We start from the raw sequence: 60,948 nt of genomic DNA on the forward strand, positions 1-60,948 counted from the left end.
TGCCCTCCAAGAGTCTGTGTCCCCAGTCCTGTGGAAGTTCTGTAATCAAATACCACTGGCCTCCAAAATCATATTCCCTGGGGGTTCTCAGCCCCTTTGCCAGATCCCCAGGTTGGGAAATCTGTTGTTGGTCCTAGAATTTTCTCAACAGTGTGAGAACTTATTTGGTATAATTGTTCTGCAGTTTGTGGGTCGTCTGCTCGGTGGCTCTATGTTGGAGCTAATGGTGACCTCCTCTAAGAGGGCTGATGCCACACACTGTATGACCCAAGTCTGCTGCAGCCAGAGCCCCTGTCTCCACAGCAGGCCACTGCTGACCCATGTCTCTGCAGGGACAAACACACAAAGGCAGATTGAGACAAACACTCAAAGGCAGGTCTGGCTCAGTCTCTGTGGGATCCCTGGGTCCTGGTGTGCACAAGATTTTGTTTGAGCCCCCTGAGCATCTTTGGTAGGTATGGGGTTTGATTCTAAATGTGATTTCATCCCTTCTACCCTCTTGGTGTGCATCTCCTTTATCCTTGGACATGGGGTATCTCTTTTTAGTGGGATCCAACATTTTCCTGTCGATGCTTGCTCAGCAGCGAGTTGCAACTTTGGAGTTCTCTCAGGAGAAGATGAGTGCATGTCCTTCTTTTCTTCAATATGACTACATTTTTATCCATTAAGATAGAATTTAACTTCAAGTCAAACCCAAGTCTCCTGCATTACAGGTGGATTCTTTGCCAGCTGAGCCACCAGGGAAGCCCAAGAATACTGGAGTGGGTAGACCTATCCTTCTCCAGCAGATCTTGCTGACCCAGGAATCGAACTGAGGTCTCCTTCATTGCAGGGAGATTCTTTACCAGCTGAGCTACCAGGGAAGCCTGTTCAATACTTAACACTCAATAAACGCTGGCAGAGCAGAAAATGGGCATTCAGTAAATGCTGATTGGGATTTCCCTGGTGGTATAGTGGATAAGAATCTGCCTGCCAGAGCAGGGAACTGTTCAGTCCCTGGTCTGGGACGATCCCACGTGCCTCAGAGCAACAGAGTCAGTGGGCCACGGCTACTGAGGCCTCCATGCCTAGAGTCTGTGCTTTGCCACAGGACAAGCCACTGCCATGAGAAGCCCAACACCCCAACAAAAGAGTGGCCCCCGCTCACCACAACTAGAGAAAGTCTGCATGCAGCAACAAAGACCCAGTGCAGCCAAAAATAAATAAATAAATGTATTTTAAAATGCTGACTGAATTAATGGTGAGGTATAAATAGCCATCTGGTAAGGATGGATGAACTGAAGATTGCTGAAAATGAGTAAGAGGGCCAGAACTGTGAGACAGAGGTAATAATGGAAATTATAAGAAAATGGACACTTGGAGAGAAGAGCAAAATAAGAATGATCCAGTCACCTTATTCACATGTAAATGAGTGGAGCCAATCACACATGTATACCTCCTGCTTATATCTTTTGTTTAATGAGGATTTTCTGTTTAGTATGTATGTTGGTGTTTCCATGTCTAAGCATGATTTCCAGAGTTTTCTCTATCTCAGAAAATTTAAAAACTCACCATTTATTGAATTGTTCATTAAGATTAGAGTATACATTTTTGAATCCCCCTTTGTTCTGGACGGAGGTTCTTGACATTGTACAGGAGACAGGAGTAAAGACCATCCCCATGGAAAAAAAATGCAAAAAAGCAAAATGGCTGTCTGAGGAGGCCTTACAAATAGCTATGAAAAGAAGAGAAGCGAAAAGCAAAAGAGAAAAGGAAAGATATAAGCATCTGAATGCAGAGTTCCAAAGAATAGCGAGGAAAGATAAGAAAGCCTTCCTCAGCAATCAATGCAAAGATATAGAGGAAAACAACAGAATGGGAAAGACTAGAGATCTCTTTAAGAAAATTAGAGATACCAAGGGAGTATTTCATGCAAAGATGGGCTCGATAAAGGACAGAAATGGTATGGACCTAACAGAAGCAGAAGATACTAAGAAGAGGTGGCAAGAATACACAGAAGAACTGTACAAAAAAGATCTTCATGACCAAGATAATCACGATGGTGTGATCACTGACCTAGAGCCAGACATCCTGGAATGTGAAGTCAAGTGGGCCTTAGAAAGCATCACTATGAACAAAGCTAGTTGAGGTGATGGAATTCCAGTTGAGCTATTCCAAATCCTGAAAGATGATGCTGTGAAAGTGCTGCAGTCAATATGCCACCAAATTGGGAAAACTCAGCAGTGGCCACAGGACTAGAAAAGGTCAGTTTTCATTCCAATCCCAAAAGAAAGGCAATGCCAAAGAAGGCTCAAACTACCGCACAATGGTACTCATCTCACATGCTAGTAAAGTAATGCTCAAAATTCTCCAAGCCAGGCTTCAGCAATACGTGAACCGTGAACTTCCAGATGTTCAAGGTGGTTTTAGAAAAGGCAGAGGAACCAGAGATCAAATTGCCAACATCCACTGGATCATGGAAAAAGCAAGAGAGTTCCAGAAAAACATCTATTTCTGCTTTATTGACTATGCCAAAGCCTTTGACTGTGTGGATCACAGGAAACTGTGGAAGATTCTGAAAGAGATGGAAATACCAGATCACCTGACCTGCCTTTTGAGAAACCTATATGCAGGTGAGGAATCAACAGTTAGAACTGGACATGGAACAACAGACTGGTTCCAAATAGGAAAAGGAGTACGTCAAGGCTGTATATTGTCACCCTGCTTATTTAACTTCTATGCAGAGTACATCATGAGAAACTCTGGGCTGGAAGAAGCACAAGCTGGAATCAAGATTGCCGGGAGAAATATCAATAACCTCAGATATGCAGATGATACCACCCTTATGGCAGAAAGTGAAGAGGAACTAAAAAGCCTCCTGATGAAAGTGAAAGAGGAGAGTGAAAAAGTTGGCTTAAAGCTCAACATTCAGAAAACAAAGATCATGGCACCTGGTCCCATCACCTCATGGGAAATAGATGGGGAAACAGTGGACACAGTGTTAGACTTGATTTTTGGGGGCTCCAAAATCACTGCAGATGGTGACTGCAGCCATGAAATTAAAAGACGCTTACTCCTTGGAAGGAAAGTTATGACCAACCTAGATAACATATTGAAAAGCAGAGATATTACTTTGCCAACAAAGGTTCGTCTAGTCAAGGCTATGGTTTTTCCTGTGGTCATGTATGGATGTGAGAGTTGGACTGTGAAGAAAGCTGAGCATGGAAGAATTGATGCTTTTGAACTGTGGTGTTGGAGAAAACTCTTGAGAGTCCCTTGGTCTGCAGGGAGATCCAATCAGTCCATTCTGAAGGAGATCAGTCCTGGGATTTCTTTGGAAGGAGTGATGCTAAAGCTGAAACTCCAGTACTTTAACCACCTCATGTGAAGAGTTGACTCATTGGAAAAGTCTCTGATGCTGGGAGGGATTGGGGGCAGAAGGAGAAGGGGACGACAGGATGAGATGGCTGGATGGCATCACTGACTCGATGGACGTGAGTCTGAGTAAACTCCGGGAGTTGGTGATTGACAGGGAGGCCTGGTGTGCTGCGATTCATGGGGTCGCAAAGAGTCGGACATGACTGAGTGACTGAACTGAACTGAACTGAACTTGTCCTGTCTATATATATTTAAATTTTTTTCTAGGTCTTAAAGGTTATAACTTTTGTGACTATGGTGACTCCTTTACAAAAAGAAGATTTTTAAACAGAATTCTGTGTATCAGAATGGGTATTCAGCAAGATACTCAGGTGTTGCAGGAATTACAAAAATGAGTATGCCACAGTCTCTACTTTGAGGAAATCAGGGTCCATGGGGAAGCAGAGTAGAAGAAGCCATAATACAAAGCTCAGATTTGTTCATTTGGCTTTTATTCATCAGTTATGACATAAAGGATGGGCAGAAAATTTGACTGATGAGCCTTCATTCTTTCATTTTTTTAAATTGAGGTAAAATTCACATAACATAAATTAACCACCAACCATTCTTAAATGTACAATTCAGTGGCATGCAGTACAGTTCTTCCTATTTTAAAAGAGCTCTGAAGGAAATAAAACTATCATTAGCAAAGACTCCAGAGAACTGAAGTGCCCCAGTCTTCAAATGCTCGACATCACATGGTACCCAAATTCTTTCTGTTCTAAGGATGCCCAATTTCTGCTTGGTTTGCTAACAATGCTGAGCAAGCAAGCCATCTATACACTACTGCTGCTACTGCTAAGTCACTTCAGTCGTGTCCGACTCTGTGCGACCCCAAAGACGGCAGCCCACCAGGCTCCCCCGTCCCTGGGATTCTCCAGGCAAGAACACTGGAGTGGGTTGCCATTTCCTTCTCCAATGCATGAAAGTGAAAAGTGAAAGTGAAGTCGCTCAGTCGTGTCCGACTTTTAGCGACCCCATGGACTGCAGCCTACCCGGCTGCTCCGCCCATGGGATTTTCCAGGCAAGAGTACTGGAGTGGGGTGCCATCGCCTTCTTCGATCTATACACTATGTGGCCTATATTTCTTGAGTAGAACGTGTATTCGGTGCTAGTATCAAGTTTGGAGTTCTCCCAGCCGAGTGTTTTCTTCAGGGTCTTCTATGTAAATTCCTTGTGGGCCAGTAACCAAAGTAGGTGGCTCATTACTGTATCCCTAGAGGAAAACCCAGCACATAGATTATTTTAAAAGCATTTGTGAATGATTGATTACTTACTCCGGAGATTTTTATGTTCAATTATTCCCTATCTATTGCCTCATGGTCAGTATTAACTGGGGCACTCAGTAAAGGTTTGGGGTTGCGATTGTCCCTGTGCCCAAGGTCAAATCCTGGCCATTTTGAGCACCGAAGAAGGCAACTGTTACTGAGTCGCACAGAAGGTGGCGCTGTTGCGCCTCATCGTGATTGCATTATCACCTGGACAGGCAGGTCTCTTTATACCTGACTGTCTAGCAATCGCTTGAGAAGGAAATGAATAAGTTGATCAGCAACAAGTCCAGCTTTTACAATTTCGGCAGAGGTTTCCTTCTGGTTCCGGTGTGGTGAGGCCCGGAAACCTCAGTGCCCGCAGACTTTTCCTTTTGTGGGGAGCCCGCCCAAACTCCATCCTTTGCCCGCGGCCACGCCCCACAGTGGGAAGGAGGGACTGAAAAGCATTTCCTTGAGGCCGGCACAACTTGCCCTACGCAAAACGAGTTTTTTTTTTTTTTTTTTCCCCCCTTCCCTGGCTGAGCCAGTTTCATCTGAAATACAGAGTGACCGGAGGAGGAACCGGAGGAGGGACAAGGTACTGGAAATGGTTTGGGGGTATGAAGGATGAGAGGAGGATGGTAGTGATGCGGCCGAAAGGGGGATGGCTGTGGGTGGCTGTCTGTATTTATGTGAACAAACAGCAATCACCAGGTGAATGAATCTGTATTTCTTCCGAACAGGCATCTTGCGAGTTTGGGCTTCTGTCTTTTTTTAAGACAGAATTTTGGCAATTTTCAGCCATTTGGGCAAGGAGAGAGGCAGCCAGAAAGCGAAGGGATGAGGGGTCTCTGTGTATTCCTGGAGAGGAGGCCATCGTGAGAGGGGAGATAGAAACAGTCTAGTACAGGAATTACTTGTCACAGGACAGTAAGGTCGTTCAGTCCGCCTTTGGGCTCAGCTCAGCTTCTCATCTGCTAAGCATAATTAAGAATGGTAATTATCTCTTGTAGTTGTTGTGATATTTAAGTGAGATAATATCTGTAATCACGCTTAAAAATTGTAGTGTGATATGCTATTCTTTGTTTACCGGAATTTCAGTTTTCTTCTTGTTTTCTCTTTTTCTTTGTATTGAAGTGTAGTTGATTTAAAATACTATATTAGTATCAGATGTGCAGCATAGTGATTGATTTTTTATAGTATTATTATAGGTTTCATTCACTCCATTAAAAGTTAGTACAAAATAATGGCTATAATTCCCTGTGCTGTACAATATGCTTATCTATTTTATATTGAGTAGTTTGTGTCTCTTAATCCTCTACTCCTGTCTTGCCCTTTCTCCCTTCTCTTTCCCCACTAGTAACTACTAGTTTGTTTTCATATCTGTGGGTCTGTTTTGTTTTGCTATGTACATTCATTTGCTTTATTTTTTATATTCCACAAGTAAGTGTGAATACAGTATTTGTCTTTGACTTATTTCACTAAGCATAATATTCTCTAGGTTCATCTATGTTGCTGCAAATAGCAGAATTTCATTCTTTTTTATGGCTGAGTAATGCTGAGTAAAATTACTCAGCTATATATATATATATATATATATATATATATTTATACCATGTCTTTTTTTATCCACTTATCTGTTGATTGCCACTTGGGTAGCTTCTATTGCAATATACTTTGTATATCGTATATAATGTTGCCTTGAACATTGGGTCACATGAATCTTTTCAAATTAGTGTTTTTGTGTTTCCAGATAGACACCCAGGAGTGGACTTGCTGGGTATTATGGTGGGTTTGGGCTTGCCAGTTCGCTCAGTGGTAAAGAATCCACCTGCATATGGAGAGGCAGGTTTGATCCCTGGATTGGGAAGATCCCCTGGAGAAAGAAATGAAAATCCACTTCAGTATTCTTGCCTGGGAAATCCCATGGACAGAGGAGCCTGGCGGGCTGCAGTCCATGGAGTCACAAGATAGTCAGACACGACTCAGTGACTAAACAAGAGGGTCGTTCTGTGTTTAGTTTTTTGAGGAACATCCATATTGTTTCCATAGCAGCTACACCAATTTTTGTTTCCACCAAGAGTGTACAAGAGTTCCCTTTTTTCTACCTCTTTTCCAACATTTGTTATTTACAGCCATTCTGACAGGTGTGAGGTGACAGTGATTTTGATTTGCATTGTCCTGCTGATTAGTGTTGTTGGGCATCTTTTCATGTGCCTCTTAGCAATCTGTATGTCTTTGGGAAAATGTCTATGTAGGTCTTCTGACCATTTTTTGATTGGGTTATTTTTTAATATTGAATTGTGTGAACTGTTTGTATATTTTGGATATTAAGCCTTTGTTAGTTGTATCATTTTTAGACATTTTCTTCCATTCCATACATTGTCTTTTTGTTTTTTGGTGCTTCCTTTGCTGTGCAAAAGCCTCTAAGTTCAATTAGATTCCATTTGGGCTTTTTGCTTTTATTTCTTTATTTCTTTTTCTTTTTTTGCTTTTATTTCTTTTGTCTTAGGAGAATGATCCAAGAGAATATCGATATAATTTATGTCAAAGAGTGTTCTACCTATGTTTTCTTTTAGAAATTTTATGATTTCAGGTCTTACATTTTGGTCTTTAAACCACTTTGAATTTCTTGTGTAAAGAAATGTTCTGATCTCACTGCTTTATGTTGTTATTGTTATTCAGTCACTTTATGTTGTTGTTGTTGTTGTTCAGTGTCTGATTCTTTCTGACCCCCATGGACTGCAGCAGGCCAGGCCTCCTTGTCCCTCACTATCTCCCAAAGTTTGCCCAAGTTCATGTCCACTGAGTCAATGATACCATACTATTTTGATTACTATAGATTTGTTGTCTAGTCTAAAGTCAGGGAGAGTGATTTCTCCACGTCTCTTCTTTCTCAAGATTGGTTATTTGGCTCTTTTGTGTTTCTATAACAATTTCTTAACTATTTGTTCTACTTCTATGAAAAATGGTTTGATGCCATCACCGATCAATGGACATGAACCTGGGCAAACTCCAGGAGATGGTGAGGGACAAGGAGGCCTGGTGTGCTGCAGTCCATGGGGTCACAAAGAGTTGGACATGACTTGGTGAACAACAACTATAAAAAATGCCATTGATATTTTGGCAGAGATTGCATTGAATCTGTAAATTGCCTTAGTTAGTATGGTAATTTTAACAACATAGATTCTTCCAATTCAGGAACATGATATAGCTTTTCATCTGTTTGTGTTATCTCCAGTTTCCTTCATCAGCATCTTATAGTTTTTGGAGTATATTTCTTTTGTCTCCTTAGGCAGGTTTATTCCTCGGTGTTTTATTCTTTTTGAAATGATTATAAATGAGTTTTGATCCCCTTCCCTCTCTCTTCTCTCCCTGGAAACCCTTTAATGAAAATATTGGTGCATTTAATCTTATCCAAGAGATCTCTTAGGTTGACTTTATTTTTTAAAATTTGCTTCTCGTTTTGCTTTTATGATCAAGTGATTTCCATTACTCTATCTTACAGATCACTTATGCATTCTACCATATCACTTAATCTGCTATTTATTCTTTCTAGTGTGCTTTTTGTTATTGAATTCTCCATTTTTTAGAGTTTTTAGAAATATTTTCTAGTTAAAATTCTCACTGTGTTCATTTATTCTCTTCTCTAATTTAGTTAACATTCTTATTACTAATGCTTTGAATTCTTTCTCTGGTAATTGTTTATTTCTGTTTTATTATATTTTTTTCAGGATATTTTTCTTGCTGTTTCAATTGAGAGCAGTTCCTCTGCCTTTTTTGTTTGTTTGTTTGTTTGTTTTGTTTTGTTTAACTTTCTCTGACCTAAATTCAGGTGAAATAGTTACCTCTTGCAGTCTTAAAGGGGTGTTCTTGGGCGGGAGCATCTCTGTGTAGACTCGGTGTGCCCTGTGCCTTTGGTGGGAGAGCTGGATTTAATGTGGATGTAATCACATCTTTCCTCAGGGTGTGCTGGAAGCTTGGAGAAGGCAATGGCACCCCACTCCAGTACTCTTGCCTGGAAAATCCCATGGATGGAGGAGCCTGGTGGGCTACAGTCCATGGGGTCTCTAAGAGTCGGGCATGACTGAGCGACTTCACTTTCACTTTTCACTTTCATGCATTGGAGAAAGAAATGGCAACCCACTCCAGGGTTCTTGCCTGGAGAATCCCAGGGACAGGGGAGCCTGGTGGGCTGCCGTCTATGGGGTCGCACAGAGTCGGACACGACTGAAGTGACTTAGCAGCAGTGCTGGAAGCTGCCATCTTAATAGGAGGTCAGGCTGGACATGTAGGGGCAAGAGCCGAAGCTGGTGTGAGCAGGAACTTCCCCTCTTCCCAGTGGCCATGACTGCTCTATTGTGGATAAGGGCTAATTCCAAGTTGTTGAAGCAGAATTCCTGAGGGCTGGGCCAAGCTGGCTTGGTTTCCTTGTGTTTATTTTTTAAAGGTTATTTATTTATGTATTTTGGCTGTGCTGTCTCTCTGTTGCCACTGGCTTTTCTCTGGTTGCAGCGAGCAGGACTAGTCTTCGCTGTGGTGCTTGGGCTTCTCATTTGCGGTGCTTCTCTCATTACACAGCAAGGGCTCTAGGGAGCATGGGCTTCAGTAGTTGCTGCATGGGAGCTCAGTCACTGGGGCTCCTGGGTTCTAATCACAGGCTCCGTAGAGGTGGCACATGGGCTTAATTGCTCCACAACATGTGGGATCTTCCTGGACCAGGGATTGAACTTGTGTCTCCTGCATTGGTAGGTGGATTCTTTATCGCTGAGCCACTAGGGAAGCCCCTCTGTTTCCTCTAAGTGTGTTTTCCCCTCTCTTTTTTCTGGGACCCTTGTCCTACAGGGAGTAGTGTTGAAGCAACGGGGTCCACGGGGTCTGTCCACTCATTCCAGTCACAGAGATCCGAATTGTCTCTGATGGGCTACCTGTGCCAATGCCTACGGTCATTTCTCTCACTCTGCTCAGATGTAGCTTTGGGTTCAAGTCCCTTTGTCCCTCATGGCTGATCACTGTCCATCCCTATTGTGGAGCATCACCTCAGAGCAGGCTGAGTGAGCTGGGGTAGGGGCTTCCCTGGTGGCTCAGTGGTAAAGAATCCGCCTGCAGTGCAGGAGCCTCAGGCTCCATCCCTAAGTTGGAAAGATCCACTGGAGGAGGGCATAGCAACCCACTCCAGTATTCTTGCCTGAAGAATCCCATGGACAGAGGAACCTGGTGGGCTCAGTCCCTGGGGTCACGAAGAGTTGGACATGACTGAAATGACTTGGTGGGCAGGCAGGAGCTATGGTGGGTCGGCCACCTCAAAGATCTGGGCTGCTTCTGAGGTACTGTTGAATAAGCTCTGACAATGGCTCCTGCTGCCTCACCCAGGCTCTGCCCCACCCAGATCACCCCTGCGTTTCCCACAGCTGAGCTTTCTTCCTGGTCATGGCCACCCTGATCCAGTGTCACGCTGTGACCCAGGGTAAATGGGGGCTGGCTCGTTCCCCCTGCGTCAGCTGGGGCGTGCGCCCAGGCTGTCTCGGGAAAATTGGGGCCACAGCACCTCCACTCCACCTGTGGGGGCAGGCCAGTGCATGTGCGCTCCTCCTGAGTAAGTCCAGGTTCCCCACAGCTCTCCTGTTAGTCCTGGTGGTCTTCCCACCTGCCAAGGGGACCCATCTCCCCAACAGAGGACCCCAGGACTGGGGTGCCCGATATGTGGCTTGAATTGCCCACTCCCCAGCATGGCTCTCTACCCGTGTGATCTTCCTTTTCCTCTCAAGTCCTGACCTGATCACTTTAATTCTCTTCTTACTGGATTAAGTGTTCATCTTTCTTACAGCCTTGGTTGTGCAGGAACTTGGTTTCTGTCAGTCTCTAGTTTTCAGTGAGAATTGTTCCATATGTAGATGAATTTTAGACGTGTTCATGGGGGGAGGTGCTCTCCACCTCCTCCTATCCCACCATCTTGATGCCATCTTTGTCTTTCCTTTGTCTTTTTTTTTTTTTAAAGATTTTTTAAAATGTGGGCCATATGTTTAAGTCTTTATTGAATTTGTGATAATATTGCTTCTGCTTTATGTTTTGACTTTTTGGCCTCAAGGCATGTGGGAGCTTAGTTCCCTGACCAGGGATTGAACACACACCCCGTGCATTGGAAGGTGGATTCTTAACCACTGGACCATCAGGGAAGTTCCTCTTTTTCTTAATTTGTTGGTCCTTTTCATCAGTCTCTCAGCCTCATTCCCATTTTGTCTCCTTTCTTACCCTTTTATTTCTGTGTTTGTGGATTCCTGTTATGAATCCTCTCCTCATCTGAGCTGTTCACACATTTGAGACAAAGCTTTCTTCCCCCTAGTTACTGACAGCTATTGGTAGTTGTGGTGATAAAGGCATTAAGCTACTGTAATGTGTAACACACCCACACTGAAATTCACCTGGAAAAAGCCCTGTTTCCAAGTGTTAGGGATACAGCTAGGAGGAAAATAGCCAAAGTCCCCAAATTCTTGTTCTCAAGAAGACTTTCATGCTTCTCTTCTAGCTCCCCACCAGGCTACTGCTCTATGTCTGCTTCTGGGCTGTGCTAATAAACGTGCATGGGCTTCTCTGGTGGCTCAGTGGTAAAGAATCTGCCTGCAATGCAGGAGCCACAGGAGATGTGGGTCTGATCCCTGGGTCAGGAGGGCATGGCAACCCCCTCCAGTATTCTTGCCTGGAGAATCCCCATGGACAGAAAAGCCTGGCAGGCTACAGTCCATAGGGTCGAAAAGAGTCAGACACGACTGAAGCGACTTAGCATGCATGCACGCATGCAATAAAAGGGCATAAAGAAGCTGAGTATGCCATCAGGGAAATTACTGTCTGGTTGGAAAGAAACTGATGACTGTAGGCAAACTGATTAAGTACTGAATAAGTAGGTGAGGTATTCAGTCTTTATATTAGCCTATCATCTGCGGAAAATAAAAGTAGAAGGGAATAAGTGTACACAAAGGAAAAGGAGATATGACACAGATACCTGTGTAGTGTGGAAAGAGTCTTGTGTAGAATGGAAGGAGTCCAGGGGCCTGAAATCTGGTTTAAGTACTGGCACTCTTTTTGTTAGCCAAGAACAAGGTACTTACGTCAATGTACTTTATTGTTTTATTGTTATTATTATCTTTCTGTCTTAGAAAATGAAGAGTTGAGATAGACTGGCAAATCTTGGGAGATTCTTTGATTAAAAATGAGTCTTTTATTTTTGAATTTCTTGTAAATTCTCTGAGTTTCCTAACCAGAATGATCATGAGGAGAATAGGTTAGAATTTAGCTGCAGAGACTGTCAGCTCTGGATAAGGAAAAGGAAGTGGGGATAAAGTGAAGGGGTTCCTATCCATGCCTTGACTTCAGCTCAATTTCCTAAAGTTACTCTTACACTCCTAAGCTCAGGGAGCCTTCTCCACAACTTTCCCCTGCCTACAACTCCAGGTGAACTGGGCAATGTATACTCCAGCTATACCATGCTGTGAAAGTCACTTCTAAAAAGTGAGATTCCAGGGAACAAGGGTTTCCTTGATGCTCATGGTTTATTTAACCCTCATCAGTCTAAGTTCTATCTCAGATTTTAAGCATTAGGTTTGCCCCTTCCACACCTGCTGCTGCTGCTAAGTCTCTTCAGTCGTGTCCGACTCTGTGCGACCCCATAGACAGCAGCCCACCAGGCTCACCAGTCCCTGGGATTCTCCAGGCAAAAACACTGGAGTGGGTTGCCATTTCCTTCTCCAGTGCATGAAAGTGAAAAGTGAAAGTGAAGTCGCTCAGTCGTGTCTGATCCTTATCGACCCCATGGACTGCAGCCCACCAGGCTCCTCCGTCCATGGGATTTTCCAGGCACGCATACTGGAGTGGGTTGCCATTGCCTTCTCGGCTGCCACACCTAATCTGCACTTAATTTGTTTTCTAATTTATACTAATAACCTTTTTTGGCATTGAGGTAGCCAGTTGCCAACATAGCTAATTCTTTTTCTTTTTAATTAAAGTGTAATTGACCTACAACATATGTTAGTTCCAGGTGGACAAAATAGTAATTTGATAATTCTATGCATTTCAAAAGGATCAATACAATAAGTCTAGTTATCATACACAGTTATTACAATTTTATTGACTATATTCCCCATGTTATATATTTCATCCACATGACTCGTTTATTTTATAACTGGAAGTCTCACCTGTTTCACCCATCACCTCACCCTCTTCCCCTTTGGCCACTACCTGTTTTTGTCTGTATCTGTGAGTCTATTTCTGTTTTGCTAGGTTTAGTCATTTGCTTTCTTTTTCAGATTTCACATATAAGTGAAATCATATGGTATTTTTCTGTCTTTCTCTGTATGATTTATTTCACTTACCATACCTTCTATATCCATTAATGTTGTCATAAATGGTAAGATTTCATTCTTTTCATGACAGAGTAATTTTCCATTCTCTATGTCTGTCTGTGTATCTATCTCACATATTCTTTATCCATCCACCTATTTAGGCCTTCCCTGATAGCTCAGTTGGTAAAGAATCCGCCTGCAATGCAAGAGACCCCAGTTTGATTCCTGGATTGAGAAGATCCGCTGGAGAAGGGATAGGCTACCCACTCAAGTATTCTTGGGCTTTCCTTGTAGCTCAGCTGGTAAAGAATCCACTTGCAGTGCGGGAGACCTGGGTTCAATCCCTGGATTGGGAAGATCCCCTGGAGAAACGAAAAGCTACCCACTCCAGTACTCTGGCCTGGAAAAATCCATGAACTGTATAGTCCATGGGGTCACAAAGGGTCAGACATGACTGAATAACTTTCACTTTCACTTCCATACACTATTTATGGACACTTAGGCTATTTCCATACCTTGGCTACTATGAACAATATTGTAATTAATATGGGGTGTGTGTATCTTTTTGAATTAGTATTTTTTTCTTCAGAAAAATACCCTGGAGGGGAATTGCTGGATCATATGGTAATTCTATTTTTATTTTTTGAGGAAACTCCATACTATTCTCCATAGTATTTGTACTAGTTTACATTCCCATCAACCATGTAGAAGGGTTTCCTTTTTTGCACACTCCCTCCTTATTGATTCTCTGCCTAGATGATCTGTCCATTGATGTAAGCAGGGTGTTAAAGTTCTCCTATTATTGTTGATGATCATTACCCTAAACTGTTGGGTATATGTTGCTTATCTCCGTTTAGTTTTGTTCTTTTTCTGGTGTTTTATTTTGTTTCTTTATTTGGAGTGTATTCCTCTGTAACCTCATTTTGTCTAATTCTCTGTGTTTATTTATATAAACTAACACAGCATTTGTGTGTTAGTCACTTAGTCATGTCCAACTCTTTTTGACCCCATGGACTGTAGCCAGCCAGGTTCCTCTGTCCATGGAATTCTACAGGCAAGAATATTACAGTGGGTAGCCCTTCTATTCTCCAGGGGATCTTCGCAACCCAGGAATTGAACCTGGGTCTTCTGCATTGCAGACTGATTCTTTACCATCTGAGCCACCAGGGAAGCCGTGAAAGTGAAGTAAAAGTCGCTCAGTTAGTGTCCTACTCTTTGCGACCCCATGGACTATACAGTCCATGGAATTCTTCAGGCCAGAATATGGAATGGGTAGCCTTTCCCTTCTCCAGGGGATCTTCCCAACGCAGGGACTGAACCCAGGTCTCCCGCATTACAGGCAGATTCTTTACCAGCTGAGATACCAGGGAAGCCCAAGAATACTGAAGTGGGTAGCCTATCCATTCTCCAGTGGATCTTCCCAACCCAGAAATCAAACCAGGGTCTCCTGCCTTGCAGGCCTATTCTTTACCAGCTGAGCTACCAGGGAAGCCCTACTGACCCTCACTCATCTTTCCAGTGGTTCAGGAACCCTACGCTTGGGAGCCTAGTGTGGGACTCGGAACCCCACTACTTGGCAAGAACTTCTGTAATAGTTCCTATCCTCCAGTTTGTGGGGTACCCAGCTGCAGGCGTGGGTCTTGACTTCTCCTACTCTGCTTCTCCTACTCATCGTCCTTCTTATAGGTGTAGTTGTCAAAAACCTTTCCTGCTCTTCCTCAGGTCTTTTATCTATAGTTGCTCTGTAAATAGTTGTAATTTTGGTGTCCTGGTGATAGGAGGTGAGTTCAGGTTCTTTTACTCCACCCTCTGGGCCTCACCACCTCAATAAAAGCAGTTCCTGGTTTGTTTGGTGTTTTTTTGGCCATACCATGCAACATGTGGGATCTTCAGTCCCCAACTAGGAGTCAAACCCATCCCCACGTACACTGTAAGTGTGGGATCTTAGCCACAAAATTGCTACAGAAATCCCTCAATAAAGCCAATTCTTAGCAACTGAGTGATCATAGCAACTTGAAGACAGTGACTGAATGTTTTATACCTACAGTTTTATACTTTTATGGACTAAATTACTGGTAAGAATGATAAATGAGAAGAAATCCTGCTTTAAGTTTTTTCTTATACAGCTGTTAACATCTTACACCTTCAGTCATAGTAAACTACCCTATTTTCACACACATAACAGTGTGTATATGCATAATATGTATTTTGTCAGTTAACAAAATACGTAGAAATACAGTGCTGTTTTCAGAGCATTGATCTAAATTACAGTTATTGTATGTATGTAATTCTGGGTTATGTTAGAATTCTACTAAGAAATTGTAGGGGATGCTAAAGTTTGAGGAAAAAAAGTGCTTCAAAGGTCAATTGTTGTTGTTTAGCTGCTCGTTTGTATCCAACTCTGAGATCCCATGGACTATAGCCCACCAAGCTCCTCTGTCCATGGGGTCTGGTATGAATACTGGAGCAAATTGCCATTTCCTTCTGCAGGGAATCTTCCTGACCCAGGGATCGAATCCATGTCTCCTGCTTGGTAGGTGGATTCTTTACACTGAACCACATACACTGTGGCCATAGAAAAATCTCAATAATACATATATAATACTCATATTTGAAGTCTGTTAGCTTCCTGGAGAAAACTTCAAAATTATTAGGTTTCACCAGAGCATCAGTTTTGAATGATTTAACCAAATGGCCTGTCTTGTTGGGTACACATGGGCTGTTGTGTTGAACAACTCTGGGAGACACCATAGATGTTATATTCATATTATGCTGTCACCTGAATGATGAAAAATATTTGCCAAAGATGATAATTTGGAGTTTAGAGAAGATGACCCTAAGCAATTTCTCTTTTTTTTTTCTGATAGTAATCAGATTTCAAGACCCATTGTAGACCAAACTACCCTGAGTTTGTGTCCTTAGGATCCGCTTCTCCAAAGTCGCTTTTAAGTTGGATGGGGTCGGCTTAGCCCAGACAGAGCAAGTGTCCACTGCCCCTTGCTTAAGTGCTGTGTGATGCCCCATCAGCCAGAGCCCAAAGTCAGTGCTGCCTCAGACTAGTTAAAGGCTACAGCAGCGGGGAAGGGCTTGTTTATCTGAGTAGAAGTGACAGGCTAGGCTTGTGGTTCAAGGAAGGGGGCGGGGAGCTAAGGGAATGCTGAAAATCTGTCTTGACTGCCTTGCTTTCCATCAGATTTATAAGCAAACACCACAGATCCAACCAGTCTGGTTTGAAGCTGCTCTGCTACCTCCGTGGTCTTTCCCCATGGGTCCCAATTCCTGACCCCTTTAGTGTTCTTTGGGGCTCACCTCTTAGTACGAATCAAAATGAGTTTTGGTGGAGGAATAAATAAGCAGAATATTCACTGGAACATTCTTAAAGCCCTGCAGTGCCAGCAATGAAAATACAACTGGAATGTAAAGTCTCTTCAACCTCAGAAATGTATGCGGTAGATTTTCTGAGGTTAATTCAGACACATATACAACCCAAAGGTATGACAGGCAGAAGAAACTATGAAACTGTAGGCACATGGTGAATTCCAACAACTATGCTCATCTTCCTTATCCTCATCCGTACAAAACTGGATAAAAAGAGAACCAATACCCAGTCAGCCTTTTGAAGAGTGGAAAATTATAATGAAAGAGGACCAGATGGACATTCAAGGCACACAAGGCTAGTCTTAGCTCAAGTGCTAATTAGTTACTGGAAAAAACCTGAACCCTGCGCCTGTTTCCTCATCAGCTAGTTACAGAGGCTGCTGCTGCTGCTGCTAAGTCGCTTCAGTCGTGTCCAACTCTGTGCGACCCCATAGACAGCCTCCCACAAGGCTCCTCTGTCCCTGGGGTTCTCCAGGCAAGAACACTGGAGTGGGTGTTACGGAGGCTAGGTTTGCTTAATTGCTTTCAAAAGGCTCTTCTGATTGTACGTGTTTAGAATTCATTTGTGGAATTCATGTTGCATCTCATAAGAATAAGAAATGGAATAAGAAATGGAATGCAGGGTTGCTCTTTTTAGAGTTTCTTTAGCAGGGAGGTGTGTCTGAAGTGGCCCAGGAGACACAGTGCTGGTTTCTTCAATTACAGTGTGGGAACAGAATGATTTTTTGACACTGAGAATTTAACTTGGCATGTTTGCATCCCTTCTTTTATTTTTATTAATTAATTTTTATTGCAGTAGAATTGCTTCACACTTTTGTTAGCTTCTACTGCATAGCAAGATGAATCAGCCGTACATAAACCTATATTCCTTCTTGAGGCCCAAATAGTTCCCTTATCACTAAATGACCTCAAAGTCTCACCCTGTTTTTCTTGTCCTCACCCATGTTCATTAAGAGTAATAATGGATTCATGATCAGAAAGTCCCACATCCGATCAGATCTCTGATTTATTTTCTGACCCTAGATGAGTCACCTTTGTACTTAGACCTTATTTTCCACATGCACTATGAAGTTGTTAAAATGGTCATAGGTTGTCCTGAAGTGGCTTTCTTTCCTAAGACTGAAGATCACTTTGAAGAACACTCCAAGTTTTCAGGATTGGAAAAAAATGCAGATAAATGAAATGTGATTTTATCATTATCTGTAAAGCACCTCCTCTTCACCACCACTACCTTGATCTTTCTAGATCTCATCTTGGGCTGCTATTTTTTTCTTTTTTAAAAAAAAATATTTTTAATTGGAGGATCATTGCTTTACAATGTTTTGTTGGTTTCTGCCGTACAGCAACATGAATCAGCCATAAGTATACATATATCCTCTCATTCTTGAACCCCCTCACATCCATCCCTTTGGGTTGCTATCAAAATTATTTTTAATTGACTGACTTAACATGGGCTGGGAAATAGAGGCAAGCTGATTTAAAGGTATGAGCTTAGATTATCTACAAACAGAAGAGCAGTAAAGCTTTGATAGTATCAGCAGGCCACGGGTTGTGGGTTTATATAAATTCAGATAGTGTGTGAGATAAATCCTTCAGACAAAGTTCACTGAACCCTGGGAGAGGACTCTGAGTTGTGTGGTTTCACAGTGATATTAGGTGCTGCACCTTTGTGATTTTTATTTCAACATTAACTAAATAAATTTTGGGTGTCTGGGGAGCAGTGATTTCTGTAGGTAAGGTATATAAAAACTTGCAGGATCTTAGTTCCCTGACCAGGGATTGAACCTCAGCCCTTGGCAGTGAAAGCACTGAGTCCTAACCACTGAACCTCCAGGGAAGTCCCCAGAATTAATTATTTTAAAATGTACTACAAAGCTGCAGTGATTAAGGCCATGCACTATAGGCATAAGGAGAATCTGGACTTTAGACCCTAGGATCCCTGTTTTCAGGCCTCCAGCCTCAGGTTGAATTATAGTCCCAGATTTCCTGACCTTCCAGCTTGCAGATGGCAGACTGTGGGGCTTCTCAGCCTCCATAGCCTTGCAAGCCAATTCCTATAATAAATTTATATATATATAGATCTCCTATTGGTTGTTTCTCCAGAGAACCCTCATTAATACAATGGATGAAACTTGGAAACTTGCTAAAGCCAAACACAGAAGGTCACAGATTATATGATTCAATTTATATAAGATATTCAAAATAGGCAAATCCATAAAGATGAGAGATAGATTAGTGATTGCTCAGGAGCTTGTGGTGGGGAGGGGGGCACTGGGAAGTGGCTGCTCTTGGTACAGGTTTTTATCTATTTATTTATTTATTTTTGGCTGCACTGGGTCTTCATTGCTACACGGGCTTTTCTCTAGTTGTGGCAATCGGGGGGCTTCGGGCTTCTAACTGCGGTGACTTCTCTTGTGGAGCATCGGCTCTAGGGTGCTCCAGCTTCAGTAGTTAGAGTGCGTAGGCTCAGTAGTTGCGGCTCCCAGGCTCTACAGCACAGGCTCAATAGTTGTAGTGTGTGGGCTTAGTTGTTCCTCGGCACGTGGGATCTTCCTGGAACAGGAATCAAACTGGTGTCTCCTGCATTGGCAGGCAGATTCTTTACCACTGTTCCACCAGGGAAGCCTCTAGGACAGGGTTTTTTTTTTAAAGGATGTGATAAAAATAGTCTAAAACTAGATAGCAGTGATGGTTGTACAACTTTGTGAATATACAAAAAAACCACTAAATTGTACACATTAAAAGGGTGCATTTTATGCTTTCTAAACTTTATTTCCCAAAAAACCCACAAAAGCAATATTAAAGGCAATTTTAATTTTTTTTAAAATTATTTTTGAGAATCTGTTAGGGGAGCAGCGTACCGTGTAATGTAAAAGCACTGATTCTAAAACCACAAAACCTGGGCTGAAGTTCCAAATCCCTGCTTACTAGCTGTGTGATCTAGAGCAAGTTACTGAACTTCTCTGTGACACAGTTCCTTCATCTATATGTAGAGTGTTTAGAACAGTGCCTGACAGGTGGTGAGCAATGTATAAGTGTTTGTCGTTTTAACTATATGCCATAAAACGTACCAGGCAGTGGTGGGAAGCAGAAACCAGTGTCAAGAAAGCTGTGCTGATTTGTATCAGTTAAGGGTGGAGTCCAAAGTGGATTGCTTCACTTGGTTTATTGTCTGAACTCCGCTCTATGCTCACTCAGGGAAAGAGCCTGGGCTTATCCGGAAAGGAGGGAGATAATGTGGAATGCCTAAACTGAATCCTCTTACCTGGGTTCTGGAAAAAGGTCCAAAAATACATTGTGTGCTCAGTCATGTCTGACTCTTTGCTACCCCATGGACTGTAGCCCGCTACAAAATCCCTCTGTCTGTGGAATTTTCCAAGCAAGACTACTGGAGTGGGTTGCCATTTCCTCCTCCAGGGGATCTTCCTGACCCAGGGATCAAACCCAGGTCTCCCACATTGCAGGCAGATTCTTTACCACAGTGCCGCCTGGGAAGCTCAAATGGAGGAAACCAGAGCAAGGGATGGTGAACAGTACTTAATGTATTTTTGTTGTTCAGTTAAATAAATGTTAGGCAAAAATTCTGAGGGTTTTCCTCTTGAGCGTAGACACAAACCTCATGATTTTTGTTCTCTTGTCCTGTCTTTGTTTTAATCTTTTTTGCTCTTTTTAAAAATATTTATTTTTATATATTTATTTTCCTGCATCAGGTTATAGTCGAGGCATGCAGGATTTTTAGTTGTGGCATGTGGGCTCAAACCTGGGCCCCCTACATTCGGAGCTTGGAGTCTTAGCCACTGGACCACCAGGGAAGTCCCATCTTTTGCTCTTTCATTTCAGAAATCAAGATCAAGCAAAATAAGATCAAGTAAAGTTCATGTCACTGCCACATTTTTATTCCCAGGATGCATCAACAACCCAGGAGGGTAGCAGGTGTTTCAAGAAATATTTGCATCACTTTGCTTTAAACTGCTTTCTGCGTCTTTGTGAAGGTACACTTAAATTTCTTGATTTTCCTATGGATCTCAATTTACTTACAGCAAATAGAGATTCTAATAGAAGGACTGGTTTACATAGCCATTTTGAGGGAAAGATGCACGAGTACCTGCTTGGTTGTGTCCAACTCTGCGACTACAAGGACTGTAGCCCACCAGGCCCTTCTGTCCATGGACTCCTCCAGGCAAAATACTGGAATGAGCTTCCTATGCCAGGGGATCTTCCTGACCTAGGGATCAAACCATGGTCTCTTACGGCCCCTGCATTGCCCCAGGCAGAATTTTCACCACCATGCCATCTGAGAAGCCCCAGTGATATATGAAAGGAGAAAAAGTATGACTAGTAAATGATGGGGCAGTGAGCAGAGTTGTCTTGAAGTTCTCTGAAATATATAGACAGGGCTTAACAGATTCCCAGTTCTTACTATAGAAAAGCTTTACCTGTGGGAAGCCAGGATTCTTCAAAAGAGATGGCAGTGGGCATGTGTGTATGTGTGTATATATGTGTATGTGTATGTATGCATGTGTACATGTGTGTATATATGAGTTTGTATATGTATGTGTGTGTATATATGTGTATGTATGTGTATATGTCTGTGCATGTGTGTATATGTATATGTGTGTGTGTGTGTTTGGAGCAGAATAATTCTACCTTGGGTTTCTGAACTCCTTTTATTCTAAAACTTTAAAAGTCCTTTCACATGTTTTATCTCATTTATCAGAATGTCTCTGATTAGATACTGCAAGGATAATGATAATCCATGATGTTATAGATTAGGAATTAAAACACAGGGAAGTGATAAAATTTGGTCAAAGAGAGAGACAGCAAGAGAGAGAGAGAGAGGATAATAAACATAGCAGCCAATCTAGAACTTTATTATTAAATTAGAGCCTGGTGGATTTCCTCTGTATTAAATAAGAAAGGTTTTTGATTATTATTATTAAATAATCAATGCAAAGAAACAGAGGAAAACAACAGAATGGGAAAGACTAGAGATCTCTTCAAGAAAATTAGAGATACCAAGGGAATATTTCATGCAAAGATGGGCTCGATAAAGGACAGAAATGGTATGGACCTAACAGAAGCAGAAGATATTAAGAAGAGGTGGCAAGAATACACAGAAGAACTGTACAAAAAAGATCTTCACGACCAAGATAATCACGATGGTGTGATCACTGACCTAGAGCCAGACATCCTGGAATTTGAAGTCAAGTGGGCCTTAGAAAGCATCACTACGAACAAAGCTAATGGAGGTGATGGAATTCCAGTTGAGCTATTCCAAATCCTGAAAGATGATGCTGTGAAAGTGCTGCACTCAATATGCCAGCAAATTTGGAAAACTCAGCAGTGGACACAGGAAAAAGTCAGTTTTCATTCCAATCGCAAAGAAAGGCAATGCCAAAGAATGCTCCAACTACCACACAATTGCACTCATCTCACACGCTAGTAAAGTAATGCTCAAAATTCTCCAAGCCAGGCTTCAGCAGTACATGAACCATGAACTTCCAGATGTTCAAGCTGGTTTTAGAAAAGGCAGAGGAACCAGAGATCAAATTGCCAACATCCGCTGGATCATGGAAAAATCAAGAGAGTTCCAGAAAAACATCTATTTCTGCTGTATTGACTATGCCAAAGCCTTTGACTGTGTGGCTCACAATAAACTGTGAAAATTCTTCAAGGGATGGGAATACCAGACCACTTGACCTGCCTCCTGAGAAACCTATATGCAGGTCAGGAAGCAAGAGTTAGAACTGGACATGGAACAACAGACTGGTTCCAAATAGGAAAAGGAGTACGTCAAGGCTGTATATTGTCACCCTGTTTATTTAACTTCTATGCAGAGTACATCATGAGAAACACTGGGCTGGAAGAAGCACAAGCTGGAATCAAGATTGCCAGGAGAAATATAAAAAACCTCAGATATGTAGATGACACCACCCTTATGGCAGAAAGTGAAGAGGAACTCAAAAGCCTCTTGATGAAAGTGAAAGTGGAGAGTGAAAAAGTTGGCTTAAAGCTCAACATTCAGAAAAGGAAGATCATGGCATCTTGTCCCATCACTTCATGGGAAATAGATGGGGAAACAGTGTCAGACTTTATTTTTCTGGGCTCCAAAATCACTGCAGATGGTGACTGCAGCCATGAAATTAAAAGACGCTTACTCCTTGGAAGGAAAGTTATGACCAACCTAGATAGCATATTGAAAAGCAGAGACATTACTTTGCCAAACAAGGTCGCTCTAGTCAAGGCTATGGTTTTTCCAGTGGTCATGTATGGATGTGAGAGTTGTACTGTGAAGAAAGCTGAGTGCTGAAGAATTGATGCTTTTGAACTGTGATGTTGGAGAAGACTCTTGAGAGTCTCTTGTACTGCAAGGAGATCCAATCAGTCCATTCTAAAAGAGATCAGTCCTGGGAGGCCTCAGATCAGATCAGTCGCTCAGTCGTGTCCGACTCTTTGCGACCCCATGAATCCCAGCATGCCAGGCCTCCCTGTCCATCACCAACTCCCGCAGTTCACTCAGACTCACGTCCATCAAGTCAGTGATGCCATCCAGCCATTTCGTCCTCTGTCGTCCCCTTCTCCTGCCCCCAGTCCCTCCCAGCATCAGAGTCTTTTCCAATGAGTCAACTCTTCACATGAGGTGGCCAAAGTACTGGAGTTTCAGCTTCAGCATCATTCCTTCCAAAGAAATCCAGGGCTGATCTCCTTCAGAATTGACTGGTTGGATCTCCTTGCAGTCCAAGGGAATCTCAAGAGTCTTCTCCAACACCATAGTTCAAAAGCATCAATTCTTTGGCGCTCAGCCTTCTTCACAGTCCAACTCTCATATCCATACATGACCACAGGAAAAACCATAGCCTTGACTAGACGAACCTTTGTTGGCAAAGTAATGTCTCTGCTTTTGAACGTGCTATCTAGGTTGGTCATAACTTGCCTTCCAAGGAGTAAGCATCTTTTAATTTCATGGCTGCAGTCACCATCTGCAGTGATTTTGGAGCCCCCCAAAATAAAGTCTGACACTCTTTCCACTGTTTCCCCATCTATTTCCCATGAAGTGGTGGGACCGGATGCCATGATCTTCGTTTTCTGAATGTTAAGCTTTAAGCCAACTTTTTCACTCTCCACTTTCACTTTCATCAAGAGGCTTTTGAGTTCCTCTTCACTTTCTGCCATAAGGGTGGTGTCATCTGCATATCTGAGGTTATTGATATTTCTCCCGGCAATCTTGATTCCAGTTTGTGTTTCTTCCAGTCCAGCGTTTCTCATGATGTACTTTGCATAGAAGTTAAATAAACAGGATGACAATATACAGCCTTGACGTACTCCTTTTCCTATTTGGAACCAGTCTGTTGTTCCATGTCCAGTTCTAACTGTTGCTTCCTGACCCGCATACAAATTTCCCAAGAGGCAGATCAGGGAGGCCTGGTGTGCTGCAATTCAATGGGTTGCAAAGAGTCACACATGACTGAGCGACTGAACTGAACTGAAATAAGAAAGGAAGGTGATGAGGGTTTAAGGCAAAGTTCCTGAAATTGGCTCCATGTTGAAATTAACTTTTGGAGCTTTAACAGATCCTAGGACTCGGCTCCCATTCCCAAGACTGTTTCTTGATTCTGACTTAATTGATGCATCATCTTGGGCTTTGAAACTTTTACAAAGTTTCTTTGACCTCACTGGTTTTATTTATTTTTATTTTTTTTAATTATTATTATTTTATTTATTTATTTATGTTTACTTTACAATATTGTATTGGTTTTGCCATACATCAACATGCATCCGCCACAGGTGTACATGTGTTCCCCATCCTGAACCCCCATCCCACCTCCCTCCCCATACCATCCCTCTGGTTCATCCCAGCACACCAGCCCCAAGGTTCCTGTATCCTGCATTGAACCTGGACTGGTGATTCATTTCTTATATGATATTATACATGTTTTAATGCCATTCTCCCAAATCATACCCCACCCCAACTCTCCCGCAGAGTCCAAAAGACTGTTCTATACATCTGTGTCTCTTTTGCTGTCTCGCATACAGGGTTATCGTTACCATCTTTCTAAATTCCGTATATATGTGTTGCTGCTGCTACTGCTGCTGAGTCACTTCAGTCATGTCCAACTCTGTGCGACCCCATAGACGGCAGCCCACCAGGCTCCCCTGCCCCTGGGATTCTCCAGGCAAGAACACTGGAGTGGGTTGCCATTTCCTTCTCCAATGCATGAAAGTGAAAGTGAAGTCGCTCAGTCATGCCTGACTCTTAGCGACCCCATGGACTGCAGCCTACCAGGTTACTCCATCCATGGGATTTTCCAGGCAAGAGTACTGGAATGGGGTGCCATTGCCTTCTCCTAATATATGTGTTAGTATGCTGTATTGGCGTTTTTCTTTCTGGCTTACTTCACTCTGTATAATAGGCTCCAGTTTCATCCACCTCATTAGAACTGATTCAAATGTATTCTTTTAATGGCTGAGTAATACTCCATTGTGTATTTGTACTACAGCTTTCTTATCCATTAATCTGCTGATGGAGACCTCACTGGTTTTAAATTTGGGGGGTTAGAGTGTAGAAAAGGAAATCTGAAATCTGTTTTATTTACTTTTATTCTGAGTATATGATATATAAATTTAAAACCATGAAGTAATTTATAAAAGAGAGCAGGAGAGTTGAAAATTTAACATTTATAAAAACCAGGTACTTCTCAGAAGGAAGGTGAGAAAATTATAGTAGAAGCCTAGGTAATATTTACTGTAAGGATATTTTTAATTTATTTGGCTGTGTCAGGTCTCTGGTGCAGCATGTGAACTCTTAGCTGTGGCATGTGGATCTAGTTCCTTGACTAGAGACTGAACCCAGACACCCTGCATTGGAAGTGCAGAGTCTCAGCCACTGGACCACCAGGGAAGTCCCTTCTGCAAACCAGGGAAGCCCATATTAAATTTAAATTTCAGGAAGCAATTTTCTTATTCCCTTGATCCATAGACATTTAAGTATTCTAATTGTGGTATTATGTCATTATAGTAATACTGCCTATGATGAAAATCTTATCCAAAAGGAGAAATCATTTGTAGATATCATAATTTGAAGAATAATAGTAGTAATTATTATGGGAGTATTTTATTTCTATAATTATTATAGGCGTAATTAGTAATAACTATTATTTGTTATGTGCTAGGTATTGTTCTAAGTATCATTTAATTCTTACAGTGACTAGTGGAGATAGATAATACTATAAACTCAGTTTAACAGATGAAAAAAATGAGATTGCTCAAGAGAACACAGCTCATTAATGGCAGAAACGGGTATATTGGAGTTCTCCTGGTGGCTCAACAGTGAAGAATACTCCTGCCAATGCAGGAGACAGGGGTTCGATCCCTGGGTTGGGAAGATCCCCTGGAGTATGGACTGGCAACCCATTCCAGTATTCCTGCCTGAGAAATCCCACAGACAGAGGAGTCTGGTGGGCTACAGTTCATGGAGTTGCAGTCAGACATGACTGAGCAATTAACGAACAACAATATGGGTATATTGGGTTTCAAAATTCATTGGGCTATACTTCTGAGACTTGTCATAAAAATACTGAGAGGTAGCCAAAGCCTAGGGGTATGCCTTTTGGGTCTTTATTGTGGACGATATAAATGACTTCAAGCAAAGACACATCTGTAAACAAAGCACCTTTCTCATGCATGTAAGTTCAGAGCGGGAAGCACAGCTGAGGTGGGGCCACTGTGGGGCTGCACTGAGGCTATATTAAGATAACAAGCCAGTAGAGTTGTTCACTGCTATTTAATAAAATACACACCTACGGACTTTCATCATCCACACCCACATTCATGAACACACACAGTGGTTCTGCATTTTTTGCTCACTGAATTTATTTTCCAACTATCCTCCATTATCCTGCCAAGAAAGGTCTGTCTAGTCAAAACTATGTTTTTTCCAGTAGTCATGTATGGATGTGAGAGTTGGACTATAAAGAAAACTGAGCGCTGAAGAATTGATGCTTTTGAACTGTGATGTTAAACAAGACTCTTGAGAGTCCCTTGGACTGCAAGGAGATCCAAACAGTCTATCCTAAAGAAAATCAATCCTGAATGTTCATTGGAAGGACTGATGCTGAAGCTGAAACTCCAATAATTTGGCCACCTGACGTGAAAAATTGACTCATTGGAAGACACTGATGCTGGGACAGATTGAAGGCAGGAGGAGAAGGGGATGACAGAGGAAGAGATGGTTGGATGGCATCACTGACTCAATGGAGATGAGTTTGAGTAAACTCCGGAAGTTGGTGATGGACCGGGAGGCCTGGTGTGCTGTGGACCATGGGGTTGCAAAAAGTCGGACACGACTAAGCTAAATGTAGGAGACCTGAGTTTGATTCCTGGGTTGGGAAGATCTCTGGTTTGGGAAGATCCCCTGGAGAAGGAAAGAGCAATACTAAGGAAGTCATTCGGCACTTTCATTATATGGTGCCTGTGTTAGAGGAAATGGAATATATCCACATTTATGCCACTGCTTTGAAGGAAAGCCACACTGTCTTGAGATCATCCTGATGGGGCAGTAGAAATTAGAGTTAGAGACTGTCAGGTAGAATGTGTTATTTAGGAATGCTGAGTTGAAACCTTTGGTATGAAAAGTAATTATGTCTACATAATTATATAAAAGTAATTATGTATCCAAAAGTAATTATGTATACAAAGTAAACACACAGAGGAAGGTGTAACTATTACATTACCTTTTTTTTTTTTTTTAACTTTAGAAGCTTTATTACTTGCCTTTTTAGCATCAGGTTTTTTTTTTTTTTTTTAATTTTAATTGGAGGAGAATTACTTTACAGTATTGTGGTGGTTTTTGCCATAATATTTACTGGAGTATAGTTGCTTTACAATGTGTTATTTTCTGCTGCACAGCCAAGTGAATCAGCTAGAGGTATACATATATCCCCCCTTTTTTTGGATTGTCTTCCCATTTAGGTCACCACAGAGCACTGAGTAGAATTCCCTGTGCTGTACAATAAGTTAATGTTAGTTGTATATTTTATACATAATGGTTTATAGAAGTCAGTCTCAATTTCCCAATTTCATCCCAGCCCTTCCCCCCGACCCCAACCCGGTGTCTGTTTGTTCTCTATGTCCATGTCTCTATTTCTGCTTTGCAGATATGTTCATCTGTACTATTTTTCTAGATTCCACATATATGCTTTAATAAACAATGCATTTTTCTCTTTCTGACTTGGCTTTGTGTGACGGTCTCTAGGTCCATATTAGTCTCTTCAAATGGCACAGTTTGTTCCTTTGAAGAACATTTTCACATTCTCATTAATTCTCACTAGAATCCTCTGAGGTAAGTGCTCATGATAATCTCAGATTAAAGATTAGAAAACCAAGACGTTAGAAGATTGAGATAAATCTATCCTGCGTCCCTGACCTTGGTCCCTGTGTTCCTTCTACTTGCCACAGTTGGATGGAGACGATATATTAACTTTGTTTCCAAAAGTTCCAACTTAGCTTTCTCCCAGGTAGAAAACACAATGCCATCAGCAAGCAATTCGGACTGTGGCCCACTAGGTTCCTCAACCTATGGGATTTCTTAGGCAAGAATACTGGAGTGGGTTGCCATTCCTGTCTCCAGGGGATCTTCCTGACCCAGGGATCAAACTCAAGTCTCCTGCATTAGCAGATGGATTCTTTACCATGGAGCCACCCGGGGAAGCTCTTCTGATTACCCCATAGGAAATTACAGGCAGAGGTAGTGACAGGAATGAAAACTGGTGGGGCTACCATGATGTGGGTCGCAAGATGCAGTTGCAAGCGAGACTTCAGAATTAGAGAGTTGAGGGGGAGAGACTAGGTATGTGGACTTAGCTGGCCTGCCCCTTTTCTGGTGTCATTCACTTCCTCCTGCTGTCTGTAATTCTTTACTGCCCGCAGGAGAGAAGCAGGTGTCCTGGCCCCAAAATTAGGATGAGAAGGAATGACAAGGTCAGGTGATATGCTCAGTGAATCACCTACCAACACAGAACTAGAAATTGAAACCTCTGCCTCTGTAATCATTGCACCAGGGTCAGTGCTGATGCTCCCCATCCAAGCATCTCATCCTCTGTCATTCCCTTCTCCTGCCACCTTCAATCTTTCCCAGCATCAGGGTCTTTTCCAATGAGTCAGTTCTTTGCATCAGGTGGCCAAAGTATTGGAGTTTCAGCTTCAGCATCAGTCCTTCCAATGAATATTCAGGACTGATTTCCTTTAGGATGGACTGGTTGGATTTCCTTGCACAATGAGACAGTGATGTTTTCCCACAGGTGCCTATTTCATCTTGCCAGGCCTTTATTATTGTTTCCCTGAAATTCCCTTCTATATCTAGAGTCCTTAGGAGGACACACCCTGTATGACACAGCATTTAGGTTACAACGCAGCTGAGCTGACTCCCTGATTGTGCCTGCCTGGGTCTGGGACTCATTTATTAGAGAATGAGAAACTGTACGTGTGTGTGTGTGTGTGTGTGTGTTCCTGCAATCTTGCAGACTGCATTTTTTTCTGCCTTTTTCTCTGCAGAGGGCTGTGGGCTAGAAAGACAGGACAACAAAACAGATCTCCTTGCTTAGGAGGGGGAAACTGCCAAAAGATATTTAAAGTTCCAGGTGAACTAAAAAAAAAGATACACAACTTGAGAGCTTTGAGTTAAGTTTTATTGGGGCAAAATGAAGACTGCAGCCTGGGAGGCAGCATCTCAGATAGCTCTGAGAGACTGCTCCAAAGCGGCAGTGGGAGGAAGTAAATATATAAGGTTTTGGTGAAGGGGGAGTTCAATACCATGAAGCACTCATTTTACAAAAGGTTTTTTGTTAGTTGTGAGGATCTGATGTCACCCTGAAGGAATTTAGTGCTTCTCTAGATATGAGGGGTTCCCTTGTGGCTCAGACGGTAAAGCATCTGCCCACAATGTGGGAGACCTGGGTTCAATCCCTGGGTCGGGAAGTTCCCCTGGAGAAGGAAATGGCAACCCACTCCAGTATTCTTGCCTGGAAAATCCCATGGACGGAAGAGCCCGGTAGGCTACAGTCCATGGGGTCACAAAGAGTTGGACATGACTGAGCGACTTCACTTCACTTCTAGATATGAGGAGATGCAAGGATTGAGATCATAAAATCTGTTCCTAAAAGCATCCAACTATCTAAAGACCTGTCACACCAGATTCCCTGGAGCACAGAGTGCCTCCCTCCACCCTGAACTCCCTCAGGGGTTGTTGAAGGTCAACACTTAGAGCAGCATGGGCTTCAATCTCCATAGAGGCAGATGGCAAATGCCTTTGTTGTTCAGTCGTTGGCAGTGCTCTTGGTAAGTGCCAATTTGTAGTTGACACCCGGAAGCCCCTTTTTTAAAAGAAAAAAACAAGCAGGGTGAACAGCTAAGTGGGGACTGGTCCTTGGAAATGTAGTGTGACTGATAGCGGTGGAAGCCAGGCGTGTGAAACAAGCCTCCAGCAGCAGGTACGGGCTTCTTTGGTGTGTCCATCAGGTAGGAAAAAGTGAACACAGATGGGTCAGAAGCAGCTCTGTGCTGAGAGCAGGCGGTGGTTGTGTGTTCTTGGCTTTTCTTTCTTATCAGTAACCCTTATTCTGTGCTTGGGGTGCAGCATTAAAGAATCTGCCTGCAGTGCAGAAAATGCTGGTTCAACCCCTGGCTTGGGAAGATCCCCTGGAGAAGGCAACTCACTCCAGTGTTCTTGCCTGGGGAATCCCATAGATAGAGGAACCTGGCGGGCTATAGTCCATGGGATCTTAAAGAGCAGGGCATGATTTAGCATCCGAACAACAACAGTAATCCCAGGAAGAGAAAATAGCCAGCATATATTTTAAGATACATTATTTTTGGACTTTTGAGGTTTGCATATAGTAGATGGAGGGTTATGAAATCAGGAATGTCATAAGTAAAATGATAATTATAATAAAAACCTCTTGAATGTATATAACACTTGAAGGGACATAAAATGTGTTCATGTTGGTAATTATATTTTAAATCTGATGCCATTTGATTTCCCTAGGTGTCCCAGGGCTCCCTATCTTGGGTTCCATTTCTTCCCTTATGGAGCGAGGTTTCAGGAGGAGCCAAGATAAAGTTTAGAACTTCTCATCTCTACTGTCTATCACATGTATTTCAGGAATTCCCAAAGAGATGAAAAGTCCTGACTTAAAGGAAGCAAGAAAAGCTGATAACGCTCTTACTGTCAAAAGAATTTGTTTGAATGTGGTCAGGACTTTCAGGCAGCATGACGGAGCCTTTTTTTTTTTTTTTCTTTTTTTACGGTTCAAAGGGCATTTCAAGCCCCAGGTCTCTAGGAGGAGGGTGAAGATCAGAAGAGTCACAATCCTTCCTATCTGAGAAGAACCGGAGGGTGAATGATGTGCTGGTAACTCCTCTGCTCTCCACCTCATCACCAGGAGGTATCACTGGGCAGAGGGGCGGGTTATCTGTGCAGGTCTCTGGGCTTAAAGAGAGCCGCCACTCAGTGAGCTCTTCTGTCCGTTTGTCCTCTCCGGAGCAGGCGTCAGGAGAGTGATGGAGCCTGAGGCTCTCTGGTACCTGGCAGGGCGTCTTGAAGTCTTGAATGATTTGTATGCTCTGTCCCCTCGGGGTTCTGGCCCCTTCCTGACTCCTTACCCCAACCCCTCCGGAGCTCACAGTGGAAGTCTGAATTCAGGTCCTTCTTCCTAAAACGGAAGATAGAAATAGGCTTGGGCTCAGATCCAGGAAAATGAACAAACAAAACAAGTGATCCCGGATTCCATCATTTGGTGAGTACTGGAAGCAAATTTGGGCTTCCCTGGTGACTCAGATGGCAAAGAATCTGCCTGCAATGCAAGAGACCTGGGTTTGATCCCTGGGTTGGGAAGATCTCCTAGAGAAGGAAATGGCAACCCACTCCAGTACTCTTGCCTGGGAAATTGCTTGGACCGAGGAAGCAAATTCTGATTTATACTTATTTTCCAAATGCATTCTGAAGACAGACATGCACACATGCTCCTAGGTAACAGGGAAGAACACCGAGGCAGATTCTGCTCACACATTCTTTCCAACTTATGGTGTATTTGTTGAAGTTTAGTTTCAGCATTGTGATTTCTGTGATTGCTTTGGATTTTGACATAACTCCTTCGTGATACTATGTGTCTTGTCCATTTGAGTGACAAGGACATACATGTCACGAAGCAGGTTAAAGAACACTGGGTTTGTAGTAAAGGGTTGAGGCCTGGGGAATTCCCTGGTGGTCCAGTGGCTAGGACTCTGTACTTTCACTGCTGAGGGTCTGGGAACTAAGATCCTGCGAGCAGGATGGCCAAAAGGAAAACAAAACAAAACAAAAAAACTACATATGAAACCTTTCTTGGAAGTTTACTTACTTGCTGTTTTTGTTTTCAACCCAGGCTAATTCAGAACTTAATCTCTCTGAAACTCAGTTTCCTCCTAGTGTGAAAGTGCCCAGCATGATACATGCACTTTGTACTTCATCAGTATGCTGGCCCTGAAAACAGGAAGGACTGCTCAGTTAAACTAAGCAGTAAGATAAAGTAACTCTGGAATCCTCTAGATTTGAGCAGTTCTCTTCTGTCTTGATTTCAACTTAATATGGTCACTCTATTTATTAAGTGAATTATTTTTGGCTAGAAAGCTTGGGGTGAGGGTAAGGCTGAACGACTGAACCAGAAGGCAGATGGTCCCCATCTCAGGGTGTCATCTCCGTATATTTTATCTTCCTCACTTTGGATCTTTTTGTCTTCTGCCCCTTGCCTTCACAGGTGGCACTATTGGTAAAGAACTCATCTGCCAGTGCAAGAGACAAAAGAGATTGAGTTCTATCTCTGGGTTGGGAAGATCGTCTGGAGGAGGGCAGGGCAACCTGCTCCAGTATTCTTGCCAAGGAAATCCCATGGATAGAGGAGCCGGGTGGGCTATAGTCCATAGGCTCACAAAGAGTCTGATACAACTGAAGTAACTTAGCCTGCACACACATCTTCTGCCCCATAGCCCACAGCTGTTAATAACATCCTTAACTCAGTGCGGTCACTTGTCTATAGGCCACAGGTCATTTGTCTGTATGGAAAGAATGTGTTTGGCAGAACCACTTGTGTTGAAATGTGGGTGGTAAGCTTGAGGGCGAGGCTGGCATAACAGATTTAACCCCTTATGAGGTGGAACCAGGTGTCATACAGTCTGTTAAGGAATTTCTCACAACATGTAGGCAGACAGAGTACAGGAGCATGTGTTGAATTTTAATAGAACGAATAAAGTTCTATTCGTACATATATTTTGGTAAGAAGAGTTTCTTCTGGACATTCATGAGTGAATTGCTGATTGTATCTGTGACATTACTGTATGAACTGAACAGAAATGTCCCCAGTGAGAGTTGTGTTATTGTTGAAAATAAACTGTCTCTGCATGTAATAAAACAGATATGCATTGCACTTGGATTGTTAAGTATGTATGCGTTGGGAGAATTAATATGAATGTTTAGTTCAATATCACTTGTGATTATTAACTTTTACGGTCTCTAGACTATAGTCTTGCAAACATTTGGGGTGGATTTCACTTCCCATTTTACTCTCACTCTCTTTCTATTTGTATCTCCTTCATAGCTCTATTCTTCCCTTTAGAGGAGGGAAAGTTTTTCCCTTCAAGGGGGGAATTTTTTTTTTTTTTTGGCTATTTCACACAGCATATGAGATCTTAGTTCCCAGACCAGGGATCGAATTCGTGTCCTCTGCGTTAGAAGATAGATTTAAAAAAAAAGTAATTTAGGTAATTTATGTATTTTTGACTGTGTTGGGTCTTTGTGCTATGCAGGCTTTTCTCTAGTTGCAGCAAGTAGGGGCTACTCCTTGGTTGTGGTGTGTGGGCTTCTTTCCCACTGTGGTGGCTTCTCTTGTTGCAGAGCACAGGCTTTAGGTGTGCGGGCTCAGTAGTTGTAGCTCCTGGCTGTAGAGGACAGGCTCCATCGTTGTGCGCACAGGCTTAGTGGCTCCGAGGCCTATAGGATCAAACCAGTGTCTCCTGCATTGGCAGGCAGGTGCTTTATCACTGAGCCACGTGGGCAGCTCCCTCCCTACCCTGCTTCCCACCCCCCCATGGTGGAAGGTGGATTCTTAACCACTGGACCCCCAGGGAAGTCCCAAACTACACTTTTTAATATGCTAATAGAAGGTCAGAAGTAAATGAAAAGAGAAAAAACAAAGAAGGATAACCACAAATGCAGTAATGTTGTTTTGATTAGAGTCCTGCCTGGGAGATTTGACACCATAGGTATGTATAAACTGTAGGCAGGCTATGTACATATTTTCCAATCATCAAATACAGTTATCAGAATTAATAGTTTCACAGCCTCACTGGACCCTTGATTCCTGCATTTAGCAATACATGGCACTGAAGAGAGAGCTTGAAGTCTTCCAGTTCTTTATTCATTGTCTGAATTACTTTGTATAAAAGTGAAGTTAGGGATTTCCCTGGTGGTCCAGTGGCTAAGACTCAGCATTCCCAGTGCAGGGGGTCCAGGTTTGATCCTTGGTCAGGGAACTAGATCCCACATGCCACAACCAAAGATCCTGAGTGCCACAACTAAGACCTGGAGCAGCCAAATAAATATTAAAAAATGAAATTAAATGTTTTGTTTAGAAAAGAAATGAGAAACAGTCAAAGAAAACTAGACCAGCTTAACCTACTACAGTATTCGTGCCTGGAGAATTCCATGGACAGTGGAGGGTGGCAGGCTATAGTCCATGGGGTCACAAAGAGTCGGACACGACTGAGCGACTAACACTTTCATTTTCAACGACTGTGGGGGAGATAAAGTTTTCCCCCATAAACCGCTGACCACTGTTGTTCAGACGGGTGCTGTCAACATTTACTAGAGCCCTGGAGCTGGAGTCGTGGATGGGAGGGGAGCCTTTAAAAATAATTTAAGAGGCAATGGCATGAAAGCATAAGGCATATAGGAGTGTTTTATATCCCTAAGGATTTTACAGTCTGATTAAGAGATGAAGCATTAGCCAACATTTTTCTTTTAACATAGTGAGATATAGTTGAAGGAGACAGAGTTGGTCACAGATTTAGAACATTCTTCTAATAGTCAGGTCAGTTAGAATTGGACTCATAGGAAGGGTCATCACAGGAGGTTTTGGCATCCAGCTATACCTCTTCTTAGCTTGACACAGAATGGGCAAGCGGTCAGGTGATCATTGAATATTGTTTAGTCGCTAAGTCGTGTCTCACTCTTTGTGGCCCCATGGACTGTAGCCCACCAGGCTCTCTGTCCATGGGATTCTCCAGGCAAGAATACTGGAATGTGTTGCCATTTTTCGCTTCATGGGATCTTCCCAACCCTGGGATCGAAGCTGCATCTCTTGCACTGGCAAGCAGATTCTTTACCACTGAACCACCAGGGAATTTATATATTAGTATTCAGAGAGAATGGCAGAGACAAAAATGATGTAGACAGAAATATTATTGTTACAAGTGAATATAAGAATTTTATGATCTGAATGCTTTGGTAGGCTCTATGTGGTAAGGTTTCCTGTAGGCTTTCATGGATATATGAGTATGCCAGGTGTGCATTCTTTAAAAATTATATACATTTATTTGGTATAGTATAGATTTCTCTGGCCAAAGTGTAATCATTGGAAAGAGCTTACTGTACAAACACCTGGAAAACAATTTATTTATTCATTTAAAAATATTTGTTTATTTGGCTTCACCAGGTCTTCACCAATGTCACCAAGTTGTGGCACATGGAACCTTTAGTTGTGGCAAGCAAACTTAGTTGTGGCATATGGGATCTAGCTCTCTGACCAGGGAGTGAACCTGCACCCCCTGCATTGGAATGTGGTCTTAAGTCCCTTTAGGTAGGAATTTAGAGCTGTGATTCTTTGGATACCCTCTCTAGTCCCACCAATTCATAGCATCCTAAGAAATTTACACCAACTCAGGACAGTAAAAAAAAAAAAAAAGACACTGGGTTCTAACTTTGAGAGCCACAGGAAAAAAAAAAAGTGGTGCTCTACAGTCTGTGTAATTATCCAGATATGAGAAAGATCAGTAGTGGGCTTCTATTATCTTATATATGGCATGTCTGGCCAGCCTCTAGGAAGCATGTATTGTCCAACCTGTTCTAGAACTGATTTTCTTAGAGACAGAACATTCAGTGGTATCTCCCAATCATACACAGATTCTAATTATCCTCTCAAGGCCACGGAACTGTAAATGCTATTGATAGCAAATGAGACTGGTATACTGAAAATTCCAAAATATCATTGAAAGGAATGAAGCAAGAACACAATAAATGGAAAGACATCCCATAGGAAGTAGAAAGACTTAATATTGTTAAGACGACAATATTCCCAAGTTGATAGATACAGTCAATGTAGTCTTTGCCAAAATTCCAGATGGCCTTTTTTTTAGGGATAGCCAGGTTGGCACCCCACTCCAGCACTCTTGCCTGGAGAGTCCCATGGACGGAGGAGCCTGGTGGGCTGCAGTCCATGGGGTCGCGGAGAGTCAGACACGACTGAGCGACTTCCCTTTCACTTTTCACTTTCCTGCATTGGAGAAGGAAATGGCAACCCACTTCAGTATTCTTACCTGAAGAATCCCAGGGATGGTTGAGCCTGGTGGGCTGCTGTCTATGGGATCACACAGAGTCAGACACGACTGAAGCGACTTAGCAGCAGCAGCAGCAACAGGTTGATTCTAAAATTCATTTAAAAGGGAACACAAGGGATTGAAAGTATCCAGAACAATCTTCAAAAAGAGAACAAAGCTGTAGGACTCAGTTAATAATTTGCATTTTTTTTGAGGGGAGGCCACACTGAGCAGCTTATAGGATCTTAGTTCGCCAACTAGGGATTGAATCCAGACCCTTGGCAGTGAAATGCTGAGTCTTAACTACTGGACCACCAGGGAATCCCCATAACTTAATTATTTTAAAACATACTACAAAGCTTCAGTGATTAAGACCATGCGATGTTGGCATAAGGAAAATCTGGAGTTCCGACGCTATAACCCCTGTTTTCTGGCCTCCAGCTTCAGGTTGAATTACGGTCTCAGATTTCCTGGTTTTCAACTTGCAGGTGGAAGATTGTAGGACTTATCAGCCTCCATAGCCTTGTGAGCAAATTCCTATTTTGTTATGGTCTTTACAGACTGGGACCTGGGGACTGGAGTCAATGAAAAGAAGGACGCGGGGGACCCAAGTCTTGAGTGAAACAAGAGTACTTTATTTGCAGAAACGCATGCTTATATATCTTCAATAAAATAATTACTCAGCCATTAAAAAGAATGAAACTCCACCAGTTGCAACAAAATGGATAGTCCTTTAAGTAGAAGGTAACTGAAGAGAGTCACTGAAGGGAGTCCAAGCAGGTGCTCTTTCCTATGATCTAATATATATACATATATATATATATATGTATATATATCTTTCTTTATATATCTTATTGGACTTCCATGATGGCTCAGTGGTAAAGTATCTGCCTGCCAGTGAAGGAGAGGCAGGTTCAATCTCTGGGTGAGGATGATCCTCTGGAGAAGGAAATGGCAAACCACTCCAGTATTCTTGCCTGGGAAATTCCCATGGAAAGAGGAGCCTGGCGGGCTATAGTCCATGGGGTCTCAAAGAGTCGGACATGACTTAGTGACTAAACAACAACAGAATATAGGTTTATCTCCTTGCTCCAGTGTCCAGTTTCATCGGATTGCTACTTGTTATTAAGCTGTGTCTTTAAATTCTGTGCTGTGTGTGCTGGACTAAGTCACTCAGTTGTGTCCAACTCCTTGCGACCCCATCAACTGTAGCCTGCCAGGCTTCTCTGTCCAAGGGATTCTCCAGGCAAGAATACTGGAGTGGGTTGCCATTTCCTTCTCCAGGGGATCTTCCTGACCCAGGGAATGAACCCAGGTCTCCCACATTGCAGGCAGACGCTTTAACCTCTGAGCTACCAGGGAAGCTCACAAAGGGCTGATCAAATAAAACTGATTGTGAGAACCTTGCTCTGGAAATGACATAGAAGGTCACGTTGCATCCAAAGGTGAATGCTCTGTGTAAGTGTGACGTCTAAGTGAAAGGGTATGAGCATGGACTTGGGTCTTTGGACATAGGTGTGCGTGGCTATGTGTTGTCATTAGGGGTTTCCACCCTGAGCAACTCTATGTGGGGACACATACACAGGACTTTATGTTTTGTGCTCAAGTATGTGTCAGTGGGTGTGTAGTTTAGTTTCTGGGCAGAGCTCACGAGCTGGAGCTGCCACCTTCCCCTTTCTTTCTCCTGTGTGTGGTAAGAGAGGTACTCACAGGACTGACTTCCCAGAGTCAAACTCGTTTAACTGGCTGCTCCCTGAATAAAAATAATTACCTCTGATAATGCACCGAAAAGGAAGTAAGTGGAAAGGAAAATAAGAATCAGAATGACGTTTTCAAATTATGTTTGATTGTCCTGGCTGAGCTAACGTTTTATTTTTAGGACCTTGTTCTCTCCACCCTTTTTCAAGGCTTGCTGTTTCTTACAGAGTGTTTTCCCTTTCATGTGGTCTTGTGGAATTGTGGGAACTCTCACCTTGCCTTTTTGCCTCACAAACTAGATCGGAGGGACTTCGCTATCTTACAATTCATTAACTTCATAGATCCCTCACTATGTGCAAACCCACAGATAAGACGATCAAACTTTCCTTTTCTCTCTGGGATGTTCCTCCTAGCTACTCCTCTGTTGACTTAGGCTTCTGTCAACCAGTCACACACCTGTCTGTCGTCTGAGTTGTAAGGAAATTGTTTAATTTTCATTCCCTCAGACAAATTCATGGAGCTCCAGGAAGAGTGAAAAGAAGATTCAACTGGCTGGGAGGTTTCTTTGCATATTTGTTTCCAGAATTGAGACACTCTGCCTCGATAGGATATTAGTGGTTATTAGTATCAATAATAGGGCTTCCTAGGTGGCACTAGAGGTAAAGAACCCACCTGCTAATGCAGGAGATGTAAGAGAAGTGGGTTCAATCCCTGGGTCGGGAAGATCCCCTGGAGGAGGGCATGGCAACCCACTCCAGTATTCTTGCCTGGAGAATCCCATGGACAGAAGAGAGCCTGCAGGGCTTCAGTCCATAGGGTGCCACAGAGTCAGACGCAACTGAAGTGAATTAGCACATATGCAAGCAGTATCAATAATAAAGCAAAACATGTGATGTAACAGAAGGGAGCATAAGATGACTAATGTCATACTGTACAATATAGTATAATATAATATAAGCTACAATTCTGATTTTCTAAATTTTACCTTGTGATTAAATCTTTACAGAACTAGGTCACCTGTTTAGAGTGGGAAATCACCATATTTGTTTCAGACCAATCAGAATTAAAGACTTTGGCTTTGCTGGCCACAGAATTATGTTAACCAAGGGCAAAATTAAGTTTTTACATATATGGAAGAGTGGTAACCACCAGTTCTCTTCAGAAAGAAAGAACTGGGTTTTTGGAAATATGTGCTGATAATATGGAATTAGATCTGGAGGAGGGCATGGCAACCCACTCCAGTATTCTTGCCCGGAGAATCTTCTTGAACAGAGGAGTCTGGCAGGCTATAATCCATGGAGTCACCAAGAGTTGGAAATGACTAAGCGACTAAATGCAGCATATGCTGATGGTGTAGAGCATAACAATAAAAAGAATCTCTGGCCAGGTTAACAAGACACCAGTAACTATATACTACTTGAAGGGGAATTGGGAACTGGATAGATGGAGAAGGACGGGGTAGAAAAAATATTTTCATGGTATACTATTTTGTAGTTTTATTTTTGAATCATGAATATATTTACTTTTTGTTTTAAAAAAAAATGAAGAGAGCTTAGCACTGACACTTTCTTTAACCCATACCCTGGTAAGAATGAGTGTCTGTATCTATCTTTATATGAAGAACAGAGGAAGCTTCGAGAGCTGCAAAACTAAATAGTTTTATTCATAGCTGCTGTCTGTTCATTAGTAGTGTGAATGCAGTGCGGGGTGGGGTGGGGGGTGGGGTGGGGTGGGTATGTCAGAGAAGGAAAGCAAGTGTATAACTCATCTCTCTTGAAATCCACCAACTATTTGTTCATGGTCTGAATTAGGTTTGTATAAAAATGAAATTAAGTGTTTTGTTTAAAAAATTAGGAGATACACAGAAAAAGAAAATTAGACCTGCTTAAGGACTGCTAGGGAGATAAATCTTTCCCACATCTGTTCCCATGAACCACAATTTTATATCATTTGTGAACCTGACCATCAGAGCAGGAGTCTAGGGCAGGAGGGGAGCCTTTAAAATAATTTTAGAAACAACGGCATGAAAGGATCAGACCAGATCAAGGCTGGATTAGCTGTATAAAATGAAAATGGCAGGAAGAAACAATTTCTTCCTGTTCGACTATCAGATAGATAGATAGAGATGAATTGGTGGCTCAGAGAGTTCCAGCTAGCCAGATACTTAATAACCAGTGATCTGGAGAGGTGTTTTAAAGTTCTGTGTGTGCTCCATTTTATTTTTGTCAAAACAACTCAAGCCTTGGGAATCATTCTCAGTGGTGCTCTGTGCGTCCTCAAGGGGTCAAGCGCTGGAGTGGACCACTGCGTTGTGATGGGAAATGAGAGGGGCGTGATGCGGATGCTGTTGGAATGCAGTCTCAGTGACAAGCTGTGTAGTAAGTACAGGTGATACAGAGATCCGTCCCCTGATTTTTGATGGAGATTAACATCTGAAGAGGGCTTCAGAACAAGGCTTCCCAGGTGGTGCTAGAGGTAAACAATCCACCTGCCACGGCAGGAGACGTAAGAGACACGGGTTTGATCCCCGGGTTGGGAAGATTCCCTTGAGAAGGGCATGACAAACTCACTCCAGTATTCTTGCCTGGAGAATCCCATGGACAGAGGAGCCTGGCAGGCTACAGTCCATAGGGTCGCACAGAGTCAGACACAACTAAAGTGACTTAGCATGCACGCACAAGATCTGAAGAGATTCTGGAAGAAAGATCATTTGATTTCTAATAAAATGAAGAGAGTGGTGAGAAAGGAATTGGCATTAGGGACCATTTTCTTTGAAGGAGGGGGGCAGGGTAGGGGAGAGTGGCAATGGGAGATAAAGATGTACTGCACTTTCATCTCAGCAGGAAAAATGAGAGAGGAGGCACAGGGCTGGGCTGAGAAACAGGGGCATAGGGATTCAGATCAGGGAGCTGATCAGAAGGAAGAGATAATCATGTCACATACGGTGAGCTGAAGACTCAGGGGAGGGGGAGTCCGGTTAGGGGGCTTCTTCAATCTCTTCTTGCTTGATCTCCTACCTAGTTATCCGGGAACAGCAGTATGAAATCATCATCATCCCAACCCTCCTAGTTGGTACCTTCCTCATCCTCCTTGGTGTCATCCTGTGGCTTTTTATCAGAGGACAGAGAGCCCAACAGCAGTCTCCAGGACCTCGAGGTAAGACTCAAACAGGCTGGGCAGTGACTTGAGAAAGATGGAGATGGTAGGAAAGAAGACCCAACCTTCAGTGAGGTCAAATCTCAAGGACTCTGATGAGATAGATGGTATGGGTCCCCTCCTGTGGAGTTGAGAGCAACAGGTGAGCCTTTCTTAGGAATGTCATGAGTTGAAATTCAATATATGAATTTCATATATTTATATAACAAGAAATTTCAGAATTTCTTGTTAGCTGAAAGAAGAGAAGGCAAGAGAGGCCTCATGTAACCTCTTTCTGTTTTCTTTGTCCTATTGCACCATCAAATCTTTGGCCATGTGAGTGTCTAAGGACTGGGGAGGAAGCCTGGGGATAAAGCCAAAGGCTTTGTAATGAGCTTCGAAGGATGACATTTTACTCTATAATACATTCCACCTCTACTTTGTGCTTCTGGAATTTCTGATGTAAAGGAGTAGCCTTAATAATAGTCTTTTTTTTTTCTTAATGATTTTAAAAAATTTATTTATGGTTGTTCTGGTCTTCACTGCTGCTCCTGGCTTTCTCTAGTTTTGGCCAGCAAGGATTACTCTTCGTCGTGGTACACGGACTTACTCTGGTGGCTTCTCTTGTTGCGGAACATGGGCTGTGGAGCACTCAAGCTCAGAAGTTGTGGCGCATGGGTTTAGTTGCCCTGTGACATGTGGAATCTTCCTGGATCAGGGATTGAACCCATATCCCCTCCATTGGTAGGCAAATTCTTAAACACTGGACCACCAGGGAAGTCCCATAATAGTCTTTGAAGCACTAGGTAGGAGATGATAGCATGCTATTCTGGAGTATCACTGAGCATATGATGAAAGAGAGCCAGCTTGAATGGAAAACTCAGAGAAAAAAGAAGGGAAAAAAATCCTGACAGCGATATGAATCTCTAGAGTGGTGGATCCCTTCTCCTTCTCTAAATTGTATCCTGATTTTCTTATTTGTTGTTGTTGTTGTTGAGTCACTAAGTCGTGTCCAACTTTCTGTGACCCCATGGACTGCAGCACACCAGGCTTCCCTGTCCTCTACTCTCTCCCCAGGTCTGCTCAAGTTTATGTCCATTAAGTTGGTGATGCTATCTAACCATTTCATCCTCCGTCAACCCCTTCTCCTTTTGCATTCAATCTTTCCCAGCATCAGGGTCTTTTCCAATGAGTTGGCTGTTCGTATCATGTGGCCAAAGAATTGGAGCTTCAGCTTCAGCAACGGTCCTTCCAACGAATATTCAGGACTGATTTCCTTTAGGATTAATTGGTTTGATCTCCTTGCAGTCCAAGGGACTCTCAAGAGCCTTCTCCAGCACCACAGTTAAAATATATAGCATGTGTAAAACAAAAGTCCTGAAATTCCCCTCACAATTTCCTCTTCATAGTCTTCCCTGTCATAATAAATGGCAAGCCCAGCTCACTATGTGTTCAATCTAAAATGAAGTCTAAATGAAATCTGAAGATGTCCTTGCCTCCTCTTTCTCTCACATTCTGTATCCAATCTATTAGCAAATCCTGTTTAACTGTACCTTCAAAAGAGACTCAAGTCACCCTCACCTCTCATAGAAAATTGTAATACACCGTTACCTAGTTTCCCTGCTTCTGCCTGTATCCTTTCACTGTCTGTACTCCTCAGAGCAGTTGAATGATTCTTTTAAGGCCTAAGTGAGCCCTGTTAATTCTCTGCATGAAACCTCCAGTAGCTTGTCATCTTAGAATGAAAAATAGATTAAATTCTTTCAGTGGCCTAACATGATCAGAGTCCTCTCTGCTGGCCTCATCTCCTGTAACTCTTTTATTATCTCACTTGGTTCCAGGCTCACCGATTTCAACGTTGTTGTTTACACACTAACTCATGTCCGACTCTTTGCGACTCCATGGACTGTATGTAGCCCGTCAAGCTCCTCTGTCCATGGGATTTTCCAGGCAAGAATACTGGAGTGTGTTGCCATTTCCTTCACCAGGGGATCTTCCCCACCCAGGAATCTAACCCAGGTCCTCTGCATTGCAGGCAGATTCTCTACTGACTGAGCTACGAGGGAAGCCCATAACCACTGGCCTGCCAGGGAAATCCAAGACTTTCTTGATTGAGACTCTGGGAAATATGGAATAATTTGATTTTGGGGACAACTTGAGGGAAGAAGAATAACTTTAGCTTAGAGTCGAGTACTTATCCATACCTCTGTTTCGCTCTTGAAAGTCACTTTATTGACTCAAATGATAGCTCCCCTCGCAGTTACCACCACTTTAGGTGTCTGTGGTTTGAAGATATATTCAGTAGCTTTTTGAATTGTCTCTAGACTCTACTCATACTGAACTGGAATTCTGAGAAAGACTGAACAGAAATGTCTTTACCAGTTTTCAGAGGTCCATCTTAAGTTGCCTTAGAAGTAATGGGATTATGACATATATTCTACAAGGTTTGTGTTGATGCTGGTTCATTGAGAAGCACCTGAAGGTACCTCACATTGACCCAAGAGAGAAAATTTCTGAAGGGACTTCTTGCTGGTTTGTTTGAGGTTCTGATTTCCTGGAGTCCATGGGGCCAGAAAAAAGCTGGTTGGTGTCACCTCTTTGTTTTAGGTGTTGCCCACGTGCCTCCATCTGGGAACCTAAGCCAGGAAGCAGCAGGACCTGGGGGAACTGTGTTTGTACCACTTGAGGAGACCTCGGTGGAAAGCCTTCTGCGAACTTCTGCACAAGTCCTGGCTAAGCTGCAGGTGCCCCGGGAACAACTCTCTGAAGTTCTGGAGCAAATCCACAGTGGTAGCTATGGGGCCATCTATCGCACCACAATACACACTGGGAACCCTGCGAAGCCCAGGAGTGTGGTCCTCAAGACTTTAAAAGGTAAGAGGAGGAGTACTGCACTTCTTTTCCTCTTTTAACATTTTTACTGTGAACCCTCAACAGGGAATGCTAACAGGGTTTTCAGACATTAGGATGTTAATCAGCAGATACTTGTGACCACAGCTGGCCCACAATAAGAAGGAAATAGAAAGTAAAAATTCAAGAACAGAAAAGTTCTTCTTTGGGTCTTTCCCTAGCTCAACCTTGCCTATTAAGGCTGTTAAAATTAACTTTTTGCCCATTGAATATTTCTTGGATGAGGATTTTGAGGTTGTTTCTTCATTTTTCTTGCCTATTTGATTCCTTTTCCAGATACTTCATTTTCTTTTTGACTGATACTCATGATGTGGACCAGTAATGATGGATACATAAAACGGAACAGAGATAGGATTAGCAAGAATCATAATCAAAAGGTCTAGAAATAATAATATTTTAATGTGTGATAACATTTTTTATCATTGCTATTTTTATTGAATGTAATTAAAAGCAGAAGGAACAATAAACAACTTGTCCAGCAAACAAAAGAAAACAAGCAAACAAAACAGAAGCAAAGTGCTTTAAGAAAGCAGCAGAATACAGATCTTTTCTTGGTTTAGAATGTTGAGGTTTGGGAGAAGATTGTCACCTCAGCTTAATCTGTGTAATAGTCACACATATTTGTAACCTGCACACCATCCTGGATTCCTTATTCTCAAATCTATAAAGCTCTGTCGGAAAGTCATTCTTTACGCATCAAATGAGAATTATGAAATTTGAACCTATATACATATCAACCATTAGTTTTCTATTCCTTCAATAAAATATTAATATCTATGTTATAGTCATAAACTAGATGGACTGGAATGAGTGAATTTAACTCAGATGACCATTATATCTACTACTTTGGGCAGGAATCCCTTAGAAGAAATGGAGTAGCCATCATGGTCAATAAAAGAGTCTGAAATGCAGTACTTGGATGCAGTCTCAAAAATGACAGAATGATCTCTGTTCGTTTCCAAGGCAAACCACTCAATATCACGGTAATCCAAGCCTATGCCCCAACCAGTAACACTGAAGAAGCTGAAATTGAACAGTTCTATGAAGACCTACAAGACCTTTTTTTTTTTTTTAGAACTAACACCCAAAAAAGATGTCCCTTTCATCATACGGGACTGGAATGCAAAAGTAGGAAGTCAAGAGACACCTGGGAAGTTTGGCCTTGGTGTACAAAACGAAGTAGGGCAAAGACTATAGTTTTGCCAAGAGAACGCACTGGTCATAGCAAACACCCTCTTCCAACAACACAAGAGAAGACTCTACACATGGACATCACCAGATGGTCAACATCAAAATCAAATTGATTATATTCTTTGTAGCCAAAGATGGAGAAGCTCTATACAGTCAGCAAAAACAAGACTGGGAGCTGACTGTGGCTCAGATCATGAACTTCTTATTGCCAAATTCAGACTTAAATTGAAGAAAGTGGGGAAAACCACTAGACCATTCAGGTATGACCTAAATCAAATCCCTTATGATTATACAGTGGAAGTGAGAAATAGATTTAGAAACTAGATCTGATAGATAGAGTGCCTGATGAACTGTGGACAGAGGTTCATGACATTGTACAGGAGACAGGGATCAAGACCATCCCCATGGAAAAGAAATGCAAAAAAGCAAAATGGCTGTCTGGCGAGGCCTTACAAATAGCTGTGAAAAGAAGAGAAGCGAAAAGCAAAGGAGAAAAGGAAAGATATAAGCATCTGAATGCAGAGTTCCAAAGAATAGCAAGAAGAGATAAGAAAGCCTTCCTCAGCGATCAATGCAAAGAAATAGAGGAAAACAACAGAATGGGAAAGACTATAGTTCTCTTCAAGAAAGTTAGAGATACCAAGGGGACATTTCATGCAAAGATGGGCTCGATAAAGGACAGAAATGGTATGAACCTAACAGAAGCAGAAGATATTAAGAAGAGGTGGCAAGAATACCCAGAAGAACTGTACAAAAAAGATCTTCATGACCTAGATAATCACGATGGTGTGATCACTCACCTAGAGCCAGAAATCCTGGAATGTGAAGTCAAGTAGAAACCTTAGAAAGCATCACTACGGATCTTAGAAAGCATCACTACGAACAAAGCTAGTGGAGGTGATGGAATTCCAGTTGAGCTATTTCAAATCCTGAAAGATGATGCTGTGAAAGTGCTGCACTCAATATGCCAGCAAATTTGGAAAACTCAGTAGTGGACACAGGACTGGAAAAGGTCAGTTTTCATTCCAATCCCAAAGAAAGGCAATGCCAAAGAATGCTCAAACTACCACACAATTGCACTCATTTCACATGCTAGTAAAGTAATGCTCAAAATTCTCCAAGCCAGGCTTAAGCAGTACCTGAACTGTGAACTTCTAGATGTTCAAGCTGGTTTTAGAAAAGGCAGAGGAACCAGAGATCAAATTGCCAACATCCGCTGGATCATGGAAAAATCAAGAGAGTTCCAGAAGAACATCTATTTCTGCTTTATTGACCATGCCAAGGCTTTGACTGTGTGGATCACAATAAACTGTGGAAAATTCTGAAGAGATGGGAATACCAGACCACCTGACCTGCCTCTTGAGAAACCTATATGCAGGTCAGGAAGCAACAGTTAGAACTGGACATGGAACAACAGACTGGTTCCAAATAGGAAAAGGAGTACGTCAAGGCTGTATATTGTCACCATGCTTATTTAACTTACATGCAGAGTACATCATAAGAAACGCTGGACTGGAAGAAACACAAGCTGGAATCAAGATTGCCGGGAGAAATATCAATAACCTCAGATATGCAGATGACACCACCCTTATGGCAGAAAGTGAAGAGGAACTAAAAGCCTCTTGATGAAAGTGAAAGAGGAGAGTGAAAAAGTTGGCTTAAAGCTCAACATTCAGAAAACGAAGATCATGGCATCTGGTCCCATCACTTCATGGGAAATAGATGGGGAAACAGTGGAAACAGTGTCAGACTTTATTTTTTGGGGCTCCAAAATCACTGCAGATGGTGACTGCAGCCATGAAATTAAAAGACGCTTACTCCTTGGAAGGAAAGTTATGACCAACCTAGATAGCATATTGAAAAGCAGAGATATTACTTTGCCAACAAAGGTCCATCTAGTCAAGGCTACGGTTTTTCCTGTGGTTATGTATGGATGTGAGAGTTGGACTGTGAAGAAAGCTGAGTGCAGAAGAATTGATGCTTTTGAACTGTGGTGTTGGAGAAAACTCTTGAGAGTCCCTTGGACTGCAAGGAGATCCACCCAGTCCATCCTAAAGGAGATCAGTCCTAGGTGTTCTTTGGAAGGACTGATGTTGAAGCTGAAATCCAATACTTTGGCTACCTCATGCAAAGAGTTGACTCATTGGAAAAGAGCCTGATGCTGGGAGGGATTAGGGGCAGTAGGAGACGGGGATGACAGAGGATGAGATGGCTGGATGGCATCACGGACTCAATGGATATGAGTCTGAGTGAACTGCGAGAGTTGGTGATGAACAGGGAGGCCTGGCATGCTGCGATTCATGGGGTCGCAAAGAGTCGGACATGATTGAGTGACTGAGCTGATGTTATAGTTAGGGGCTTCCATGTAGCTCAGCAGTAAAGAATCCATCTGCAATGCAGGAGAAACAGGTTCAATCCCTAGGTCAGGAAGATCCCCTGGAGAAGGAAATGACAACCCATTCCAGTATTCTTGCCTGCAGAATCCCATAGACAGAGGAGGCTGGTGGACTACAGTCTATGAGGTCCCAAAAGAATCAGATATTAGTCACTGAGTTATGTCTGATTCTTTTGGGACCTCATAGCGTGTAACAACAAGAAAATAGCATGTGTGATAATATTTTAATGTAAACAGAACAATTTTATTAGGCAGAGGAAAGTCTAACTAGTTGTGAAGAACTGTGGGTCTATGTTACCTTTGATAAAAGAACAGTGACATCGAAGATCATCTAATTGATCCCCTTTCTGTTTACTTTTGGTCTACGCTCATTCCCCTTTGAAGCTTTGAAATTTACATCTGAGGTTCTTCCTGCCTCATACTCCCCACTTTATTGGCACTCTGACTGCTCATTCCCCATGGTTCTTCTGTCCTCCACAGAACCAACTGGGCTCCAAGAGGTGCAGGATTTCTTAGGGCGAATCCAATTCTATCTATACTTGGGGAAGCACAAAAACTTGGTACAGCTGGAAGGTTGCTGCACAGACAGGCTGCCGCTCTACATGGTTCTGGAGGATGTGGCCCACGGAGACCTGCTCAGCTTTCTCTGGACCTGTCGCCGGGTGAGTGGTGGGGCAGAGGTGTTAGGAAGAAAGGTTTGACCTGGTTAATTAGCTGTGCACATACCAATTAGCCTGACTAGGAAGAAAGGCTTGACCTGGTTGATTAGCTATGCACATACCAATTAGCCTGACAAATTCTGTTCTTCCTTCATTCTGCTATTCACCTACATTCTTTATTGTCTTCCTGGTCCAGTAAAGCATGGCACTTTTCTGCATACCTGGGAATCTCTCATACCATCTCTCCTTGGATCTTTTAGCTTTTGTACATTTTTTAGTTTTTAAATTCTTATTTATTTTTGGCCATGTCATGTGGTTAATGGGAACTAACTTCCCTGACAAGTGATTGAACCCAGGCCCTTTGCAGTAAAAGTGTGGGTTCCTAACCACTGGACTGCCAAGGGAATTCCCAAGTCCTTATATTTTTGTGTTTTGCCCTAGCTTCAGTAACTGCATTTAAGAATATTTCTTTCCCTATTTTTCCCTTTAGATCTGTTCATGTCATTTTGATGTAATGCCTTTTTCTTTATCTCTTTAGGATGTGATGACCATGGATGGTCTTCCCTATGACCTCACAGAGAAACAAATATATCACATTGGGAAGCAGGTCCTTTTGGCTTTGGTAAGGCTTGGAGAAGTGACAACAGATGGCAGTGATCTTTTTTGTTAGCCTGGTATTTAATGTCATATTTCTTATATTTATGTTCTCAAATGGGGTATATATTATAAATGAAATCTGGTGGAAGTTAGGGGGCAGAAACTCAAGCATCAATTAATTGTTTTCAATTTTCTCTTTATGAAATTATTTAGATAATATAATTCAGGATTGGTAATTCTAGGTAGAAAGTGGTCACTTTAGGGTTTCTAGAAGAAACAGGAAAGGTTTTATTTCTTTTATTGCTTATTAAAAAATAATTTTTTTTTTTTGGCCACACCATGAGGTATGCAGGATCTTAGTTCCCCGACCAGGGATCAAACCTGTGCCCCGGGAAGCACAGAATCTTAACTACTGGACCACCAGGGAAGTCCCAAGAAGGGTTTTAAAAGGTTTCTCAGTCTTAACGGTAAAGGCACCAGGGCCAAGAGCTATATGCCCACATGTTGTTCACTCAGTCGTGTCTGACTGTTTGCAGCTGTATGGACTGTAGCCAGCCAGGCTCCTCTGTCTTCCACTATCTCCCAGAGTTTGCTCAGATTCATGTCTATTGAGTTGGTGATGCTATCTAGTCACCTCATCCTCTGCTGGCCCCTTCTCATACTTCCCTATATATACTGTTAGCAGATGTAAAAGAGGAAAAGATAAGCTGGTAGAAGATTTGGGAAGAGAAAACGAATGGGTGAAAGGCTACAGAGCCAGAAGAATGTTTATAATTTATACCTAAAGAACAAGAAATACTAGCTCAGAATGTGTTAGGCAGGAGACTTGCTGTAATACTGAATGTGACAGGAATTGCATATACTTGAAAAGGAACAAAGAACAAGTGGAAGAGGAGGAATAAGAAGGGGGTGAAAATGAAATCATGTCTTTATTTTAGACTAACCTAAATAGGGACTTCCCTAGTGGTCTGGTGGTTGACTCTGCACTTCTAATGCAAGGGGCACGGGTTTGATCCCTGTATCGGAAGATCTGGAGGAGGAAATGCAAACCACTCCAGTATTATTGTCTGGGAAATCCCATGGACAGAGGAGTCTGGTGGGCTACAGTCCATGGGGTTGCAAAGAGTCACAACTGAGCAACTGAGCACATAAGTTCATCAGTTGTAACAAATGTATCACAGTAGTGCAAGCTGTTAATAGAGGAAACTAAGGGGCAGGAGGCCTGAGTGCTCTGGCTTTTCCACTCAACTTTGTTTTCACCCTAAAACAACTCATAAAAAAACATAATAAAGTTTTTATTAATTTTTTTAAAGAATGAATTTCTGGAAACTGTTGATCTTAAACACAATGCAAACATGTCTGATTCATTATAAGTACTGTGCTTTTTATGAATTAGAATATTTGGTTCTGGTCACTGCCACTTAGTAGCTGTGTGGACGTGACATGTTATTTTTTTTTTTTTATTAAACTTTTTATTTTGTATTGCAGTATAACCGATAAACAATGTTGTGATAGTTTCAGGTGGACAACAAAGGGACTCAGCCATATAAATACATATTGCTATATTTAAAATGGATAACCAACAAGGACCTACTGTAGAGCACAGGGAACTCTGCTCAGTGTTATGTGGCAGCCTGGATGGGAGGGAGTTTGGGGGAGAATGGATATGTCATTATTAATGCGGCTTGTTCAGGGTAGAAAATGTCTTTTCGAGGATCTGCTTCACTTTATCTGGGACCCAAGCCATGACCTCAGAGAGCTGATCCATTTTGACATCACTCTGACAGGAATTTCTCCAGGAGAAGCGTCTGTTCCATGGCGATGTGGCAGCCAGGAATGTTCTAATCCAGTGTGACCTCACTGCTAAGCTCTGCGGGCTGGGCCTGGCTTATGAAGTTCATTCCCGAGGGGCCATCTCCTCCACTCACGTGGTACCCCTCAAGTGGCTTGCCCCAGAACGGCTTCTGCTGAAACCAGCTGGCATCAAAGGAGACATGTACGGTTTGTTCCTGCCCCGTGGAGTTCCTCCTTTCTTGACTTCAGTGTCCTCCTGCCTGTGAACATGACTGGGTCTGTTGTCAATTAAGTCTATGCATGAAGTCTGTGCTTTGAAGTCAGACAGACTCTCAAGCAAAAATGTGTGTTATGTGGCAGAGCTCATAGTTGGCAGCTGTCTGCAATCCTTTTTAGTGCCTCCTGAAGTATTCCCTCTGTGTCAGATTAGAAGCCTTGATTAGGAGAGAAAAAATGAAAAATGAATAGATTATTCACACCAATATCTGAGGACTTGATTTGGTATAGTTCTATCTCTTTATCTAGTTTTATCTGAAAGAGGCAGATCCACTTAATCAAAAGTTTAAACTAGGAGCTATTAAAAAGAAAAAATATATATATTTACATATATATATGTATGTGCTGTGCTAAGTCGCTTCAGTTGTATCTGACTTTGACAGGCTCTTCTGTCCATGAAAGTTTCCAGAATACTGGAGTTGGGTAGCCTATTCCTCCTCCAGGGGATCCTCCTGACCCAGGGATCAAACCTTATCTCTTACCTCTCCTGCATTGGTGGGGAGGTTCTTTATCACTGTGCCACCAGGGAAGCCCATGTATATGTGTATTTATATACTCAATTTATTTTAACTTAAAACATATAAATGGATATTTATCAGTCTTTCAGAGGAAGGCCAAGAGGCTACACGTGCTGTGCTAAATGAAGTTACATGTTGTATTTCTTGTATAAAACAATTGTGATGAAGTTTGACTGCAGGCATTTATTGTTAAATTTCCCCCAGTTTTCTACAGTTGTCTCACTCACACAGTTCGACAACACTCTCTTTTAAGCGGCTTGATTTTAGAGAATGTTTTGAAAGCATTCAACCTAGTTTTCAGGGAGCTAAGGCTTTTGGCATGTATATTTAATCAATCTACATAGTATTTAATTGATAACGTAGTTATAGTTACATGTATGATTGGCATAAACAGGATTGCAAAGAATAACAATTGACTTTGGTAACCATATGACTCATCTGCTTGGAGGAGCAGGTAGGTATAATACAGGATATCTTACCAGCCATGAATGTTAGGAGCTTTAGGGGAAATTTAGAACATCAGTTAATGTGGTGAATCAATTAAGACACTGATTTTTCATTTCATTGCTGTTTCCCTGATATCTGCTTTTCAACAGAGGTCTGGAAGTAATAAACTTCCTTGGGAGATACTGCTCATTTCACAATGATGCTGTAGAATAATGAAACATATGTCTCTCAAATCATATTGTTTAGGCAACTACTTAGTCCATTTATGTACAAAACTTGCTCTGTTAATGTTTTACCTAGGTTTGGGCAGTTAGATCTACTGAGGATATAGTAGATAAAAGATAAACCCTGCTTGGCCTTGAACTAAGACATGGAACAACAGACTGGTTCCAAATAGGAAAAGGAGTATGTCAAGGCTGTATATGGTCACCCTGCTTATTTAACTTCTATGCAGAGTACATCATGAGAAACGCTGGGCTGGAAGAAGCACAAGCTGGAATCAAGATTGCCGGGAGAAATATCAATAACCTCAGATATGCAGATGACACCACCCTTATGGCAGAAAGTGAAGAGGAACTAAAAAGCTTCTTGATGAAAGTGAAAGAGGAGAGTGAAAAAGTTGGTTTAAAGCTCAATATTCAGAAAACTAAGATCATGGCATCTGGTCCCATCACTTCATGGCAAATAGATGGGGAAACAGTGGAAACAGTGTCAGACTTTATGTTTTTGGGCTCCAAAATCACTGCAGATGGTGATTGCAGTCATGAAATTAAAAGACACTTACTCCTTGGAAGAAAAGTTATGACCAACCTAGACAGCATATTCAAAAGCAGAGACATTACTTTGCCAACAAAGGTCCATCTAGTCAAGGCTATGGTTTTTCCAGTGGTCATGTATGGATGTGAGAGTTGGACTGTGAAGAAAGCTGAGTGCAGAAGAATTGATGCTTTTGAACTGTGGTGTTGGGAGAAGACTCTGGAGAGTCCCTTGGACTGTAAGGAGATCCAGCCAGTCCATTCTGAAGGAGATCAGCCCTGGGTGTTCATTGGAAGGACTGATGCTAAAGCTGAAACTCCAATACTTTGGCCATCTCATGCGAAGAGTTGACTCATTGGAAAAGACTCTGATGCTGGGAGGGATTGGAGGCAGATGGCTGGATAGCATCACTGACTCGATGGACGTGAGTTTGAGTGAGCTCCGGGAGTTGGTGATGGACAGGGAGGCCTGGCGTGCTGCAATTTATAGGGTCGCAAAGAGTCGGACAGGACTGAGCGACTGAACTGAACTGAACTGAAGAATAAAAGCTGGAATTTCAGCAGGAAGGAATGGAAAAGATGAAAAAGATACATGAGAATTTTTATATGTTTGAGTGAATATGTTTGCATTTGCATAAGCGCTCATAGCATTTAACAAATAAGAGTAAATATCTATTAGTGTGTAAATACCTATTAATGTATACTATCTATTCATATATAATATTTAACAAATAATAGTAAATATCTATTAATGTGAAGAAAGGAGACATAAATCGAGCTCTCAAGGAAATTAGATTCGAAGGGGACTGGACAGAAATATTTTCTAATGGCATAACTACATTGCTTATTGTACCAATCACCCTTGATTCCCATTCACTGCCATTGTCATGGTTTCTTACTGAAGGTCTCTGGAATTTAAGTGAGCCATCTTTATGAAAGGCAGAAATAAAAGTGAAGTAAACAGCTTTGTTTCTTTTACAGCTGGTCTTTTGGGATCCTGCTGTACGAGATGGTGACTCTAGGTAAGGAAAATCCCCAAAGTAGTGGCACCCCTATAGAAATATGCGAGGATGTTTATTTGTGTGGTAGATGGCATTTGCTGTGAGAAGGGGTTTCAGCACAATTGCTGAAGATCGAACTGAGCTGACACATTTTCAGAATCCAAGCTTGATTTTTGAGATAGTCTTATAAAGTCATGGTTCCTTCCCTAACTGTCTCCCTCCTTCCTCTTTCTTTCCCCAAAGGCTTTACCAATTCCATGGCATATTTTAAAATCCAAGGAGTATTCCAAGGATGATCTTGTGTGTGCTCAGGTGCTCAGTCGTGTCCAACTCTTTGCAACCCCATGGACTGTTATCTGCCAGGTTCCTCTGTCCATGGAATTTTTCAGGCAAATTCTTGTTGGAGGGAGTTGCCATTTCCTTCTCCAGGGGATCTTCCCCACCCAGAGATCGAAACCACATCTCTTGAGTTTCCTGCAATGGAAGGCAGATTCTTTACCACTAGTGCCACCTGGGAAGCCCCTAGGCTGATCTTGCATAAATATAAAAATGTTGTCTTTAGATTTATTAATCCGTTTGACTGAGAAACTGCAGCACTTTCTCTTGTTTGAGAAGTAGAGGGCAGATCTTATTTCTCGCTTAGCTTTATTTTGTTACATTCCTAAAGACTTGACAGATTCCTAAATTATCAGGTCTCCTTCCCCCAACATCTCCTTTCTCCAAAATTCTCCAAGTTATACCCTTATCTGATCACCAGGGATCAACTACATTATACCTATTAGGTTTCCTACTTTTGTAGGTGATTAGCCCAGGTAGATGGAAAATAGTGTTAGTTATAGTTTATATTCTGCTGCTGCTGCTGCTAAGTCGCTTCAGTCGTGTCCGACTCTGTGCGACCCCATAGACGGCAGCCCACCAGGCTCCCCTGACTCTGGGATTCTCCAGGCAAGAACACTGGAGTGGGTTGCCATTTCCTTCTCCAATGCGTGAAAGTAAAAAGTGAAAGTGAAGTCACTTAGTCGTTTATGTTCTAGAAGACCCTAAAGTTGTCTTACTCGTCTCACTCTTTCCATACCAACAGGGGCACCTCCATATCCTGAAGTCCCTCCTACCAATATCCTACAGCATCTCCAAAGAGGGCAAGTCATGGAGAGACCCAGTAGTTGCACACACACCATGTAAGTGGCTTTTAAAATCTTTTTTGCTCTTTATCAGTCATGCTGTTTGTAAAGTGGCTCAGATGATCCTCAGCTGTCCTCTATGTGCTAAGGTACAACCTTAAACCAAACCTATGCAGAAAATACATCTGCTCATATATATGTGTATATGTGTCTTTACATTTGTGTGTGTGTATGTGTGCGACACAAACACACACATACACAATATGGAGGCAGCCACTGAATGCTATATTAGAAATTTAGATTTGCTAACATTGTTAAATCTTAGTTCCTCTGGAATCTTTTAAAACAGATGAAATCCAATGCAGGTACAGCACTGTTTTAGCTATATAAATGTCAGTCTCAGAGACTACCAGCTTCAGTTCTAATATGGTTGTCATAAAATCCACAGTTATTCACTGGTTCTTATTTGATATTTAACTTAAAAAAATTTTTCCTGGTTCTAAGCATGTTGGAAGCCCATCAGAAGAAAGACAGTGAGAAGAAATTAGACAGCAGAAGGAAGATATCAAATTGCCAGCAGAAAGGGACAGTTGGTGAACTAACATAGAAGCAGAAAAGTAAAAATTACATGCAGAATTTCATAAACAATAAAGTACAAAGCAGGTTATGATAGACTATAAGAAAGGCTTCAATTATTTTTAAGAAAGCAGGAGATAATATATTGATATACGTTTCTGTTTAAATTGCTGTTATTTTGTAAATTCTTCAGTACTGAAAAAGTAACTTTCTAGCACCTGAGTTTCCCACAAATACAAACAGTAATTGTATCAAGCATATTAAAAAAAGCTAAAAATAATAACTGTATATACTTATACACACATAGTATAGTGATGATACTGGCTGGGTATACTAGAATGAAATTATTGACAAATATTTCTTGAAGGCCATATATATATATATATATATTTGGCTGTCCTTGATACTGGGGATAGGTAGAGACATTTAACTGAAAAAGTACCTGATCTTGAACCATGTAATATTTGGATGAGGAATACCTGAAAGAACATGAAAATCAACAGAAAGTGTGAAGCAATGAGTATACTGGTTAAAAGCTCAGATTCATGTCATAGTCAAAAAGACACATGTTCAGTCTTAGTCCTATATGTTACATTGTTTACTTAACTTGAAATAGGTAAAATGATAGTCCTACCTCAAAGTAATTGTGAGGCTGCAATGAAATAATGCATGTTAAGTTTCCCTTCCATGCCTTTTGGGCTTCCCTGATGGCTCAGTGGGTAAAGAATCTGCCTGCAATGCAGGAGACACAGGACTTCAGGTTGGGTCCTTGGGTCGAAAAGATCCCCTGGAGGAGGCAATGGCAACCCACTCTAGCATTCTTGCCTAGAAAATCCCATGGACAGAGGAGCTTGGTGGGCTACAATCTGTGGGGTTGCAAAGTCAGACATGACTGAATAGTCGACTAGGCACACCATGCCTTTTATAATAAGTATGTTCTTGGTAAATGGTATCAGTATTAGTAGAGTAACATAACATCTTATACAAAGTCTAATGGTACAACATTAAAGAGTATGGGAAACACAGTGTGTTTCCCATATAACACAGGTTATAAGGGAAGGAATTGAAAATTCCTACTTATACCGATAGGAAAGAATAACCAGGGAGAGGATATTAATGCCTTGGGCAGAGCATAAGCAAAGAAAAAGCTGGGTGTTATTAACCATGTCTGGGGCATAGCTAGATGTTGTCTTAGGAGGAGGAGAGGGCTCCCGCTAAGCAAGGCCTATGTGGTAAGAAGCTGGGGTTAGGATGCCGACTTTATAAGATGAACAATAGGAAGCTGCTGTAGGTCTTGGGCGGGAATGAGACTTGACAAAGAGCGTTTGATAACAGACTGTGTTACACATTCTCTAGAAACTGGATTGAAACAAAGACAGATTGAAGGTGGTAAACACATTATCTAAGGCCATTTCCTGGGGAAGCTAAATAATAAAGGGAGAAAATGACCTGGATTAATGGAAAGAACTATCTGATTATAGTATCTGAAATTACTATGAATCATGTTATTCCACATCTTCTTATTTTCCCCTGTTGTAATGTAGCTCATACTAGTAGGTAAGTTATAGCAGTGGTCTGGAATGATGCAAGTTCATAATATGTAGGATGAAAACACTTAACTTCTGAAAGAGTTTTTGGTAATAGAAAAAACAACAAAACTGTTCTGTCATACTGATTGTAGTACAGCAGAAACCAACATGACATTGACCCCATGGACTGTAGCCTGACAGGCTCTTGTGACCATGGAATTCTTCAGGCAAGAATACTGAAGTGGGTAGCCATGCCCTTCTCCAGGGGATCTTCCCCACCCAGAGATCGAATCCAGGTCTCCTGTATTGGATTCTTTACCATCTGTGCCCTGAGGGAAGCCCATAAAGCAACTATATCCCAATTTTTTTTAAAAAGGAAAAGAAAAAGAATAAGGTGATAAATAGATGAAATAGGATTAGAAGATTTTAGTATTATGCTGAATAAAGGAACTCATGTGAATTCACATTCATGTAAAAAAAGTTTGCATTCATGTAAAAAAAAATGATTCTTTGTTGACTGAGCCCCTAGGGAAGCCCATAGTATAACTATTGACTAGTATTAACTAGTATACTATTCGTGTGACTAGTATAACTATTCTCTACACTTATGTGTGTTCAATGTTTTCCATAATAAAAGTTACAGTAGAAAAAAATCATCAGTCATTCTTATTATAAAAAAGGTTAAGATATTAAGAGATTTAGTATTTAGGAAGGTGAGAAGGAATAGTATTCTCTGGGAAGAGTGTGGGACAGGGTGATGAATAGATTACAGAATTGTAGGGTTCTTTTGTTAAGATTTGTAAGCGAAGAAGCATGTTTTTCAAACATTTGCCTTGTCAAGGAAGTCAGTTTCTCTTGCTCCCCTTTCAGGTATGGTCTCATGAAGTCCTGCTGGCATTGGAGTGAGGACAGCCGCCCCTCACTTAGAAAGCTACAGTCGTGTCTCGAAACTGCTGCTCAAAGTGCAAATGACAAGGCTGTGTTGCAAGTACCGGAGTTGGTGGTACCTGAACTGTACGCAGCTGTGGCAGGTGTCAGCGTGGAGAGTGTCTCCTACTGCTACAGCATCTTCTGAAGGTCCTGGGACAACACCCACTTTGGGGAGATCGTATACTCTTGAAAGCAGTTTCTCCAAGAACAAAGACTTTTCTAGTGGGAGTTAAAAGGAGAAATGGGACATGAATCTTGAATCTTCCCCTACACATTTCACTAGAAACCTGAAATGATGCTGGGTGAGACTGCCCTCACCATGTACCCTTGAGACGGAGAAATGCAGTTCATTTCTGCTGTCCCAATTCTGAAGACACAGGGTAGATGGGTTGGACAGTGTCCGTTCAAGGGAGGTTTTACAAATTTGCAATCTTTGTTGCAACATGGCACGGATAAGTTGGTCCCTCCTACCACAGGCTTGTTTCCTTTGTTTCCAAACTCTGACTATAGTAAGGTCCAGAAAATTGGAATCAAATGAGGGAAGAGAAAGTTGATAGAGAAATTTATGAAAAGAAAATGAAAGGTTCTATTTTCTCAGGAGTATAGATGAAGACCAAGGTCCATCCTTCACAGAGAAAGGAGAGGAAGGTCATATAGTTCTTCACTTCTGGTCCATTCTTGCAGGGATGAAGGAGAACCATTAAGGAAGATTTCTGAGCTCTCCATAAGGTATAAGCTCACCCTATATGGAGAAATGCAGCCCCCTTTTATCTAATTCTGAGATAGGTAAATCCTGTTGGTACTATTCTAACTAGAAGCTGGAGGGGTGATTCCATGATTAAGAGCATTGTTTATGTATCATCCATCAGGCTGGCATTCTGGTCCCTGTTAGAATAGGGAAATCAACCCTGAATATTTATTGGAAAGACTGATGCTGAAGCTGAAGCCCCAGTACTTTGGCCACTTGATGTGAAGAGCCGACTCACTGGAAAGACCCTGATGCTGGGAAAGGTTGAGAGCAGGAGGAGAAGGGGGCGACAGAGGATGAGATGGTTGGTTGGTATCACTGACTCAACGGCCATGAATGAGCAAAGTCCGAGAGATAGTGAAGGACAGGGAAGCCTGGTGTGCTGCAGTTCATGGGATCACAAAGAGTTGGGCATGACTGAGTGACTGCACAATGACAAATGAGACTATGGAGACTGAGCTCAGAGAGTCCAATAGGGTTGATGATGAATAGACTGTGTATGTATTTAATAAGTGGGAAATATGGAAACCAGCAGGGGTGCTCACTAGGTCAGGATGCCTTCAAGGAGTGCTAGAAAAAGATGTAACCTGAGATAGAAGGATGGTAGGTTCTGATTTTCAATCATTCAATGATGTACTGTGAAACTTATTTCATTAAATCAATATTTATTGAGTGAAAGTATACATTTTGGGTTATACAGTTGCCAAAATCTTGACAATAAGGAGGACGAAAATAAATAAATGTGAATTAATGTCAACAGGAAAATTCAAGAGACAATCTACATTGTCAAAAAAGATTCCTCATGTGTAAAAAGGGGATAATACCCACTTCACAGGGTTGTTGTGAGAATGGAATGAAAGGGTGTTATTTGTACCACATGTGGCATGTACTATATGACAATAAATATTAATTTCCTTACCCACCCCTTTACTATCCTAGGTCCTCCTTCACATATTTTTCATTTAACATCTGTGGTGACCAAGAAGAGAACCTTGGTCTGCCAGTCACATTGCAAGGCAGGACATACTTAGAGATGATGGTATAGTACAAATTGTTGTTGTTGTTTAGTTGCGTCTGACTCTTTTGTGACTCCATGGACTGTAGCCCCCCAGGCTCCTCTGTCCAATGGATTTCCCAAGCAAGAATACTGGAATGGGTTCCTTCCCCAGGGGATCTTCTTGACCCAGGGGCAAACCCACATCCTCCTGCATTAGCAGGCGAATTCTTTATCACTGAACCACCCGGGGAAGCCTATAGTACAAATACCACATGACTGAAATGAGGAAGTCATTATTTTTGTGTGAGTGACTGGATGATGGCAGTCACCTCCTACTATTTCAACATACTAGAAGTATCATGACTATCACAATTCAGTTGAACACATGGTCTGATTTTAAAGAATACATCAGTTACTCTTGAAGAGACATTCAAGGCTACTATAGGAAAGCTGACTGGCAGTTGAAAAAGTTTGCATAATCCTGATGGAGTCACCCAACTGCATAACAATTCTTGCACCTGTAGGAATACTATAGTGACTAGTCAGAATTTTAATATGTGCTAAGTAGCAATAGGGAGAAGGGAGGTAGAATGGCTCAGCACAAAACAATGAAATCCTATGGATTGCCATTGTTCTCAGCTGTTCCCTTATGTCTAATTTACAAAATATTTATTCAATATTTTCAAAGAATTGAGTGTTAAGGGCATCTGTGCCAGACACTGTGCTAGATGCTGGATAAAAGAAACAGTGTTGGATTAGAGTCTAGAAAGCAAGGGACGTTATAGACATGTTTGTATGCATAACGTGTGGTGTGGAGATGGTGAAGGTCAGGGAGGCCCCAGTGTGCTGCAGTCCTTGGGATCGCAAACAGTCGGACCCGACCTGGCGACTGAACAACAAGAATGTGAATTTGTGAATTACAAACCGTTGTAAGTGCTATGAAGAAAAAGTACAGGGTAAATGGAAGGGAGTAAAAAGAGGGGACCTGGCTGAAAAAAGTGGCATTTGAAATGAGACCTTAGAAAGAGGGTGAGTAAGCCTGACAGTGAAGAGAAGAGCTTTCCAGGAGAAGGATGATTTACATGAAAACACTGAGGCAAGAAAAAGAGCAGTTTGAGGAACTGCAGGGAGGCACAGTGAGGCAGGAGGGGAGTGGTGCCAATGAAACAGAGCGGTGCTCTTTCACACTGTATTTTTTTTCCCCAAGGGAAATAATGAATTCGCCTTTAGCAACAATATTCAAAGTAGTACTTGATACTCATCCATCATGGGTAATTTAGAAATAACAAAAATCAACTCTATCAAAATTCTGGGAATAAGTTAGATGATCCAGGAGAGAATACTTCACAAAATACCCACCATGTACAAAAATAGACTCAGTGGAAAAGTACAGTTTTAAAAATATGTAAGAGGAACAAAATATTAATTCTGCAAATAGTTGTTCATTTTATACCACATACAAAGCTCAAAGTTAGTCTCCCTGGAGAAAATAAAGACAAACCTGAATGACTCAAGTCCTCAAGTCACTTATTTAGTAGTAAACTGGTGCCTCCATTTTTTTTTATTACATATCTTTATTAGGAACAATATTTTGAACACTTGATCCCAATAAAAGTATAGTAATTTATATAGAGATGTAAAATATACACAGTATAAAATAAATGCAATATAAATTTAAAGGGGTAAGATAA

At 42.0% G+C, this 60,948-nt stretch overlaps 1 protein-coding gene and 1 long non-coding RNA gene across 5 annotated transcripts; one reads left to right on the forward strand and one right to left on the reverse strand.

Moving 5' to 3' along the window:
- Nucleotides 1-4,874: 4,874 nt before the first annotated feature.
- STYK1 (serine/threonine/tyrosine kinase 1) lies at nt 4,875-59,182 on the forward strand. Of its 4 annotated transcripts, XM_070790087.1 has the most exons (11): nt 4,875-5,244; nt 30,669-30,798; nt 39,960-40,056; nt 40,700-40,834; nt 43,421-43,687; nt 47,790-47,971; nt 48,507-48,590; nt 50,353-50,561; nt 53,337-53,377; nt 54,438-54,534; nt 57,453-59,182. In XM_070790087.1, the coding sequence occupies exons 3-11, from the start codon at nt 39,993-39,995 to the stop codon at nt 57,655-57,657; spliced, it is 1,284 nt and encodes a 427-aa protein (XP_070646188.1). In that variant the 5' UTR covers nt 4,875-5,244; nt 30,669-30,798; nt 39,960-39,992; the 3' UTR covers nt 57,658-59,182. The 4 variants fall into 4 exon arrangements, with proteins under 4 accessions (XP_070646188.1, XP_070646187.1, XP_070646186.1 ...); XM_070790086.1 differs by lacking the exon at nt 30,669-30,798 and having other exon boundaries at nt 39,938-40,056; XM_070790085.1 differs by lacking the exon at nt 30,669-30,798.
- LOC139183197 (uncharacterized) lies at nt 50,015-53,827 on the reverse strand. Its single transcript, XR_011566735.1, has 2 exons — nt 53,607-53,827; nt 50,015-50,793 (listed from the first exon to the last, which is right to left on the reverse strand). It is a non-coding gene; the product is annotated as an uncharacterized lncRNA (long non-coding RNA).
- Nucleotides 59,183-60,948: the final 1,766 nt, after the last annotated feature.

The sequence above is a fragment of the Bos indicus genome, chromosome 5 (genome assembly GCF_029378745.1).
Source record: "Bos indicus isolate NIAB-ARS_2022 breed Sahiwal x Tharparkar chromosome 5, NIAB-ARS_B.indTharparkar_mat_pri_1.0, whole genome shotgun sequence".
In the NCBI taxonomy this organism is placed as follows: domain Eukaryota; kingdom Metazoa; phylum Chordata; class Mammalia; order Artiodactyla; family Bovidae; genus Bos; species Bos indicus.

Coding starts and splice junctions, on each gene's coding strand:
- STYK1 (XM_070790084.1), top strand. CDS start 39,804: ATGAATTGGTGGCTCAGAGAGTTCCAGCTAGCCAGATACTTAATAACC. Junction 43,688..47,789: donor GGTCCTCAAGACTTTAAAAG/GTAAGAGGAGGA, acceptor TGTCCTCCACAG/AACCAACTGGGCTCCAAGAG. Junction 47,972..48,506: donor TTCTCTGGACCTGTCGCCGG/GTGAGTGGTGGG, acceptor TTATCTCTTTAG/GATGTGATGACCATGGATGG.